This window comes from Bos mutus, chromosome 17 (assembly GCF_027580195.1).
Source record: "Bos mutus isolate GX-2022 chromosome 17, NWIPB_WYAK_1.1, whole genome shotgun sequence".
In the NCBI taxonomy this organism is placed as follows: domain Eukaryota; kingdom Metazoa; phylum Chordata; class Mammalia; order Artiodactyla; family Bovidae; genus Bos; species Bos mutus.
The window spans coordinates 55,216,236-55,277,183 of record NC_091633.1 but is presented as its reverse complement, the minus strand read 5'-3'; the positions used below and the strand labels follow the sequence as shown (position 1 = coordinate 55,277,183).

Below are 60,948 nucleotides of genomic sequence, written 5' to 3'. Positions count from 1 at the left end.
AGCAGGGTGATCAGATTCTGAGAGTAGGGGAATTCTTTCCAACTTTTTACTAACAATGGACTAGTCAGGCTGAAGACAGGACCTAAGATACAAGGCCTACTGAGAAAGAGGGCTCAGAAGAACCTGGCTAAACTTTGGTTAAAGTCAGAAGCTAGGCACAGTCTCTGTGCAGTTTACCACCTGTATTTCTAATATAGAAACTGACATCCTGAAGATATTGCCATAATTGTGTGTGTGTGCATGCTCAGTCATGTCCAACTCTTTGCAACCCCATGGACTGGAGCCCACTGGGCTCCTCTGTGCACTGGTTTACCATCTGTATGGCAAGCAGGTGGGGCATGTATTTCAAGTAACATCTTGTCACCTTCTGGGTTAACAGCTGTAGGATGGCAGTTGGAAAAGGCAGAATATGAGATGAATTGGGTGTGCCCTGATGCTTATAGCAAGAAGGTATCACAAGAAGGAACTTAGCTTCCAAGCAGAGATGGAAGGGAACAGAAAAATTGTGTATTAGGTACCTCACAACATTAGAAAAGCTAATTGCCTCTGTACCCTGAATGGCAGAAAAGTTCAGCATTGTTTTGAGGTGTGGGAGGTAGAAGGGGAAGCCCAGTAAAGATTTCTCTGCCAAGTGTTAGGCAGACAAAGGAACCCGACCTTGCAGTGATACCTGGATGCTGTGATTCCCAGCCCTGTTTTCAGTTGGTTTCACAGTAGCCTCCATTAGAGGAGGCAGGGTCCATTCAGAGGCAGGGTCCTGTGAAGAAGGAAAGCAGGCCAACTTTGGAGAATTTAGTCTAAAGAGAATGATTGTGATTCACAGCATATGGAACTGAAGCATATAGACAAGTCGTCTATTTCTGAGGGAACTGTACAGCCCAAGAAATGTACGCTTGGCCTTCAAACGATGGGCACCAAACTCACACCAGTGAGAAGTGGACTGTTTTCATAACGTTAACCTGTGCAGGGAACACCCCCAAACTCTCTTTCAGAGTCCTGGGAAGGGGGTGGGGGGGGATGGATAGGAATAACTTTCCAGCTAGGGGGAGCCATGGAGAGCAAGGAATAAGGGAAGTCCCTTGCCAGAGATTACACTCAGGTCTAATCAAGGAACTTTGTCCACTATGAGAGAATCTTCCAGGGTGTCCCTCCCAGGAGTATTCCACAGTTGACTTTGATGTGTTTCTCTCTATTCCATTTTCCAAATTGAGAGTTATTTGGGTATCCTACCCCACTGCTGCTGCTGCTAAGTAGCTTCAGTCGTGTCCAACTCTGTGCGACTCCATAGACGACAGCCCACCAGGCTCCCCCATCCCTGGGATTCTCCAGGCAAGAACACTGGAGTGGGTTGCCATTTCCTTCTCCAATGCATGAAAGTGAAAAGTGAAAGTGAAGTCGTTCAGTCGTGTCCGACTCTTAGCGACCTCATGGACTGCAGCCTATCAGGCTCCTCCATCCATGGGATTTTCCAGGCGAGAGTACTGGAGTGGGTTGCCATTGCCTTCTCCGCCTATCCTTACTACACCATTATAAATGGACAGAGCAAATACAGTAAGACCCTTACATATGAATGAGTTCCCTTCCAAGAGCAAGTTGCTAAGTCCAACTTGTTCATAACTTCAGAGTTAGCCTATGTACCCAATTAACACAATCTGCTATGTATCACAGCTTTTACACTTGCTTCCTGGGCTTGAAATTAAGATGCTGTAGTGCTGTATACAGTAAAGCACACAAAAACACAACCGCTTCTAGAGGGTACACGCAGGTGACAATATACACTAGACATGTGAACTTATATGACTGGACAGCACAGGCACATTCGCATTTTTGAAGGTTCTTATGCAGGGGAGTTATATAATCTGTCATCAGTTTAAAGGTAGTCAGACTATGAGGGGTCACATCTACAACTGACAGACCTTGATGGAGATGCTGGATTTTGCACTGCATCAGAACTGGACAAGGAGAGGCTGAGTATGTTCTACGCATGGGAAGAAGGTTGGGCACAGATACTTCACAGCACGAGAAGAGGGCTGTGGCTAAGGCTGCTACCACCTTATCCTCCGACTGCTTCCATAATAAAGTTGTAGCTGGAATACGGCTTCCAGCCAGGGGTTACATTTCTCAGCAACTAGGTTTAAGTAAATTCCCACACCCTACACCCTTGGGAATGTGATAAGACGTGAGCCATTTCCAGGCAGGCCCAGCCCATAAAACCCTGCATGTGTTCACCAGGCACTTTCTGCTGCAAATCTGAATAGAGAAAACAAATGTGACTTGGAAGCCATGGCTGAAAATGGCAGAGAAATCCCCAGCTCATAAAGCCTTCTAGTTTATAATGCTCACTTCAGAACCATTAGCTGGAAGAGAAAACTTCCATATATTTAATCACTGTGTCTCTTGTTAAAAGAGGTTAGCCTAACCTAATCTAAAAAATGACAACCACCTTTCTCCTGGCAATCTTGGATCCTTCTCTTTGAATTCTTTGCTTTTATTTTTTAAATTAATGTATAATATCATTTTTTAAATATAGTATTCCCTTAAACATCCAGTAAGTAAACTTACTGTGGCTTGGAACAACCCTGAATATACCACACCACACCACTATATGTATCTCAGTTACTTAGGCAACTATATCAAAACACACGCAGTTTCTGAAACAGCTTTTTATTAAACAGCAAAGCGTAACTGCAACACAATTTTAAATGTTTGAAAATTAGGTCACAAAGAGATGCAAAATGTTTGCAGTATGACTATTATATATTCATACAGCTAAAGTCATCAAATCTTACACCAATACAAACATAAGATTATTCCATGATTAGCCTAAATTTAATAACTATAAACTATATTAGTGGATTTCTTTTCCTATTTAACATTTTAATTAACTACTGATTTCCTTACCAAATGGAACCTACTAAACTAAATTTTAAAAAACGGTTAAGTAACTAAAATTCTGCAAACCAGTAGTTGGGTTTGCAGAAACTTCTGGGAGAAGTGATAAAATACTGAGAAAGCATCAATTAGTTTACATGTAAAACTCTCCCATCTTATTCATGACTCTGATACTAATCCACTCTTAATGGACTTTGCAAAATTGATCTGCTGGTACTACAAATAAACCTGAGACCAAACTCTATTCTCTTCCAGGTGTGGTTTACGTAAGGTTAGCCAAACAATCCATTTTTTAAAATGTTCCTTCCAAAATGCAATCTGTGCCAGAGAGAACATAAATCTGGAGTAGAAACATGTGGAGTTGGTTACAGGTACTTACGAAGTACTTTTCCCACCCTATTTCTATTTTTCCTCAAAATTTTCTATTTCAAACACACACACACAACCAGAACTCATCTTTTCAGATACCAAGTGGGTTATTTTGTGCAAAGGAAGTTTTTAATAACAAATCTTCCCCATACCATAATTCAAAGAAAAATCTTCATTTTTATAGCCTCCATTTTCAATTAATGTAAGAGAAACCTACTATCCTTACTACTACTAAACATAATAAATAAGCCCTAACTGAGAAAGTATCTTATTTTGGTTAAGTTTCAACAGTTAGAGTTCAGGCTACTCTCCTAGATGATTAGCTACTGAAATTACTTTTTACAAACGTGAAACCAATTTTTTCCCTAGGGGAAGGAAAAACAGGAGGAAAGCAAATGGAAGAGAGGCACACGATGGTAGACAGGGTAAATAAAGCTGTGCATTTAGTACATGATTTTGGTTACTTTTTCACAACACGGTAGTTACTTGCTTGTATCTCTATGCCTATAATATAAGACAATGCTAACCCTATAAAGCAAAACAAACTTGATAAAACATTCATTTTCAAGTTTCATAAATATATGCATTTCTAATTATAAAGTCTCTACATTTGCACATTTTCATAGACTAACATCATACACAAACTCATGGAAGTCTTCTGTTATGCTCTTAATTTTGCCTAGATCTGACATTATCTTCATAAATACTCAGTGAAGCCACAAACAAAAGTACTGTAACTTTTGGAATCTATCCAAGTTTTAAAGAAAAAAAAAGATCAGCAGCAATTCCGTAAGACGTAAGAGATATCAATCCCTTATTTTCTTTTGCTTTTTGTGTCAGTTGTTTGAAAAACACTAGAAGCTGACATGAGGTTTTCTATATATTGTCCGAGAACTTGGTTTTCTGATTTTAGCTTCAGATTTTCTTCCTTAACTGCATCTACTCTTGCAGACAGATCTATATCAAAAATTAAAAAGTGAAATATCAATAAAGTGATGACAATGACTCCATATTACATACTGCTTATTAAGATTTACTCTTAAATACCACAGTCCTTGAATTTTCTGTTTTTAAATTAAGACTACTTTAGAAGTTATGTAAACAAAGTAAGCTGAGTACAAATCAAGAGCCAAATTCCTAAAAAGAGATTTCACATTAGGTTAAATGTTATACTTTGCAAACAGCATTTTTGTTAAGTAGTTAATTCTTAAAATGGCTATTTTTTTAAAATACTGTTTTTAAAATGTGAAGTTTGGTTCATATCTTAGCATCATAAAACTGTAATTCTTAAGTAGAAGTGTTTAAAAAAATGTAGTAGGTGAACATAACTAAATTTACATACTGGATATAGGCCGTCAGTTTCCAAGCAATTCATCATTTTGTATTTTTGCATTAGCAAGAAATTCAAAAGAGCAGGCCTTGACGATGAAGAGATACTACATCTGTTCAGTCACTCAGCAGCTGAGTTACTCAGCGCCTTCTAGTAGACAAGCACTTTTCCAGTAGCGATAGTAACAAAAAGGCCCTGCCCTTACAGAGTTGACACTGTGGTGTGCGTGTGAGCACAGGTGCATTTAGGGGGCTCTGGAGAAAAAGCAAGAAGGATAAGGATCACAGGAAGCAAAGGGAAGTGGTCCTTCTATAGTGTAGCCAAGGACAGCTGTTCTGATTAAGGAAATTTCACCAGAGACCTAAAGGAAGTGAGGGAACAAGTCACACAGATATGCAAATGACTAAGGGTGAGTCCAACACAGGGAAACAGCACCTGCTAAGACCCTGAGGAGAAGCGAGGAGGCTGGAGTGTCTAAGGTAGGATGATTGAGTCAAGAGTGCCACAGGACTCTGAGAGGTAAAAGGGAAATAAGAGACTTCCAGAAAGGGACTTGGTTTTCATTACCCATGAGAAGGGAAGCCACTGGAGTGACATGATCTGCTCAACCTGATTTTAAAAAACCACCACCTCGTAAATTCATCCAAAACCAAAAGATATTTTGGTGGTGCAATTGACTTTATAGAAGACATTTAGAAAATGAAAAGACTCAGGTAAGTTCCCTTATAATCTCTGTGGCTAATACACTGTTTTTACTTTCATTTAAACTTTATTAAAGTGGACTTAATAATACCATTCAGGGACTTAAAAGGGGTGCTCCTATTATGTTAGACCTTAAAGAGGGAAGCACAAGAACACTATTTGACTTCCTTATTGAGACAGAACTGTTTTTTAAAATCACCAGTCAAAGCTACAGGCAGGATAAACAAACCACTGAAGTAAACTTTGAAGTTTATACATTTTAAAACTGGGCACAGTAACAAAATTAGCAACATAAATGCTTGCAATTTCAATACCTGGATGTTAGTCAAGAAAACTGCAAAATGCAAGCTAACCTTCAAGTGTGTGTTGGAGTTCCAATACTTGATTAATAAGTCGTGTTTTTTCCTCCAGTTCCACCTGATTTTCAGCATCAACTGCTGTAATGAAAAGGTTCAGATTTACTATTATTAACTACCATTTGTGTAATATAGCACATAAAAGATCTGCAAAATGTTTTACATTTATTATCTTCCTTGACTTACACAAAAGCCCTGTAAAATAAGATGGATCCTACATCACAGATGACAACACCAAAGTGAAGGTAAAGTGCTTTACCAACATCTTACAGTTAAAGAATGGAAGCTGCCTTAAATTCTTTCTAGAACTAGATAGGATTATAAATAAGTACAACTGGCTAAGATCAAGCCTTCCTTCTAAATACTGCTTCTCTGCTCTTTACATTGCTTAATAAAGCAATGTGTCTGCCACAAAACATATAAAAAGGAAAACAAAGAACATACCATCCATGTCAGCATTCATCATCTTCGGTAACAAACTTCTGCACCTTGGATACAAAATTCTTGATGAATGGTCTGCAATAAGAAAAAGAAACATAGATATCACTCAGTCCAAAAAAGATATTAAACCTCCTTTACACATAGCATTATTAAAGAATTAACTAAATACAAATGGAATAAAAATAATGTTTGATAAAACTACCCCAAGTCTTCCCACGTAGCCAGCATTAGGGCTGTTCTCCCGCACATCTTTTACACATGGTTTTAATTCTCTGGTTCTCTGTACTTCAGAGAAAGTTTTAGGTAAGACATATAGATGGGTATAGATGCGCACACACACACACAGATGACCCTTCACCAAGGTTTTGAACCATGCAGGTCCACTTACACTCAGATGTTTTTCAATAAACACTATTACAGAACTACTCGACCTGCAGTTGATTCAATCTGCAGATGTGGAAGTGGATATACGAAGGGTTGACTATAAAGTTGTATGTGGATTTTCAATTGTGCAGAGGGTCAGCACCCCTGATCCCCCTGTTGTTGAAGGGTCAACTGAACAAAAATGTGTGTACACACACACACACACACGTCTGCTGATACATATATCCAAATAGACTGATCACAAAAATTTTTCTCAAAAATTCTGTAAGTTATTCAATCCTTTATAGTATTTGAAGACCGTACAAATTACTCCTCTCCATTTAATCAAAGTGTCTTCATAATTGAAGAGGAAGGGTGTTAGCAGTGAAAACTTGATTCGGCCCTTGCCCAAGAGAAGAGCACTTTCATACCACTTCAACTACTTGTCTGGGAGGGACGACAGAGCTAACAGTCAAAAGCAAAAGTAAGTGACTTTGGGACTACTCAGCAGCAACAGCCATCAACTTGGCTATTTCCCCTGTTACATAATACAGGTATCTCCAGGTTTTAAGTTTTACTTAATGCCAGTGCACTTGTATAAGAGACCTACGTTAGGACCTGGTTTTGCTAAACAAAAAAAATCTGCGAGGGTTTTCGCTTTCATGAAAAAAGGCAAAAAGCAAAAAAAGCCTTCAGTGTTTGTTTAGCAACAGGGTGTTAGAAACAGCCCTCACTGTGGGCGCTCCTGCCCCGAGAACTACACTCAGCATCTCAGCATCAAGCTGCCGTAGCTCTGAACTGTGTCTGTGAGCATCTGTCCTTTCTCCCTCTTTTGTGCATCTGTTAGCAAGGTGTGTCCTAAGACAACTGCTTCATCACTTTATGCCATTTCAGCTTCGAAGAGGTAGGAATGGTCTCCTTTCAGAGAGTAGGGAGAAACCTGTATATTAAATGCTCCAAATATCTAATATTCAGTCTTTTTAAAAATACACCTGAAATAGGATTTTCATGACAGCTGAAAAGAGATAATACACAAGTCAAAGCAACAGATAAACACAAAATCAATGCACTCGATTTTAAAGTCAGATCTAGTATAGGGATGGGTTATACTTCTTTTGCCTCTCTTTTCATCTAATACTAAAACCAAAAAAGTCTTCCATAAAAGCAAAGTGTTCCAGACCGATTAATGTAGTAGGTAAGGAAAAGAAGCCCGTTTCTGAAATTCTGGCCACATATAACCCAAACAATCGAAAAATCTATGCATGGCTCATCAACAGCTTGACTTTGAAAAAATTTAATAAGGCATAAAATGGGGTGGAGGGGATTTATTAAAGAAAAAATTATTCTCAGAGAAGCACATCAAGATTGGGGAGGAAGAAGAGCACAAAATCAGGGCATGAGGACAGTGCTACAGAATGTATCACATAACCCAGGAGAGCACTACTCACAGCACAGTCCATGTAAGACTGCCCTGAGGGCTGAACAATGCAAAACCTGCCCAACTATACATAGCATCCCTGTGCAAAACAGCATTCCCCTTTAATAAAGCCGACCAGAGCACTACCAGCTGTCTCTACATGACAACAACAAAAAGACAAGTAGCCCATTTTTCTTACTGTGATGTCATCAAATAGATGGGTCTCAAAACACTACTAGTATATATTCCAAGTCTATCATGAAATTTAGAGTAATAAACAGATTTACTGTATATATGGGATCAAAAGATTTGTTGAGCTCTTCATAGCAAAGTATTTCAGCCATGGATTTTATTTCCTTCAAAATAGGACCAATCCTCAAACTTTGCAATGCCTAAATTAGCACAGTAGTATGTCATAATATGCACTCGACACAAAACTGACCTTTTTAACCATAAAATTACAGGGAGGCCTGGCGTGCTGCGATTCATGGGGTCGCAAAGAGTCGGAGACAACTGAGCGACTGATCTGATCTGATAGTTACTATCATATCAATCCAATTCTATGTCAAGTGTGCTCTTAAAATAGTTCATTTTCAACTCCTGCTCGTACACATAAATCCAAATCTGACATGAAAAGAGACTCCACACCAAAGTATCTCAAGTGTGGGAACACCGAAATAAACATGAGGTGCTAAGGCTGGTCTGTTCATCGAAAATGTACCTTAGCTTTCCACAATGGATACAATTGTCTGGGATTCCTCAATTCTGACCTAAGCTGAGGTCAGATCTCATAAAACTTTTTCAAAAGTCACAGTAAATTTTGGTGCCTATCTTTACCTAACCTTGGTCAGTAGAAGAGAATCTAGAATTATTTTGATAATTAAGTCCAGGGAGCAGAAGTATGGAGAGAACGAGGGTCTAGAAACGTGGCAAATATTAGTATAGAGCCATTTTCCATACCCACACAGTCAGCTGTGACCAAAGGCTATCATCTTACCAAATACACCTCTACTTTCTTTCTGGCACGGCCAACAGGACCATAACATCCTCTTCATAAGAAGCAATTTGCGTGAGTGCTAAGTCCCTTCAGTCGTATCTGACTCTGCAACCCTATGGACTATAGCCCACCAGGCTCCTCTGTCCACGGGATTCTCCAGGCAAGAATATGGGAGTGGAGTGCCAAGCCCTCCTCCAGGGGATCTGACCCATGGATCAAACACACATCTCTTGTGCCTTCTGCATTGGCACATGGGTTCTTTACCATTAGTGCCACCTGGTAAGCTAAAGAGGCAGTTAGCACAGTGATTAAGAGCGTGGACTTAGACAGTTACTGTTGTTCAGTCACCCAGTAGTGTTACAGACTCTGTGAGCCCATGGACTACAGCATGCCAGGCCTCCCTGTTCCTCACCATCTCCCCAAGTGTGCCCAAGTTCATGGCCATTGCATTGGTGATGCCATCCAGCCATCTCATCCTCTAACGCCCTCTTCTCCTTCTGCCCTATAAGTCCCTGCTGGATTTAGATTATAGTGATAGTGAAGTTGCTCAGTCGTGTCCAGCTCTTTGTGACCCCGTGGACTGTAGCCTACCAGGCTTCTCCATCCATGGGATTCTCCAGGCTAGAATACTGGGGTGGGTTACCATTTCCTTTTCCAGGGGCTCTTCCCAACCCAGGGATCGAACCCGGGTCTCCCGCATTGGAGGAAGATGCTTTAACCTCTGAGCCACCAGGGAAGCCCACATTTGGATTCAATTCCCACCTCTCCTACTTATAAGATCTGGAACCTTAGGTAAACATCTCAGTCTCAGGTTCTTCATCTGTAAAACGAGGGTAAAAACAGTATGTACCTCACAGTTTTGTTGTGAGAATTTCATGAGTTGATATATTTAATGTGAGTATTGTTGCAGTCACATTATATTTGGAGCCACCTGGGGAGCCCAATATATAATGTAACTGCAACAATACTCATTAATGTTAGCTATTGTCCTTTTCATTATAGGGGACTGGAATGCAAAAGTAGGAAGTCAAGAAATACCTGGAATAACAGGCAAATTTGGCCTTGGAGGACAGAATGAAGCAAGGCAAAAACCAACAGAGTTTTGCCAAGAGCACGCACTGGTCATAGCAAACACCCTCTTCCAACAACACAAGAGAAGACTCTATACATGGACATCACGAGATGGTCAATATCAAAATCAGACTGATTATATTCCTTTGCAGCCAAAGATGGAGAAGCTCCATATAGTCAGCAAAAACAAGACTGGGAGCTGACTGTGGCTCAGATCATGAACTCCTTATTGCCAAATTCAGACTTAAACTGAAGAAAGTATGGAAAACCACTAGACATTCAGGTATGACCTAAATCAAATCCCTTACGATTATACAGCAGAAGTGATAAATAGATTCCAGGGATTCGATCTGATAGAGTGCCTGGAGAACTATGGACGGAGGTTCGTGATATTGTACAGGAGGCAGGGAGCAAGACCATCCCCAAGGAAAAGGAATGCAAAATGGTTGTCTAAGGAAGCCTTACAAATGGCTGTGAATAGAAGTGAAAGGCAAAGGAGAAAAGGAAAGACATATCCATTTGAATGCAGAGTTCCAAAGAACAGTAAGGAGAGATAAGAAAGCCTTCCTCAGCCATCAATGCAAAGAAGTAGAGGAAAACAATAGAATGGGAAAGTCCAGAGATCTCTTTGGAGAAGGAAATGGCAACCCACTCCAGTGTTCTTGCCTGGAGAATCCCAGGGACAGGGGAGCCTGGTGGGCTGCTGTCTATGGGGTCACACAGAGTCAGACACGACTGAAGCGACTTAGCAGCAGCAGTAGCAGCAGAGATCTCTTCAAAAAAATGAGAGATACCAAGGGAACACTTAATGCAAAGATGGGCACAATAAAGGACAGAAATGGCAGGGACCTAACAGAAGCAGAAGATATTAAGAAGAGGTGGCAAGAATACACAGAAGACCTGTACAAAAAAGATCTTCACGACCCAGATAATCACGATAGTATGATCAATCACCTAGAGCCAGACATCCTGGAATGTGAAGTCAAGTAGGCCTTAGGAAGCATCACTATGAACAAAGATAGTGGAGGTGATGGAATTCCAGTTGAGCTATTTCAAATCCTAAAAGATGATGCCATGAAAGTGCTGCACTGAGTATGTCAGCAAATTTGGGAAACTCAGCAGTGGCCACAGGACTGGAAAAGGTCAGTTTTCATTCCAATCCCAAAGAAAGGCAATGCCAAAGAATATTCAAACTATTGCACAATTGCACTCATCTCACACACTAGTAAAGTAATGCTCAAAATTCTCCAAGCCAGGCTTCAACAGTATGTGAACCATGAACTTCCAGATGGTCAAGCTGAATTTAGAAAAGGCAGAGGAACCAGAGATCAAATTGCCAATATCTGCTGGATCATGGAAAAAGCAAGAGAGTTCCAGAAAAACATCTACATCTGCTTTATTGACTATGCCAAAGCCTTTAACTGTGTGGACCACAACAAACTCTGGGAAATTCTTAAAGAGATGGGAATACCAGACCACCTGACCTGCCTCTTGAGAAATCCGTATGCAAGTCAGGAAGCAACAGCACTGGACAGGGAACAACAGACTGGTTCCAAATAGGGAAAGGAGTACCTCAAGGCTGTATATTGTCACCCTGCTTATTTAACTTATATGCAGAATACATCATGAGAAACCCTGGGCTGGATGAAGCACAAGCTGGAATCAAGATTGCCAGGAGAAATATCAATAACCTCAGATATGCAGATGACACCACTCTTATGACAGAAAGTGAAGAACTAAAGAGCCTCTTGATGAAAGTGAAAGAGGAGACTGAAAAAGTTGGCTTAAAACTCAACATTCAGAAAACTAAGATCATGGCATCCAGTTCTATCACTTCATGGCAAATAGATGGGGAAACAGTGACAGACTTTATTTTGGCTCCAAAAATCATTGCAGATGGTGACTGCAGCCATGAAATTAAAGGATGCTTGCTTCTTGGAAGAAAAGTTATGACCAACCTAGACAGCTATTAAAAGCAGAGACATTGCCAACAAAGGTTCGTCTAGTCAAAGCTATGGTTTTTCCAGTGGTCATGTATGGATGTGAGAGCTGGACTATAAACAAAGTGAAAAGTCACAGTGAAGTCGCTCAGTCGTGTCCTACTCTTTGCGACCTCATGGACTGCAGCCTATCAGGCTCCTCCGTCCATGGGATTTTCCAGGCAAGAGTGCTGGAGTGGATTGCCATTTCCTTCTCCAGGGGATCTTCCCAACCCAGGAGTCGAACCTGGGTCTCCCACATTGCAGGCAGACGCTAAAGCTGAGCGCCAAAGAATTGATGCTTTTGAACTGTGGTGTTGAAGAAGACTCTTGAGAGTCCCTTGGACTGCAAGGAGATCCAACCAGTCCATCCTAAAGGAAATCAGTCCTGAATGTTCATTGGAAGGACTGATGCTGAAGCTGAAACTCCAATACTTGGCCACTTGATGTGTAGAACTGACTCATTTGAAAAGACCCTGATGTTGGGAAAGATTGAAGGCAGGAGGAGAAGGGGACAACAGAGGATGAGACAGTTGGATGGCATCACCGACTTGATGGACATGAGTTTGAGCAAGCTCTGGGAGCTGGGGATGGGACAGGGAGGCCTGACGTGCTGCAGTCCATGGGGTCACAAAGAGTCGGACGTGACTGAGCGACTGAACTGAACTGTATCGTCTCTGCCTTTTAGCTCTAATACAAGTCACAAAAAGAATTTTAGAAAAAAAATCTACAATCTAAATCTGATTTTCACAAATAAGCCAGGGCCAAGATGATAATGGCGTACCCACGATCATAGTAGTAGTTACACAGAGCCAAGGCTACATATAGTCAACGTCCCAGTCTAGTTTTTCCCACATCACCACTGGTATGCTCGCATCTGAGACCTGAGCTTTTGAGACTTTTCTCTGATATCCACAACCACTCACTTTTCTACATCTAAAACTGATTGTCATCATCTATGATCCATTTATTAATGAACTAGTAAGACTACGAAATGGAGAAGGCAGTGGCAACCCACTCCAGTACTCTTGCCTGGAAAATCCCATGGACGGAGGAGCCTGGTGGGCTGCAGTCCATGGGGTCGCTAAGAGTCAGACACGACTGAGCGACTTCACTTTCACTTTTCACTTTCATGCACTGGAGAAGGAAATGGCAACCTACTCCAGTATTCTTGCCTGGAGAATCCCAGGGACGGGGGAGCCTAGTGGGCTGCCGTCTACGGGGTCGCACAAAGTCGAACACGACTGAAGTGACTTAGCAGCAGCAGCAGCAAGACTACTAAAAGTCACTGTGCTTTAATATACTAAATGTTTTACACATATTATTAGTTCATCAAATCAACAGGACATGGCAATTTATAAATGTGGACACAATCTCAGAAAGGCTACGTATTTTTCTTAGATTTTACAGCCAAAGTCTGTATCAAGAATTTGAACTCAGATCTAACTATAAATCCCTATATTACACAACAGAAGGCACTTTAACATGGCCTTAATCTAAATTTGCAAAACATTTTACAACCCTTAATGTCAAATTTTCTTGCTATTTCTGCTATCTAAAAACCTAAATGTAAGTTCCATACCCTTCAAGTTGCATCGACTATCAAAGTTTTTTCAGGTACCTTCAAATTCTGACTTGTTCTGGTTAAATAAATCCAATTTTAAATTCTTCAAAATTAAGGGATTGATTGCCCAAACAAGGATTTGCTCATAAACGGGATCCCCAGAGTGGCTAGCTATGCTGGCTTTAATCAATGAATGAGTACAGGCACAGAATATAGAAGCATAGCTTTATCTCAGGTACAGATTCAGCGTTGGAAACACAGCATCTGTCCTTAATATTATTACGTCATAGTACCAGAATCGATACATTAAACAACAAAACCCTGTCTTTCAGGGATGTCCCTTGTTTCTCCTCCAATCCTAACTCCCCTAGATGTGTCCATGAAGACCTTGAGAAAGATGGTCATTGAGAAACTAAACCGAGAGCTACTTTCAGAGCCTAACAAGATGCCGCCAATCCTGGTTTTACCGCTCTCTTGCCTCCCTCCCCGCCTGGGCGTCCTTTCCCCCCATCTCCGAGTTCTCAGCAGGTCCAGGCGAGCCAGGTCCCATCCCACCCGAACACTCCCTCCCACAGTCCCATTTCAGGGCTGGACAGAGTCCTTAGACTCCGGAGCGGCGGGGACAAGGCGACAGCAAGCCCGCGCGAAGGACCGCCGGCGACCCTCCACAAAGGAACCTCTGGGCCCAGTACTGAGAGGATGAGAAAGAGAGGTTGCGCAGGAGTTCTCCGGGGAGCCAGGCCTCAGCCGCCCATCAAATGCCTAGGCGCTCTTCCCCGGTCCCCGATGCGCCGGCCAGCGTCCAGCCCACCCCGCCCTCCAGGCCCTCAGCAGTATAGAGGCCGCAATTCCAGCCGCCGAAGCCGGGCCCTTCGAGGTCCACGACAACCCTCACCTGCCTTCTGAGGCGCCGGCAGGGGGAGGGCTCGGTAAGACGCCTCAGGCCTGAACACTTGGACCAACTGGCACCGGCAGCCCCACCCTTTCCGCCCACAGAGCGTGCGCCGAGCCAGGAGTCCCGCCCCTGCCTGCCCTGTTGCCAGCCAATCACCACTCAAGAAAACACGCCTGCGCATTAGCTTCCCGACGCCCCAATCGTCCTATCCCAAAGCCTCAGATCCACCTTTTGCCATAACAAAAGGACAGGACAGTGGTATCCAATCAGAGTTGAGATCGTTGTAGGCGGGTCCGGGAAGAGCAACAGCCAATGACAGTACATTAGCTAAGGTAAGCGTGTGAAAGCCTGTCCGATAGAGGTAGCTTCTCAAGTCTCAGCAGGTCCCTGAAAATGGGGTCAAGAAATCTGTGGTAAATTCTGACAGCTGTCAGGAATGAGGTCGGTAAAACTGAACTCTGCGCCAGAGAGAGAAATCCTTCAAATTTAAGACAAGGGCATGTCTGGACATAATAGCAGAGAAAGTACGGTGGTTTTCAATTCTAAAAGCAGACTTTGCCATATTTTTAATTTTCCAAATCTGAAAGCTCTTTAAGTGTAACTCTAATGGATAAGTCATCTTCGTATCTTCCCCCATTTAAAATCCATTAGTGCGCCCGACCACTTAATAATATTTTAGAATTGAGAAAATACCTTAATACTACTTTGGTATAGAGCACTTTTGCTCACTTTATAATATTTGATCCTCCCAGCAACCCACAGAAAGAAGCTTAAGAGTAAACTAATGTCCTGCTCAAGGTCATAGACAAAGTATGAAATGCTGTGTGCGAGCCTTTGGGATGTAATGTTACCGACTTGATACCAATCACACATACCCAGCACCTGACACAAAGCAGCATCCTGTTTTGTCGTTATTGTTTTTCCAATTCAAATGTGTTTATTGTTTAATTTTTTATTTTTCTTAAGTTATGAATGAAAGTATGATAACACATTTACAGGACACTGGGAAAATACAGAACAAAGTAATATATAGTTCCACTATATATTACAATGATTTTTTAAGTAGATGAATTAAAATTTTTGGTTGGAGTTTCAATATCAAACTCTCAAAAGTTAACAATGAATAGACAGAAAAATAGAAGGATATAGTAGGCCTGAGAAGCACTATGAACCAATTAAACATAATGATTTATACAATTTTCACACAACAGTAGGATACAAATTCTGTTTGAGTTCCCATAGACTAAAAACCATATCCTGCTTGTTTTTAACATTTGTTATTGTTTTGGCGTTGACACTTTCTCCTGAGTTGTAGAGGTGAGCCTTACATCTACTTGGTTTCTTAACTTTTTACTTCTAGCACAGTTTGCTGACCTTGAGCCTTATTTCCTTTAAGGAATATATAAAAAAAAATTTTCCATTCAGTGTTGGAGAACTATACCTTCCACTGGAACTAAGATGGACACCATGAGGAAAATTTACTAGACTTCAGTGCAGGAACTAAGTAAATGGGAAATAAGAAAGGTTCAACGTAAGTCTAATAGTGTCAAAATGAGAGGCTAGAGAGGATGGGTGTGGGCAGCATTCAAAGAATAATAACTAAGAATTTTTCCAGGTTATGGACTAGTTGAGTTAGATTCAAGAACACTTATTCTTGAGCAGGAATTCCATACCTGGATACATCATGGTGAAACTGCAGAACACCGAAGACTATGAGAACTATTAAAAGCAGATTTTTACCCCCCTAGATGAACAGGTTTGGGGGGTGTTTTTTCTTTTGGTTTTAAATAGGGTAAAACATACATAAAAGATTTACCATGTAAATAACTGTTTTAAAGTGTACAGTTCAGTAGTGCTAAGTATATTCTCATTGTGCAACCAATTCCCAGAACTTTGTTCATCTTTCAAAACTGAGACTCTGTGCCCATTAAACAACAACTCCCCACTTCACCTCTACTGCTAGCCCCTAGCATCACTCTTTCTGTCTCTATCAATTGACTATTTTAGGCACCTTATTTAAGTGGAATCATACAGTATTTGTCTTTTGTGACTAACCTATTTTGCTTAGCATAACATCCTCAAAGGTTATCCATGTTGTATTAGAATTTCTTCTTTAAGGTTGAATATTAGTTCACTGTATGTGTATACCACATTTTATCCATTCATCCTTCAGTGGACACTTGAGTTGTTTATAACTTTTAGCTATTATGAATGCTGCTTTGAATGCAATATATGCAAATATCTCTTTGATACTCTACTTTCAGTTCTCTTGAGTATATAACAAGTGGACTTGCTAGATCATATTGAAATTCTATTTTAAAAGCAACTTTTTAAAGTGCAGTATTAACACAAGGACAGACATAAAGTTAGAAAGGCAACTGCCTGTAGCTGGAAGTTGGTATCCAATAAAGGTGTTTGGTAAGGAAGAAATGTTAGTGAAGTTGTGGGAAAAACTATTGTTTCCTCTTCTTCATAGTAAAATTGGCACAATAACTTTGTTAATATCCTATAGAAAAGATAGATTATGGTGGTTTTAGTTAAACTGGCTATTCATATAAAAATATGAGGTTAGATCCTGATTTCACACCACAAATAAAATTGAATTACAAATGAGATAAATATGCAGTGTGAAGTAAATATGTATTCTGAACTTTTAGGAAAAAACAGGTATCTTTATGACATCACTGTAAGGAGGAATTTGTTAAACCAGACAAAACAGTACCATTCGTTAGGAAAGATTTTAAATTTTGATTGTTTTATACACAGACAAGAAGACATTTTAAATAAAGTTAAAAGCAAGCCACAGACTGAAAGAATAAAGTTCTGAAAATATAAAGAATCTCAACAAAGATAAAAAATATATTCAAATAACATAAACAGGCAACTCACAGAAGAGGAAAACTTAGTGGTCAGAAAGATTTTTTTTTAATGTTTACCTTCACTAGTACCAGGGAGATTGATATTAAAACAAGATAAAGGGATCAGTTCATTAAAAAGATACAAATCCTAACAGCTACAAAATGGCACTGAAGGAAAAACGGATAGAACTGAAATAAGAAACTAGCCCACAACAGTAGTTGGAAAGTTCATGGCTTCGCTCTCTGTAATTTGTAAAACAAATGTACAGAAAATCTATAAGGATACAGATCCAGGTCTGAAGCTTACCTTCACATTAGAGTCATGTGGAAATCTCCTAATGACTTCAAAGAGCAAGAGTTATCAAATGATACATCCCACCCTTATTAAAATTTTAGTCTTTAAGGTGGGATACTGGCATTAATACTTTTGGAATTTACAAAGGTGGTTTCAACAGAGTGGGATCTATTGATATAGAAAACCTGAATGAAAATTCTATCAATATATTTAACCTATTTGACATTTCTAGAACATTCCACCCAATAACTAGGACACATGTCTTCTTTTTAAGTGCACATGGAATATTCACCAAAATGGACCATAAAACAACCTCAACAAAGTTTAAATGATTAAAGTCATGACAAAATATTTTCTCTGCCCCCAAAGAAATTAAACTAGAAATCAGTAACAAAAAGATATTTTAAAAAAACCCAAGTAATTGGAAATTAAACTACATGCTTCTAAACAAAATGTGAGTCACAAGAGAAGTCACAAGAGAAATTAGAAAATATTTTTAATTAAAATGTAAACATGTCAAATTTATGAGATGCAATGAAAGCAGTGCTTTGAGATATTTCCTTACCATTAAATGCTTATATGAGAAAACAAGGGAGGTCTCAAAATAAGAATCTAAGTGTTCACTTGAAAAAATTAGGAAAAGTAGGACAAATTAAACTCAAAACAAGCAGTTGGAAAGAATATAGAGTAAAAACTAATCATGTTGAAAAACTTTAAAACAGTAGGAAAAAATCAATGAAATCAAAAGATGGTTCTTTTAAAGGAACAATAAAATTAAAAGCTTTAGGCAAATTTATCTAGGAAGAAAGAGAAGACACTATAAATTACAGATATCAAGAATAAAAGAGGGGGCATCATTATAGATTCTATAGACATTAAAAGGCTAATGAGAGACTATTAATAACAACCTATGCCAATAAGTTTGATAATTTAGATAAAATGGACAAATCCCTGAAAGAAAAAAAATTAAAGCTCACTCAACAAGAACAGATGATGTGAATAGTTCTCTGTCTATATTTTAAAATTTATCTGCATTTTGAAGTGTCATTACCAGGTTAATCTTCCCACAAAAGATACTATATATTCAAATGATGTCACTGGTAAATTCTTCTAATTATTGTCAGAATTTTATCAGTTCGCCATAAACTCTTCCAGAAAATAAAATAGGACAGAACACTTCCCAACACATTTTATAAGAACAGCATTACTCTGATACCAAAAGTAGATGAAGACATTAAAAAATATAAAACTGAACATAGACGTGGAATCCTCAACAAATGACTAGGAAATCAAATCCATCAGTTGTCCCTAGACAGGGAGCCTGGGCAATTGTGATGCTGGCCCCATGAGTTTCATTTCTCTCAGTAATCATGTTCTAAAGCTGATTCTAAAATTCATATGGAAATACAAAGAATCTACAATGGCCAAAACAGTTCTGTAAGAACAAAGTTAGAGGACTTATGCTACCTTATTTCAAGCTTTATTATAAAGCTAAAGCAATAAAATAAATGGAGTGTTGCTATGGAGATAGACACATAGATAAATGAAACAATAGCATCCAAGGATAAACCTATACATATTATATATGGTCAGTTGATTTTCACTATGATACCAAGATAATTCCATGAGAAAGGATAGTTCTTTTTTCAACAAATGGTGCCCCCCAAAAAACAGGTATCAGTATAGGAAGATAAAGAATCTCAACCCCTACTTACATCATACACAAAACTGTAAATTCAAAATGGATCATAGACGGAAACATAGAGATATACAACTTCTAGAAGAAAACAGAGAAGAAAATCTTTGTCTCCTAGGTGTTAGCAAATTTTTTGAGAAAGGTCACAAAAACAATAATAAAAGAGAAAAGATTAATTGAACTTTATAAGAATTAAAACTCCATGTTCTTTGAAAGATATCATTTAGAAAATGAAAAGATAATCACAATACATTATCTAACAAAGGTCTTGAATTTGGAATTTCTAAGAACCTTTTAAATCAATAATAGAAAAACTCCCAATGAAATAATGGAATACTTGCATGTGTGTGTTAGTTGCTCAGTTGTGTTCGACTCTTTGCAACCCCATGGACTGTAGCCCACCAGGCTCCTTTGTCCATGGAATTCTCTAGGCAAGAATACAGGAATGGGTTTCCATTCCCTTCTCCAGGGGATCTTCCCAACCCAGGGATCAAACCTGGGTCTCTTGCATTGCAAGAAGATTCTTTACCGTCTGAGTCACCTGGGAAGCTGTATTGCAGGCAGATTCTTTACTACTGAGCCACTAGGGTATCCCAGTGGAATACTAGTCAACAATAAAAAGGAACAAACTGTTAATATGGATGAACCTGAACTATACTGTGCTGAGTGAAAATAGCCTGATGGAAAATGTATAGACTGCATGATTTTGTTACTATAGAGTTCTAGAAGAGACAAAACTTATCTACTGTGTAGAAATCAGATCAGTGGTTGCCTCGGATTGATAATGGGTAGAGGGTTGACTGAGAAGGGGTTGGTGGGAGCTTTCTGCTGTAATGGAAATGTTCTATAATATCTTGATTGGGGTGGTGGTTACACAGTGTATACAATTCCCAAAAGGTATCTTCTGTAATTTAAAATGTATATATTTGATTATATATTACTTTTCCTCACCAAAGCTGATTTCTGTCTTTAATGAGAATACTAGCCAGGTTTCTTTAAGGTTTGCAGTATGCTTGGTATGCTACATGTGCTATTTTACTCAGTCCTCAATCCAGTGATCTAGGGATTATCAACCCCATTTTACAGATGAGGAAATCAAGGCTCAAAGAGTGTCTTGTCCAATATCACACAGCTAGTAATAGACTGAATTAAAACCTATCTTTTTACCTGGAAAATGAGTATCATAATATGTACTCTATTGAATTATTAAGATTGCTAGAACTAAGTAAAAATAAAGCACTGCCAAGACTTTCCAGATTGAAGTGACATTGGAACCACAGCCCAAAGAATGTGGTTTGGAACTTACATCTTCAACCTAACCAACTGAAATTCCTACCAAAACAAAAATATCAGTATTCTCCTTGGTACTTAGATAAGACCCAGGGGCTCATAATGTTATAGACAAAATGTCCAGGATCCAATCTGCAGTTATTCAGCTTATTAAGAACCATGAAAATCTCACTTTGTGTGAAAATAACACAGCAACTCTGAGATGGCACAAATGTCGAAGTTGTCTTGAAAAGATTTTAAGCAGCTATTTAAAAATACTTGAACAAGCAATTATGAAAACTCCTGAAACAAAAGTTATAATCTAAAGTATAAACAACATAATAAAAGCTATAAAGAAGACCCAAATGGAAACTGTATAACTGAAAAATAAAATAACCGAAATGTAAAACTGTCTTCAAAGATCCAGTGGCAGGATGGAGATGAAAGAGAGAAGAATGAACTGGAGGGTACCTCAGTAGAAATTATCCGGCCTTCAAACAGGGAGAAAAATGGTTGAAGAAAAAATAACAAACTCAGAACACAAGGATGACAAAAAAGACCTGGCATTTGTGTCATCAGAATCATAGAAGGAAAGGAAAAAGAGTGTGGGGCTAAAAAATATCTGAAGACATACTGGCTTTCCAAGTTCGGCAAAAGACAGTTTCCCAGGGGGAGGGGATGATTAGGAAAATAATGTCAGTAAGGCTTTGGGGGTGGGGCACAGTGAAAAAGACTGTTGAGAAACACTGATCTTGTCACTGGGCACCAATATCATTAACAATACATAGAGAACCTGGCAGATAGCGTTTACTTCCGTGGTGTAAGAAGACTGCACCACCAATGAAATAGTCTTGCAAAAAAAAATTTTTTTTTAATGCAGCCTGACCTGATCAAGCCCATAAACTAGCATTTAACAGGAAATACAGAGAACAGAGAAATGTGTTAAATCTACTGTCTGGATAAACATCAAAATCTGATAATGGAACAAAACAGCAACAAGTCAAGAACAAATAACATGAAAAAAAAAAGTCCTTTTGTTTAGCAAATAAATTGCATTGGAAGAAAAAAGAATGGAAAGACTTGTAGATAAGAAGACACTTAAACTACCTTTTTTTTTTTTTAGAATTTGATCATTTTTAAACTACCTTTTAAAAAACAGACCAAAAAAAAAAAAGCCCCTATGGTTTATTTTGGATACACCCTTGAAAGATAAAACTATTTTTAAAATGAAGGAAAATGATTACTAATAAGTAGGATATGGTAATTCTAGAACATTCACCTTTTTTAAAATTTCAGTATCAAGCATGTATCTTGCTAGAGAATTTGAACTTAGAGGAAATCTTTAGACAAATTATCTGAAGAAGATAGCGTACAAAAAGGTAACCATAATGTCACAAGCAACATGTCATTCACAAAAGACTGCAAACTGGCTAAAACAATGTTGCTGATAACTAAGATGTGTCCTTGAAAGAACAGGAAAAAAATCTTGAAATGGCAAAAAGTGACCAAAAGGAACAGTACCTCCAAGTGAATATAAAAAGGGTATAGAAACCTTGGCAAAATTTATATGAAGTGAACTTTTGTTATATTGTTTCATTTGCATTACATTTTTCAGTTAAAAAATCGTTTAAAAATAGCCACAAAATTCCCTTCTGAATGAGGAAAACATTCAATAGGGACCACTGAAATTGCATAGAAATAACTGATCATAAGATGACCATTCATGTGATCTGGAATCATAATCTGCATATATTATAAACTATATAAATAAAAGCATAAATTAAAATATTCTTCATAGAGAATGGGGAACTCCCAAATTGGAAACTATCATTTATCATTACAAGGCAAAGTATTGTGTGAGGAGAAATGATAAATAATAAAATAGAAAAACTTCCAAGTTCATTTTGATGTCCTGGTCTGACATACTCTCATCAAGCTCATAAAAACTCTGAACTTGTTTTTAGTAATTAGAGGGTTCTAAACATACTGTGGATATTTTAAAGTGAAATATGCTAAATGGAACATTTTGATAACTTTCAAGTGTAACCAGGTGTGTTCCTCATACTTTACACTCATTAATTTGCAAAATGCGTTTGATCTCATTCCTAAAAAAGAACTCACATTTTCCTTTTTACTTATTTTTTTTCCCTTGAAAGGTTATTGAATTCATTGGAGAATGAGTGTTGTCCTCAATTTGGTGAGTAAAGAATATATTCTGCTTGTTGAAACTTGATTTCAAGACTAGACTTAATAGTATGCTATAGTGGTGTTTGGTAAATTGTTTTCATATACTTTTCTGAAGATTATAATTTCCTAATAATAACCAATAGTTGGCTAATTTGAAGAGAATCATTTCATTCATTTGTTCAATAGCAAAAAATGTGTGTTTTTAGTGTTTCTCAAATGAAAGTTCAGAATTTTAGGGTCTCCATGGAATCAAGATTTGAACTTATCAACAAAAATGAAAATGACCCAGAAGGATGGTACGGGGAGGGAGGAGAGAGGGGTTCAGCATGGGGAGCACGTGTACACCCGTGGCAGATTCATGTTGATGTATGGCAAAACCAATACAATATTGTAAAGTAATTAACCTCTAACTAAAATAAATAAATTTATATTTAAAAACTAAAAATAGTAAGGAATGAGTCTATGCAGTTTTGATGCTTATTTTTCTCTAGACTGTTTAATCAGCGTTTCCCAAAGATTGTTGCTTATAGCTCTGGTTGAAAACAATGAGCTTTTTAAATAGTTTTGTATTTTGTTGGGGCTTCCCAGGTGTTGCAGTGGTTAAGAATCTGTCTGTCAATGCAGGACGTGGTTTTGTGAGTTGGGAAGATCCTCTTGAGAAGGAAATGTCAATCCACGTTAGTATTCTTGCTTGAAAAATCCTATGGACAGAGGAGCTTGATGGGCTATAATCCAAGGGGTTGCAAAGAGTCAGACATGATTGAGCGGCTGAACACACACACACACACACACACACACATTTTGTAATAATAGAAAAATATGAATAACACAATCCTCAATTTGCAGATATTGTTTTGAACAAAGCTAAGTTTGAAAGTGATGTTAATTGAATGGTTAGATTCAGTTCAGTTCAGTTCAGTTCAGGTCAGTCGCTAAGTCATGTCTGACTCTTTGCGACCCCATGAATCGCAGCACGCCAGGCCTCCCTGTCCATCACCAACTCCCGGAGTTCACCCAAACTCATGTCCATCGAGTCAGTGATGCCATCCAGCCATCTCGTCCTCTGTCGTCCCCTTCTCCTCCTGCCCCCAATCCCTCCCAGCATCAGAGTCTTTTCCAATGAGTCAGCTCTTCGCATGAGGTGGCCAAAGTATTGGAGTTTCAGCCTCAGCATCAATCCTTCCAATGAACACCCAGGACTGGTCTCTTTTAGGATGGACTGGTTGGATCTCCTTGCAGTCCAACAGACTCTCAAGAGTCTTTTCCAACACCACAGTTCAAAAGAAAGTGCTCAGCTTTCTTCACAGTCCAACTCTCACATTCATACATGACCACTGGAAAAACCATAGCCTTGACCAGACAGACCTTTGTTGGCAAAGCAATATCTCTGCTTTTGAATATGCTATCTAGGTTGGTCATAACTTTCCTTCCAAGGAGTAAGCGTCTTTTAATTTCATGGCTGCAGTCACCATCTGCAGTGATTTTGGAGCCCCAAAAAATAAAGTCTGACACTGTTTCCACTGTTTCCCCATCTATTTCCCATGAAGTGATGGGACCAGATGCCATGATCTTCGTTTTCTGAATGTTGAGCTTTAAGCTTTGCCACTCTCCTCATTCACTTTCATCAAGAGGCTTTTTAGTTCCTTTTCACTTTCTGCCATAAGGGTGGTGTCATCTGCATATCTGAGGTAATTGATATTTCTCCCGGCAATCTTAACATGGCAAAAATTGCAACATTGGTATGCAAATGACTGGTTTGGAACATCAGGTCTATCAACAGGGCAACAAGCACTGGTTTGAAGAAGAGAAAACCCGGATTCAAATCTGACTCAAGCTGTATGTGTTCATTCAATTCTTCATATAGTCACTAGTTTAAAAGTTTGATGTTCATTAGCACTAGATGCTGTAGTTGTTGTGTAGTTGCTCAGTCGTTTCTGACTCTTTTGTGACCCCACGGACTGTAGCTTGCCAGGCTCCTCTGTCCATGGGATTTTCCAGGCAAGAATACTGGAATCAGTTACCATTTTTTTCTTCAAGGGATATTCCCGACCCAGGAATCGAACCCGAGTCTCCTGCATTAGCAGATGGATTCTTCACCGCTGAGCCATCTGGGAAGCCCAGATGCTGTAAAGTATCCAAATATTTGAAATTGACCGTAAGGCTATAGGTCACTTTACCATACACCTCTGCTTCCTCAGATGAGAGACTGAGATAAAGTTAATTCTGCTTCTCTAGTATGGTATAAACTAACGTTGAGGAATTTTTCAAGTAACCCTTTTAGCAGTTGGTTCCCCATGTCTAAGAGTCAGCTTTTGATGCTTTGGTTGTGTCTGACAGTCCATTCCTTAGCTCCGTGCTGCCATAAGATCTGAAAGCTTTCCTGGGCTAGTTATCTTTGAGCCACTCCATTTGAGCTTTTATGATTCGGGGTTTCTGTGATTCTCTACACATGAATCTACCATTATCAATCATTTCATAGCTGAGTACCTATTCCACTTAATTTTTATAAAACCAAGACTAATCATCAGGCTCTTGGAGCATAAAAGGGATTCAGTTTAATAAGACAGAGTGATTCTTTGAAGGGCAGAGGAGTCAGGGTGGCAAGGAAATTAACATTTTATAAAAGAAAGCATGTGAGTTGCTAGCAAGGCTCTAAAATGCTGGGCTGCTGATAGGTTTTCTTACTTTAGATACACAGACATAATCCTTATAGTTTTCTGTTTCCCTGGAAATCATTTACACTAAATAATCCACTTGGGAGAGTTCCTCTCCCAGACTGTGTCAGGAACTGGGATTCTACACAATTTACAAGCTTAGCTCGCTTTGATTTCGTGAAGGCTGGGAGAAGATGCGAGATGTCTACGTCCAAGTCCAAGGACTGTTCCTCATGGCTCACAGCACGTGAGCTTCATGCTGATTTGCTTCCACTTCCCATCCCCGCCCCCATCCCCGCCCCCCCCCACCCCCAGCCCAGACTGGCACCTGCACACACAGAGGGCTGTTATGTGGGAGGAATGCTTAGCTCACAGAAGTTCTTGCTTTTAAGGCAAGTGGAAGCAAGCTCACTCTTCAGTCTTTATGAAGGCATGACCTTGTCACTTAGAGTTGTTCTCTGCAACCACACCTTCTGAAACGGCCGGGGTAATGGCCAGGCAGGGCCGTGTGCTCTTGGCAGACCATCAAGAATGGGCAGTGACACTCAGGCCCCATGGCAGACTGCCTCAAACCTCTAACCTCTTTAGTGCATGACAAATTCCTAATTTCCTTCCTCCTTCTTTATACAGTTATTTCGAGGGAAACAAACGGGACAGAGAGGACCAAATGTCTCATAAGATGATGGTGCGATGCCTATCAGTCAAAAAGGAAGCAAACTACACTAGCTGGCATTGAAGAAACGTGAATAGACAACAATGGCATAGTCATAGTAAACACGTTTTTAAATACATCATTATATTTTGTAGCTCCTCCCACCCTCTCTTTTTTGCTATGTCATCAAACTTTGCAACAATCAGAAAGCAGAACAACCCTGTCTATAGTTTGTTTTGAAAACAAATGGTTAAAATTATTAATTGCCAGGGTAATTAGTAACACTTATCACAGCAAAAGCAGATCAAGGGTTCCTCAACTTGAAGCAGAGATTTGGCCGACCCCCTTTCTTTTTCTTCTCTAATGAGGGAAGAAAACAAGAGAATGACTTGCTGCTAAGGGACAGGAGCTTTGCCCGTCCTCCTCAGATATGGCCTTAAAGCTGTAGAAGAAATAACTCCTCAAGTTATCGAAAGAGATGAATAACTTGACAGAACCCCAAAATTCCTTTCTACTCATCCTTAATGGTAGAATTGTGAGTTCTGGAATCTGAAGTAGGTTTTTTGTGTGTACTACATGAAGCAAGGTTATGAGAAAATAGGATGTAAATTTCATTTGGGGAGAAAATTGATACGCCCTTCAAAGGCATCTTGGAGTTCTTCTCACAGGAGTTTCTTCAGAGGCAAGTGCTATGGATCTTTCTGTTTCAGGGCGTTCATTTCACTTAGGGCATTGTTTCTCTCACTTAAAGAGTTTTATTTCAAAATAAGTTTTCATATGTTTTCTAACAAGCATCACTGGTCACAATCCAGCTCAGCATTTTAACATTTCTGGCACGTGTCTCTGCGGTTTAGTTTTGGATTTTATGTAAAAGGTACATAATCTACTCTTAACGTCACCTCAGCAAAATGTCATCAACTTTAAAAAGCCACTGACTTGGCCGTGCTGTAAGTGACCACCTGCAGACATGGGAATTCAAGTGCTTGGTGGCCTGTGGGTACCAAGAGTATCTGAACAGAAAGCCTTCTATACCTGATTCCTTAAATTCCTTGAGGAAGAACCAGCTGATTTTCTTAATTCACATAACCCAATTGCCAGCACAGTGCCTCATACATGTCTGTAAATATTGGTTGAATAAGCAAATGAATGAACCTTCTGTTCTGGGTCCTTCCTTTTTCTATCTCATGAAAAGCAGATGTGTCTGTGCTGCGATAGACGATGACACAGTATTTTCACAGTGTCTTTTCACTTCAGAGCTCACATGACTTTCTACCAAATTACCTCACTGCCTCTTAACACATCCCAGTGGGAAGGGAAAAAAGCCAGTCATTTTCTTTATGGTCCAAGTCGTGGCTCTTCACACTTACAGAACATTAGGCACATATGAACCATCACCTATAGCGACAACTGGGGTCACCTTATCATAACTTATGTCTCTGGCAGCTGTCGGGAGATCAGAATACACTAAAAGACAACATGACCAACATTTGGGGCCATAGAGAGGGAAATGTTAGTGACTTGATGCCATTTATTCTCTTTGAGATGGTACACTGGTGACCTCTAGTGGTAAAATTGATTCAAGATCAGTTCTATTTCACCACAAAAAATGTTTATTTCAATCCTCCTGTTCTCCTCTCATTTAGTAGCATTTTCTACTTGTAGGATGACCTTAGATATGCACAATGATTTATGTGTAGCTGCTCATAGCCAAACATTATTTTTTCATTTCATAAACTCAACTTTTGAGCTGGAAGAGTTCTCAGAAGAAGTTGCCTGTTTTATTTCATTATCTGTGGAAAATGAAACCTAGAAAAATAAAATGACTTGCCTGAAGTCTCCCCTCAGGGGTGGATCTAAAAGTCTACTTAGTCTAAGGCTCTTTCCAGACTTCAGAGGACTGCAGCCCAGCTGACATCCTCCTGCAGCAGCCTCAGGGGTTTTCAAGGGCAAACTGCCCACCCAACCCCCTGCCCCCTGAATCTCTCAGTCACAAAATAGTGAACAAACAAAATGACTGTTGCCTTACAACATTAAGTTTTCGGATATGTTGTACAGCAATAATAATCAAAACAAAGAATTTATTTAGAAATTTCTGAGTTATAAAAAATACTGAATGAAAAATACAAAATAATGAACACTTGTCAAGTATGAATTAATCTTCTATTAAATATCAGCTATAAAAAAAGAGCTCTCAGAACAAATGAATACATATTCTAATTGACAGAAATAAGTTCTCCTTCCTCCATTAGACTGCACATTTTAAAGATATGTACGTATTAAAACCATGAGCCCAAAAGAAGACATATGTGTTCTGTACCCTATAAAAATAAATAAGTGAATCTCAATCAAAAGTATACTTTGAACTGCTAATGTGTTGGTCACTTGAAATATAGAAGTCTCTCAAAGAGTTTATAATCTAGTTGTAAGATACATCAAACCAATATTAATTGGTTTCAAAATATCCCCTCTAAATACTTGCTAATTAGTAAAAGAAGGAGGAAGACACCACTGTAAGCAAGGGATCAAAGTGAACCTCACTGGTAAAGGGATAAATAGAGAGTATGTACCACCTGGTGCAATGAGCAAAACACGGTATCAGTTCCACTATTGCCAAGTGTATCAATGTTGAGGACCCCTTTACAAAATAACTGCCCTATAATCTTTCAACGCATCAGGGTTACAAAAGTCAAGTAAAGATTGAGGAATTGTCCCAGGCTGAAGGAGGCTAAAGCGACATGACAACTAAATGCAGTGTATGATTCTAACTGGATGCTTTTACTGTCATAAATATAATCAAGAGAACTGGCAAGACTTAAATGCACTTTGAAGATGAGGTGATAGTAATGTACAAATGTCATTCCCCTGACTTTGTTGGTTGTACTGTGATTATGAAGGAGAGAGGCCTTGAGGGTCCTTGTTTGTGGGAAATGCATAGTAAAGTATCCGGGGAGGATGGGGCATTAGATTGTCAGCTTACTCTCAAATAGTTCAGGAGAAAGGATCCTTCTCCATGGACTTTCAAATTTTGGTACTTGAGATTATTTCATAATAAAAGTAAAACTTAAATAAGATATGACTGTGCTGAAGGGTGGGCTTCCCTGGTGGCTCAATGGTAAAGAATCCACCTCCCAGTGCAGGAGATGTGGGTTTAATCCCTGGGTCAGGAAGATTCCTCTGAAAAAGGAAATGGCAACCCACTCCAGTATTCTTTCCTGGGAAATCCCATGGACAGAGGAGCCTGGCGGGAGTCCATGGGGTCGCAAAGAGTCAGACACGACTGAGCAACTAAACAACAAGTGCGGAAGGGTAGCATTTACAATTTAGGCCTTATCTCCCCTGCTCCCCACCCTCTGTGCCTAGCATGTCCTATAGCCAAATCTACCACTTGCTACATTGTATTTTACTAAGGCAACTGATTGCATGCATCACTAAAAAGGCAGAAGGCAGTAGTGATATTTTGATAGGTGCCCTTAATCCTAGAATCTGAGCAAACTCCAGGAGATAGTGAAGGACGAGGGAAGCCTGGTGTGCTACAGCCCATGGGGTCACAAAGAGTCGGACACAACTGAGCAACTGAACAGCGACAGTCCGAGCACTGGTGCTTTCACATACTTCTCAAAATCAGCACTCCTGTTAGGATTTGTGTTTTATTTCCATATATCAGAAAAACCTTTTAATTTTATCATTAAGAAAAAATATTGCATAAATAGAACATGAAAATGTAATGCTCATAGTCTCTTCACACTACTAAATACATTTTCCCGAGTTTCTCTTCCATCCCAGTCCATATACATAAATTACTTTCACATGGTTATGATCACAACTTGGGTGCAATTTTATACTCTCTATCTCTTGCCTGAGCATACTGCAGTATTATTAGCAAACTTCAGGGGTGCTTCTTGCCCTCTAATTCCATGATTACATTTTGAAACACTGACCTCATAACATAACTAAGGGGGCCATATTTCATTGTCCAGCACGTGAACTCCTTACTGTTTCCATCTTATCAGGATAGTGCAGTTATGCTATCTGGTAATCTGTGTCCTGATGCGTTGTCATTTAATGAAGGCTTTGAAGTCACTCAGACCTGACTGCTCACCCAGTTCTGTTTCATATTAAGTTGGCCAAAACAGTTGGTTCAATTTCCCCGTAAGATGGTTCAGAAAAACCTGAACGAACTTTTTGGCCAACCCAACACAAATTCCTAAACCTTTTTGAGTCCGAGTCTTCAATCTAAAAAAACAGACGTAATAATATCTATTAATATAATATCCATTAATATAATAATATCTGTTACACTATTTGTGAGAATGAAATAAGACAGTGAATGTGAAATTCTTAGCACAGTGCCTGGAATGTGTTAAAGTCTCAATAAATTTTATTATCATTTATGGAAGGATACATGACAAAATGTGGGCCTACTCCAAATACTTAATTTTGTGACTCTCCTAGTTTAATTGTGATGGATGGTGAGTTATTTTTTAGATGACATCACATATCCAAAAGTTCACTAGTATTTCTAAAGAAACCAACTGATTTTCTCAGTTTCTCCAGAATTGAGAACCTATGGGAAAATTAAAGCGACAACTGACTGATGATCTTTCTCCAATGTCTGCTTTAGTTTTTCTGCATCAGTTCAGTTCAGTTTAGTCGCTCAGTTGTGTCCGACTCTTTGCAACCCCATGAATCACAGCACACCAGGCCTCCCTGTCCATCACCATCTCCCAGAGTTCACTCAAACTCACATCCATCGAGTCGGTGATGCCATCCAGCCGTCTCATCCTCTGTCGTCCCCTTTTCCTCCTGCCCCCAATCCCTCCCAGCATCAGAGTCTTTTCCAATGAATCAGCTCTTCTTATGAGGTGGCCAAAGTACTGGAGTTTCAGCTTTAGCATCATTCCTTCCAAAGAACACTCAGGGCTGATCTCCTTTAGAATGGACTGGTTGGATCTCCTTGCAGTCCAACGGACTCTCAAGAGTCTTCTCCAATACCACAGTTCAAAAGCATCAATTCTTCGGTGCCCAGCTTTCTTCACAGTCCAACTCTCACATCCATACATGACCACTGAAAAAACCATAGCCTTGACTAGACAGACCTTTGTTGGCAAAGTAATGTCTCTGCTTTTCAATATGCTATCTAGGTTGGTCATAACTTTTCTTCCAAGGAGTAAGTGTCTTTTAATTTCATGGCTGCAATCACCACCTGCAGTGATTTTGGAGCCCCAAAAGATAAAGTCTGACAGTGTTTCCACTGTTTCCCCATCTATTTCCCATGAAGTGATGGCACCAGATGCCATAATCTTCGTTTTCTGAATGTTGAGCTTTAAGCCAACTTTTTCACTCTCCTCTTTCACTTTCATCAAGAGGCTTTTTAGTTCCTCTTCACTTTCTGCCATAAGGGTGGTGTCATCTGCATATCTGAGGTTATTGATATTTCTCCCGGCAATCTTGATTCCAGCTTGTGCTTCTTCCAGCCCAGCGTTTCTCATGATGTACTCTGCATAGAAGTTAAATAAGCAGGGTGACAATATACAGCCTTGACCTACTCCTTTTCCTATTTGGAACCAGTCTGTTGTTCCATGTCCAGTTCTAACTGTTGCTTCCTGACCTGCATACAGGTTTCTCAAGAGGCAGGTCAGGTGGTCTGGTATTCCCATCTCTTTCAGAATTTTCCACAGTCTGCATAGTACCCCTCAAAAAAAGTTTTTAAAAAGCCCTTAAAAATGGAGAATGACAGAAGTATTGCACACAGTTTGCTTTCTAAAGATAACTAGTTCGCTGTGAATTTGCCTAATTTATTTTATGTCAAATGCTTACATACTATGGAAAAAGGATAATGTCTCAACTTAACAAAATGAACCAATAAAAGAGTTACTGCTTTCTTAGCAGAAAAATTCTACAAAATATATACTTTGGGAAATTCCTTGAAATATAGGTAATTGTATATTTGATGATCACTGAGTATTTCACAGAAAGGCACTGGCTGAGAAATTCAGTCTGCCTTAATTATAACTGCCAACTGTTCAGTTGCTCAAATTATACATCAACTATGTTTTATTTAACATAAACATAGAAATTCTGTTCTTACAGTATTTTAAAGCAGAAGGGCCAGGAGTCCACTGTACATTGAGGAACACTGTCCTGGCACAAAGCTCAGGCCATTTAAAATACTAAAATTAAAAAAGGTAAAAAAAAATAAAATAAAATAAAAAAGGTAAGGAACATTGTTGAAAAAAATCTCCTAAATACTTCTATAAACAAATCTTTCTGAATAGTTATTATAACCTTGGAAAAACGCACTAACCTTGCCAGCAGCAATGCAAATGAAGGCTTAGTATTCACACAGATGGGCAAGTCAGAGTTGTCTTTTGTCTGTTGGGAAAAGGGAGTGAAGAATCTCAGAATGGATAAGAAAGGACGAATATGTCTTAAAATGCAAGCTTTTCCCAACAGTTTTTAGAGTGTCATGGTACCAGCAAGGAGAAAACCACGCATGTGCACAGCCAAAATCATTAAGCTGACAATGAAATACATGTGTGAAAAAACAGGGAAACAATGATTAAATGGGGAAGCAAGCCAGTAAGGGCTAAAAAGAGGCTACTCTTTGCCATGAGCATCCCTGGGAGGCTGGTGGACAGAAGACCCAGGTCGTTCTTACAGAAAGGCAGTGAGGGAGGCTCTCTGTTCTCCTGGACCATTCATGTGGGCTGCCACTGAGTCCCTTCTATTTCCAGTGTCAAGTCCAAGGATGAGAAAGAAGGCTGAAGCCTATCCGTGAAAACACAACATGTCTTTCTGAAACAGCTTTTCCAGTAACTGATTCTGTGATTGGAGTAAATACTATTTCCTGTAGGGTCACTGAGAGCTTTGGGATCATTCAAAAATTCTATTGCAAGTGTTGATGAACACAGCTAACGCTGGTCCCTCCAGTCTGCCCTGTTCTTTTAGAGTTAGCCTCCTTCTCTCTGCACTCCAGATTCTCTTTTCTCAGGATCTCTCAGAGGAACTCCAAGGGCCTCTAAGGAAACCAGGCTCTGACCCTCAAATTCTGAACAGATCAGGCAGGCTGGAGGCCTGTGAGGCAAAGTGGTCCAAAGCTCATCCAGTCTAACTGGGGCCTTTGTGATATGAATGTCCACATAAGGAAAATAGCCACATAGGCCCCCTTCTCAGCAGGAAAAGGACCTAGGGAAGGGCAGCATCTCTTTAACTCATGAACTCAGGTAAATAAAATTCATCCTTGATCTTTTGAATCTCATCTGGATTTTTCTGTAGGAAATAGAAATTAGCACAATTATGAAGGATTTCATATAAAATTAACATTCTTTCCCCCATTTTTGTTGTTAATCTAATAAAGGGGCTTCCCTGGTGGCTCAGCAGTAAAGAAGCCACCTGCCAATGCAGAAGATTTGAGTTCGATCCCTGGGTCAGGAAGATCCCTGGAGAAGGGAATGGCAACCCACTCCAGTATTGTTGCCTGGAGAATTCCATGGACAGAAGGGCCTGGCAGGCTACAGTCCATGGGGTCGCAAGAGTCAGACATAACTTAGTGACTAAATCACTGCAATCTAATCTAAGAAAAAACACATTGCTGATGCAGGGCAGTTGATGGGTGGTTTTGTCTTTTAAAGTAATAGTCAAAATACTACTTGTGTTTTGGTAAGAAAATTAGAAAATACTCTAGATTACTGAAAATATTTAGATACTGTCCTAATATTCCATTTCTTAAGCTTGTTTATTAAAACTAGGTTTTGCATTATGCTAGATTATTACAGTTAAGTAGATTTCCTCTGATGGGAGATTTTTTTCACAGAAAGAGCACTTACAATTTCTAGCAATACATTAGTGATCCCAGAGTCATAGCATTCTCAGAAACTACTGAGAAGCAAAATTAATCTCCTTTTGCTTATTAAATCTCTTCTGCTGAGTCTCTAGGGCATTTTACTGGGCCAGAGAGGTATTTTTAATGTCACTATCTATATTATACTCAGCTTGCAGGAAATTAGACTTCACTCAGCCAATGTCATTATCTCTACTCATACGGATCCCAAATGCCAATTAAGATTTGCTGAAACTTTCTGCCATCGTTGGTGCAATGAATACCCTCGTTCAAATCCACAAGAAACATTTCTACTGTACTAGAGATGATCTCTCTTGACATCTCTAAGGATGTCTGAATAATCTTTTAAGTTAATATTCATGGCCAAATTGGTGGATGGTGTAAACTGAGGTGACGTGGGGAGCATATCCGGACCAGCACAAGTGACCAACCCTCTCCTCATCCTTGTGTGCTTACATAAGGATGCCTCCACTCTGAGACTCTCACCAGCACCAAAGCCTCCCGTGAGGTCCAATGTAACCCAGTCGAGCCATTACCAGCAGGGTAGGGGACCTTGGAAAACTGCTGGCTGCAAACACTGGCTCCATTCACCATCAGAAAAAGGCCTGCTCCCTTGTCTCAGGCAAGACTCCTGCTATGGCTCAGTGTGTCTCCCAGCTGAGTAGCCACCAGTCTGTTTCCATCTTTAGCCTGCATTATAATGGAGAGTGAGATGAAAAGGAATACAGGCCCTTGATACCTTTTACTTGGAGTGCTAACTAATGCAGGGCCTCATGTCTGATCTGCTGCATGGCTGAGGGGATGGCAGATGGCCTTCAGAAAGCTTTTCAAACCCACCCTCCTTTCAGCAGGGCATGAGGCAGGTATTGTTACATTTTCTGTACGGCGGTAGAAAGCAGCACCAAATAAAAGCACACAACAATTGTGCCACTTCTCCGGGAAGCTTATTACCACTTTACAATGAAGGCTAATTGGCTGATGCCAAAAGCAGACACAGAAGCAGCTTTGAATATCATCCAGGAGAGTTTTAGCGAGCAGAGTCAGGAAGGAGGCTGAGCCATAAAAGAGGACGGCATTGAGAAGAACATTGGCAGGGAAAAGGTGAGGGCCAGGATGAAGACGAAAAAGAAGAGCTGTCTTATTTGTATCAGAAAAGAATCATGCTCTTGTTAAAAGAGTTTGTTCATCCACACCTCCCCCTTCTACCACAAGCCTCTTTATCAGGAGGACGTCAACAGTCAGTCCTGGCTTATAGAGCACTGGCCACAGGATGCTGCTGTTACCATGACAACCGATGTGAACAAATCTTGGAGCCTTTCAAGAAACTTGTGGGTGATCTCCTTGAAGTGGGCAAAGGAGGAACTAAAACATACTGAGCACTTACTGTAAACCAGACTGTTTCAGGAAACTTCCTTTATTATTTCATTTAATCTTCAAAACAATTCTGAGACATATTGTTAGGATCATTTCACAGCTGAGGAAACTGAGGCTCAGGGATGTTAAATAACTCGCTCAAAGTCCAACGGACTCAAACCCAGGCATTTCTGACTCCCAAGTTCAAGCCCTTTCTGCCATGCTACTCTGATCTGAGCTGATTCTCCAAATAGCCAGGTCCTGTCTACTATCTGGTATGTGATGGTAGTGGTCAAAAAATGTTTTCTGAAAGCAGAACTAAACTGGCCTGGAAGTGGATATAGGAAAGAAATGATTTAAGAAAGTTGACCCTAGGAGTCGATTCTTGGCTAGGGGCCTTCATCCCAGTGTACACAGAAACTCAATCAAAATTATTTGGCAAAAATGTTTTGAGCATCTATTAGGTACCAGACATTGGGTTAGGTGCCAGAAATACACAGTTTAAAACCCAGATTCCATCTTTTAGCAGCTCACAGTCTCTTGGCAGAGGGTAGAGGGGCTCATATACATACAAGCTCGTAAAATATGCTATGAAAAATGTAAGCTTCGAGTTTTCAGGAAGGAGAAAGGAAACCTTAATCAGTATGGGAAGGTCAAGGAAGGTTTCCTGGAGAAAGTGATGCTTGGGTGGGTTCTTAAAGAATAAACAGGAATTAGCCAGGTAAGAAAGGGTGAGTGGTATTATTCCAGGCAAAGAGCAGTGCGAGCAAAGTCCAGAGGCATGAAATAGACAACATGTCCATAGGACATTAAGTGTTTCCTACTGAGCTGAAGCCATGTGGCAGGAAATGACACTGAAGAGATAGGCAGAGCCAGGAAGAGGGAGACTTTAAATGCCACATTAAGTGTTTTGAACTTCATCCAGCAGGGGATGCAAGGCATCGATCGGTCTTTGCAGGGAGAGGGAGTGATATGGTCAGTGTGGAGGAGAGATTTGAAGGGATAAGAACTGAAATAGGAAGAACAGTTGGGCAGTTGATGCTGTGGTTTATGTGGGAGATAATGGGGCCTAATCAGGGAAGTGGTGATAGGGGTAGAGAAGGCCAGATTGATTTGAAAAACATTTTCAAGGTCAAGTCAACAGGAATAAGCAATTTGATTGGGTTGTGAGAAATAAGAATGGGACAATGGCATGTGAATTTCTCGCTTAAGGAACCAGGTGGATGACGGGACCATTCATTAAAATTATGAATCAGGAGTGGGAACAGATTAGGGGATGCCCATGGGATAAGATGAGATCATTTAACTGGGACATAGCTAGGTATTTAGCAAGCAGTTGGATTATGAATCAGAAGCTCAAAAGAGAGATAAATCATGAAGATTTGAGAAGTCTGAAAATAGATTCTTCTGCAGTCACTTCTGTTCTGAAGATGTGTTTTGTTTGGACTTCCATGATATTGTTTTTAAAATCAGGATTAGGTGGAAAACATGGAAGAATCAGGAAGTTGCCCATCCCCCCCAAAACAGAATCTGTATTTTGGGTGTCTCTTGAAAATTCTGCTTTTTTTGCATTTCTGTTCTTTCATGACAATAGTCAGCTAGAAGCAGGAAGAAGCGGGGCTCTCTGAGGAGGCCACGTGCTCTGCAGAAGCCTCTGTCCTCACCTGGCTGGGCCCCTGGCTCAGGGCTCAGCATTGTTTGCTATCTCATCATCACTATCGCTGTTGCCTTTCTTACAGTAGAGTTAAGAGAAAAGTAAACTTTTCTTGTTCTCTTATCCTAGTTAAATGTAGAAAATTAAATCTAGTCCAAGAGGACTGTGTTTCAAGAAAAAGGTGTTGAGAAATGAATAATGTTCCCATATATTTGATGTGCAAACAATGCATATCCTTGTTGAAAGAATTAAACTTGAGATATCACTGTGAAATAAACCATGTTAATATTACTGTCTGCTGTATTTAAAAGATGTGTAATGACAAAATTTGTTTGTATCTCCTTTAATTTCTTTCATCACTGTTTTGTAAATTTCAGGGTATAAGTCTTTAATATTGTTAAAATGTCCATACCACCCAAAGCAATCTACATACTCAATGCAGTTTTTATCAAAATCTCAAAGGCATTTTTTACAGAAGTAGAAAAAACGATTCTAAAATTAATATGAGACCACAAAAGACCCCAAATAGCCCCAAAAATCTTGAGAGAAAAAAAAGAACAAAGCTAGAAGTATCACACTTCCTGATTTCAGTGTAATAAAATATATATTACAAAGGCATAGAAATTAAAATAGTAAAAAAAAAAAAAAAACTTATGGTACTGACATAAAGACATACACACCACCCTATAGAATACAGAGTCCAGAAATACATCCATACGTGTAGGTCAACTAATCTTCAACAGGGTGCCAAGAACATGCAATGGGGAAAGAATAATCTCTTTAATAACTAGTGTTAGGAAAACTGTTCACACACAGAAAAGTGAAGACCTTTATCTTACGCCATACACAAAAGTCAACTCAAAGTGGATTAAAGACTTAAATGTAAGACCAAAAGCTATAAAACTCCTAGAAGAAACTGTAGAGGAAAAGCTTTGTGACACTGGTCTTGGCAATAATTTCACAGATATGACACCAAAAGCAGAGGTGACGATGCACAAATAGACAAGGAAGACTACATCAATGAAAACACTCCTTCACAAGAAAGGAAACAATCACTGGAATATAAAAGAAACCCGCAGAATGGGGTGAAATATTTGCAAATGGTATAACTGGTCATTTAAAAGGCTAATTTATACTAAAATATGTAAGGAGCTCCTCAATTACAAAAACATTGATAACCCAGTTAAAAATGGGCAAAAGACTTCGACAGACATTTCCTTAGAGAAGACATAAACATGGCCAACAGGTAAGTGAGAAGATGCTCAATATGACTAATCATCAGTGAAATGCAAATCAAAATCATAATGAGATCTTACCCAACACCTGTTATGATGGCAATCAAAATAAAAAGCCCCCAAAGACTACAAGTGTTGGTAAGAATATGGAGAAAGTAAAACACTTTACACTACTGAAGGGAATGTAACATGATGCAGCCACTATGGAAAACAGTATTGAGATTCCTCAGAAACTTAAAAAATGGAACTACCGTATGATTGGTAATCCCACTTCTGGATATTTACTCAAAATAATTGAAGTCAGGATCTTGAAGAGATATTAGCACTCTCATATTCACTGCTGTACTAGTCACAATAGCTTAGATGTGGAAACAACCCAAACATCAATCAACAGATGACTGGATAAACAAAAATGTGATATATGTATACAATGGAATATTATTCAGCCTTAAAAAAGAAAGAAGTCCTGCAATATGTCACAGTTGGATCAACCCTGTGGACGTTATACTAGGTAAAATAAGCCAGCCACAGAAGGACAAATGCTGTATGATTCCACTCATATGAGGTATCTAAAATAGACTCAGAAGCACAAAACAGAATGATGACTGCAGGGGCTGGGGCGAGAGGAAAGAGGCAATTGCTCGTCAACAGGTATAACATTTCAGGAATGTAAGACTATTCTAGAGATTTCATGAATAGCATTGTGTCTGTGGTTAATGCTACTGTATTGTTAACTTAAAAATGTGTTAGGGAGGACTTCTCTGATGGTCCAGTGATTAAGAATCCACCTGCAGGGGACACAGGTTCAATCCCTAGTCTGGGAATGATCCTACATGCTGCAGGGCAGCTAAGCCCAAGAGCTGCAACTACTGAAGCCCGGGCACCTAGAGCCTGTGCTCTGCAACTAGAGAAATCGCCAGAGTGAGAAGCCTACAGCCGGAGAGTAGCCCCTGCTCACTGCAACTAGAGAAAGCCCACGCACAGCAAAGAAGACCCAGCGCGGCCAAAAATAAATAAACAATTTCCTAAAGGAGTATTTTAAAAACCTGTTAAGGAAGTAGATCTCATGTTAAATCTTCTTACCACGTTAAAAGTAAGAAGTTTAAAAACAAAAAGATACATAATGGGAAAACCTAATAAACTGAAATAAGTATAGAAATTTCAATAGTTTGTTTAGGAAACTGCGTGAAATAAACAATGACAGGCCATTGCCTCTTTCCTACAGATACACTGCTTGGCCGTAAAGGAGTTTATTTTACAAGCTCTGTTTTAGGGTCACTGGTATATAGCATGGACAGTAAGAATGGAACAAGAGAGAGAGGAAAAGCAGGCCAAGAGCGGAATCTTGGGGAAAGACTTAAATAGTACCACTTAGACCAGAGATTCCCAAACTACCTTGGTTCACCATGCCCTTCATTTTAAGTAATTTTTTCAGGGCTCCAAGGCCAAGAGAGATACCAAACAGTTCCAGAAATTAAGTATTCACGTCCAAATACCTTAATAAGTGTTTATGTCCTTAAAACTTAGTAATCATTAAAAAAAAAAAAATACTGCATCTAAGCTGAAAAACATTTCAGTTTCTTTAAAATTTCATTCTTCAGTAACAACTTACCTAATGGGATGTGTGGGCCTTCTGGGCACTTCACAACTTTGCCAGCCTGCTCAAACTGACACCCTTATTACCTGTTCTACATGGATTTTTACACAGAACTTGCTTTTTATCACACCAACAGCAGGAAAGCCAGCATGGAAAGAGATGTTATTGAAAGAAATGCAGTTCAGTCTAATGTGAAATTGTGAACAAGCTGCATTTGTTTCATAATAATTTGTCTTCCTGTTTTTATTTATCAAGCACCAAGAACCTCTTATTAACAATAGTGAACCAGTATCCACACATCAAATTGATACACTTATCTCCAAAAGCCAGAGAACATGGGGTTTCAGTTCTTTCCTGCCACAAGTACAGGAGCAACTTCCATTTTCCATGTTGGAATGTTGAAACAGCAGAATTAGAGCTAGTGCCTCAAGTCCACTGCTGGTTCCCACGCTGGACCACCCCTGAAGGCCCCTGATGCCCTGAGATTCTGTGACATCTACAACCAGGAATGAGGAGGCTTTGAGTCAGATCCAGGAGCCCTCAAAGCCCTCCCTCCACTGCCACCTCTCACACTAACAAGGGTATCCTGCTTACTCCGTCCCGGTTTATCAGTTTATTCTAAGTCTATGCCCCTGGCCTCAGACTCGGTTAGCAAGCAACTTCGATGGAGACCCTCTCCATTGGCAGCCGTGAATTGGACACCTGAGTTCAAATCCCCGCCCTCGTCTCTTTCAGTCCAGCCGGGAAGTGTGAGGGTGGCAGGGGCTGAGACACAGGCGGCAGAGTTGAGGCTGTGCCCTAGGCTGGATGAAAGACCTCGGTTTCACAAAGACTCCTTCTCCACCTTGCTGACCATCGCTTTCAGGCCCAGCCCATGTTACAGGCGAGAAAGAATCCTCTCCCGGGATGGGGGGCGAATTCGGAGCAAGCCAGCAGTCTGAAGGAGCTGCACCCGCCCATGGCATATAGGACTCCCCAAGCGCATGCCCAGCGCTCATCGTGCCTTCTAGAAGCTAAGGAGCAAGTGTCCCTGGTCTTTGTTCCCTTCACTGCCTTCTCCAGCCCTGTCATTTTTCTAAAACGCCCTGATGGGAACATGTGAAGGCCAGCGGTATCCCTCTTCTTCGACAAACCCCAGACCTTGTTGTACCTTTCCTCCCGTCGTAAAGGCCGAAAATGCTCCTCTTTGATTTTTCAAAGCCCTCAGCATGTTTATGTGGTGCCAGGAGGGGAAGCTGGCTGGCAGTTCGTGCTAATTGTCTGGCCGCACTTTAGAAAGAGGCTTTTTGAATCTGAGCATTTAGGGAGAAAGTGGAGAAGCGTGGCTGTATGAAAGAGCAATTGATGTTAAATATTCATGCTCTGCTCTCGGTTAATCAAAATCAGTAACCCCCATTGCTTAGCTGAGTCTTGCTGGCTTCTATTAATAACTATGATTTTGCTGAGGGAACTTGGATACAAAACAGTGCCACTAATACACATGCACACACACAATGCGTGGGGGCTTAGAGGTGTGAAGTCTTTCCAGTTAACATTGTGCAAGGCGCAGGAGATGCGGGTTCAACCCTGGATGTGGAAGACCCCTGGAGGAGGAAATAGCAACCCACTCCAGCAATTCTTGCCTGTAAAATTCATGGACAGAGGAACCTGGCCAGTTACAGTTCATGGGGTCACAAAGAGTCAGACAGGACTGAGCGACTGAGCACGCACTCCCAAGTCAGACAGTGCCTGTTTTCTCACCAGTGTTGAATGAGCTGTAGTTATCCCTTCCATCAGCATATTAGAAACACCACTCCCTTCTTTTTCCTTCTTTCATGTGGAATTCAGCAAACTTTGTCCTTGCTTAAAAACCAGACATGTTCTGTGACAGATTTTAAAGCAAATTGCAGAGTATCCTAATTCATTTACCAGAAATGATGAAATTTCACAGAACAGAGAAGAAATGGACTATAATTGAACAAATTCAGGTAATAATATCATAGGTTGCTTTAGTAACAACTTTAAGATCATGTTTCCTGAGCCTCCAGGAAATAAACATTTTATATTTTTATTTGTTGATTGATTTTTAAAGTACATGTAATTCAACCACAGGAGCTTTTAAAATAATCACTGAATTTTAAAGGAAAAAGAAAAATAGCTCTTAAACATTTTTTTTGTTTTATATTTGTAGCTGTATTTTTTCTACAATGACTATGTTTTACCATCATAATAAAAACAATAACAATTATTGTTTTACAAAGCTGCTAAGCATTTGCTGAATTTTATGTTTCGGAAGTCATCAGTTTCTTCCTTACCTGTGTCATCTGCAAGAGAAATGTTGGTGAAGGCACGGTCCTCCTCTTCCTCTTCCTCTTTGCTGGGCCCATCCATCTTGCTCACTTTCAGGCCTGTTAGTGACAAGTATGAGGGCAGAGGACAATGGCTGTTCCCTTATGTGATCACCCTGGTTAAATCATTAATACACAAGCGTCCACGCAGGTGCTATCTGATACTTGTAAGAGCCACCCTCTTCCTGTTTGCCACCTAAGGAGTTCTTACTGAGTATTGCAGACCTAACCGGAAATGATGAGAGGTTAGGTCTGCAGGTTAAAGAGTTACAACCCTTTACTTGAAGCTGTTGAACTGGCACTCCTGCTGTACTCTGGCTGGGTGCCAAATCCAGTGTCAGCTTCCTTAGACTGAATTGCCTGAGAACATTGCCCCAGAAGCCCTGCAGTGAGGTTGGGGAGGGGGAAGTGTATTTTATGTGATCAATACATCTTATAGACGCCTACATAAACTTCTTAGGGATTTGGGTCAGTGATCTATTAGCATGACTTGGTTCAGTTCAGTTCAGTCGCTCAGTCGTGTCTGACTCTTTGCGACCCCATGAATTGCAGCACGTCAGGCCTCCCTGTCCATCACCAGCTCCCGCAGTTCACTCAGACTCACGTCCATCGAGTCAGTGATGCCATCCAGCCATCTCATCCTCTGTCGTCCCCTTCTCCTCCTGCCCCCAATCCCTCCCAGCATCGGAGTCTTTTCCAATGAGTCAACTCCTCGCATGAGGTGGCCAAAGTACTGGAGTTTCAGCTTTAGCATCATTCCTTCCAAAGAAATCCCAGGGCTGGTCTCCTTCAGAATGGACTGGTTGGATCTCCTTGCAGTCCAAGGGACTCTCAAGAGTCTTCTCCAACACCACAGTTCAAAAGCATCAATTCTTCGGCGCTCAGCCTTCTTCACAGTCCAACTCTCACATCCATACATGACCACTGGAAAAACCATAGCCTTGACTAGATGGACCTTAGTTGGCAAAGTAATGTCTCTGCTTTTGAATATGCTATCTAGGTTGGTCATAACTTTCCTTCCAAGGAGTAAGCGTCTTTTAATTTCATGGCTGCAGTCACCATCTGCAGTGATTTTGGAGACCAAAAAAATAAAGTCTGACAGTGTTTCCACTGTTTCCCCATCTATTTCCCATGAAGTGATGGGACCGGATGCCATGATCTTCGTTTTCTGAATGTTGAGCTTTAAGCCAACTTTTTCACTCTCCTCTTTCACTTTCATCAAGAGGCTTTTTAGTTCCTCTTCACTTTCTGCCATAAGGGTGGTGTCATCTGCATATCTGAAGTTATTGATATTTCTCCTGTCAATCTTGAGTCCAGCATGTGCTTCTTCCAGCCCAGCGATTCTCATGATGTATTCTGCATATAAGTTAAATAAGCAGGGTGACAATATACAGCTTGACGTACTCCTTTTCCTATTTGGAACCAGTCTGTTGTTCCATGTCCAGTTCTAACTGTTGCTTCCTGACCTGCATACAAATTTCTCAAGAGGCAGATCAGGTGGTCTGGTATTCACAGAGTCTCAATTTCCTGTCCTTTACCAGGATGTCTTATGTAAGGATTAAACATAAATAAAAAGCATTTGATACGTGTCAACTATAATAATGACCCTAAACGATATGTGAGGGACTAAGATTCTATACATATTAAGCCCATCAATGCCCTTTCATATTACTGTATATGTACCTCACTCCATGAAAACTTGTTAAAATGTCAGGATCTCCTTTCTCTATTTCTGGAAAGGCCAGCCCTGAAGCCTAGGGCCCTTTGCTAGAGGAGGAAGCCTTTTTTAATAGCTACTTTTCTTTGTCTCTTAATCCCCGTTCATATACGTTGGAGAAGGAAATGGCAATCCACTCCAGCACTCTTGCCTGGAAAATCCCATGGACAGAGGAGCCTGATAGGCTACACAGTCCATGGGGTCGCAAAGAGTTGGACATGACTGAGCGACTTCACTTCAGAATTTTACATCATCACTGTTTGAGGGGTGGAAATCAGACAAACTGATGAAGAATTTCAAGCAGATATTAAAACTGAATTACTGCAGGCCACATTTTGCCCTAAGTGCTTTGATACATGGGATTTTTTTTTTTAATTCATCTGAGTTCATTGTTGCTTTATCAGGCAAAATGGATGTAAGCTGTTGGAAATCCTGAATACTAAAAGTTAAATTCACTAGAATAGAATTCCCCCTAATTTTCCAATTCTATCCTACACATATTTGTGATTGCCTATTTGATACACCTGGGGGACTTTGGAAGGCTTAAAGTAAGAAATAATTATTGCTGTTAATAAGCTTAGTAAAAAGCTCGAAAGCAAGAGTCCTTGAGGTTTAGAGAAGGTAAAGATCTTGAAAGGCTTAGAGAAGATGACATTTGAGATGCATGACTGGTGACAAGTGTCATCCAAAAGGCAAAAAATGGCCAGATGGTGAGTGCTTTCTTGGTGAAGGGGCATGGGCAAAGGCTCAGAAATGCAGAAGCACAAGGCACATTTGGAAACCAAGAGTGGAAGATACAAGCAGCTAAGAGGTAGGAGATCAAACCAGTCAGTCCTAAAGGAAATCAACCCTGAATATTCATTACAAGAACTGTTGCTAGGCTCCGATACTTTGGCCACCTGATGTGAAGAGCCGATTCACTGGAAAAGACCCTGATGCTGGGAAAGATTGAAGGCGAAAGGAGAAGGGGGACACAGAGGCTGAGATAGTTAGAAAGCATCACCGACTCAATGAACATGAATTTGAGCAAATTCTGGAAGATAGTGGAGGACAGAGGAGCCTGGTGTGCTACAGCCCATGGGGTTGTAAAGAGTCAGACACGACTTAAGTGACTGAACAACCACAAGAGATAGGAGATAAAAAAAAAAAAAGATAGGAGATAAGACTGCAGCATATAGGTTAAGTTCAAAGCTAAGAGAGCTTGAATGCCAAACTGTGTTAGTCCAAGTCCTCTAAGAATCTGACACTAAGGTGAGATTTAAAGGGAAGGAAACAGGAAAGGCTGCAAGAGCCATCAGACCATGATGCAGAACTGACCCAGAGTGAAGACAAAGCAGAATAGGAAGTCTAGCTTGTCCTTCAGAGCAAGGAAATTTCAACAAGGTTGTCAAAGAGTACTTGAGCCAAAGTTGACCATAAGAGGAGTCCTTTGCCTCCCAGGAATGACCTCCCGTAGCATTTCTACAGGCACTTAGTTACTGGCTAGGAGCAGCTGATGGGAAGTGAGACCTTATGCAAATACGGTGTTGGATTTCAGAGCACAGCAGCTGGAGCCCTTCCTCAGTTACAGCAAAGTTGAAGGTCTACAAGGCATATGCTAATGGCCACAATATAAGCTGCTTTTTCAAGCAACTGTATACATAATCATGGAAGCATAGAAATACCTCTTTTGCCTGATCCATCCTCTGTCAGTCCTAGAAATAGTAGCACACACTGAAGTAGTTACTATGTGCTAGGCAACAATCCCATGAAGTAGGCACTAATATTATTTGTGCCTATTTTAAAGGTGAGCGAGCTGAGGCATGAAGAGATTAAGTAAAATAATAAGCAACTAAGTAAGGCTAGGATTGTAATCCAGGCCCTCTGGATCCAGGGTCTGTGCTCTTAATCACTATTATCCTTATTCCTGGCAAAGAATTTAGAAATCAAAAGATGTGTTTGGTTTAACTTGTGTATTTGGGTTTTATAACTCGTAGCCAATTATACTTTTTGTTAGGATTAGCTTAGGCACTTGTTTTTGTTGTGGTTATTGTTTTTGTTTTCTTGTTTTTGCCTTCTTTCTGATTACTTTCAGTGACATTTCTCATGAAGTGTCTATCTTCGTGGACAGAGGAGTGACAGAGATAAAAATTCAAGTCTGTCAGCTTTGCTACCATTCCCATAGTCTTTGGGCAAAGTTATGATGGGAAAGATATTCACCGTTAACTAGGGTGGAGAAGTATCTGTGGCAGATATTTACTCCTATGTTTTCTTCTACTAATTTTATTGTTTTAGCTCTTAAGTTTAGGTTGTTGATCCATTTTGAGTTAATTTTTGTACATAGAGTGAGGTAGGGATGCAGCTTCATTCTTTTGCACTTGGATATCCAGTTGCCCCAACACTATTTGTTGAAGAGAATATTCTTTTCTTTATTGAATGGGCTTGATATCCTTGTCAAAAATCAATTGGCCATAATGTTTGGGTTTAATTTCTGGGATCTCAGTTTGATTCCATTGGTACTTATGCCAGTACCACACTGTTTTAATTACTGTAGCTTTGTGATAAGTCTTGAAATCAGGAAGTATGAGTACTATACCTTTTTCTTCTTTAAATAATGTTTTGACTATTTGGGTTCCTTGCAGTTCCATATGAATTTGAAGATTGTATGAATTTGGCAATGAATTCTTAGATTTGACACAAAAATTATGAGCAACAAAAAATAAGTTGGATCTCATAAAAAGTGAAAATATTTATCTAATTAAAAACATTATCAAAACTGAAAAAGCAACCTATAGAATGGAAGAAAATATTTGCAAATTGCATAGCTGATAAAGATTTAATGTCCAGAGTATATAAAGAACTGTTAACAACTCAACCAAAGAGACAAACAACCCAGTTTTTTAAATGGGCAAAGAGCATGAACAGACATTTCTCCAAAAAGATATACAGATGGTCAATAAGCACATGAGAAGATATTCAGTATTAAAAAATAATTAGAAAAAGCAAATCAAAACCACAGTGAGATATCACTTCATACCCCCTAGTATTCAGTTCAGTTCAGTCGCTCAGTCATGTCCGACTCCTCGCGACTCCATGAATCGCAGCACGCCAAGCCCCCCTGTCCATCACCAACTCCCGGAGTTCACCCAAACTCACGTCCATCAAGTCAGTGATGCCATCCAGCCATCTCATCCTCTGTCGTCCCCTTCTCCTCCTGCCCTCAATCCCTCCCAGCATCAGAGTCTTTTCCAATGAGTCAACTCTTCTCATGAGGTGGCCAAAGTACTGGAGTTTCAGCTTCAGCATCATTCCCTCCAAAGAAATCCCAGGGCTGATCTCCTTCAGAATAGCATTAATAAAAACAACAACAAAAATGGAAAGTAAGTATTGGCAAGGATATGAAGGGATAAGTATCTTTGTACATTGCTGGTGGGAAATGTACAATAATGCAGTCACCACGGTAAACATTTTGGCAGTTCCTCCAAAAGCTGAACATAGAGCTGCCATATGACCCAGCAATTCCTCTCCTAGGTATTTACCTATGAGAAATTAAAGCATTTATCCACACAGAAATTTGTATTATAAATATTCATAGCAGCATCCCAAATGCCCATCAATGGATGAATGGAAAAATAGATTGTGATATATGAATACAATGGGATTTTGTTCAATAATAAACAGAAACAAAGTTCTGACACACGATACAACATAGATGGACCTTGAAAACATTATGTTAAGTAAAAGAAGCTAAACAGAAAAAGTCACGTATTATATGATCATTTTTATATGGTATAACCACAATAGGCAAGTTTACAGAGGTGTAAAACGGCATAAAGGAAGGAGGGAATGTGGAGTGATTACCCAACGTGTGTGGGATATTATTCTGGTTGATTAAAAAGTTTGAAACTAGAGAGGGGTGGTGGCTGATCACATTGGGAATGCACTAAATGTCCCTGATTTGTATTCTTTATTATGCTTCATTGCTTGTCATGTCAATTTCACCTCATTTTTTAAAAAAAGATTAAGAAAATCCAATCAGGAAAAAAAAAAGTCTATGGTTTGCCTGTCTCTCCATAATTGGACTTCCCTAAAGGTTCTAAGTTGGCCACCTGATGTGAAGAGCTGACTCATTTGAGAAGACCCTGATGCTGGGAAGGATTGAGGGCAGGAGAAGGGGATGACAGAGGATGAGATGGTTGGATGGCATCACCGACTCGATGGACATGGGTTTGGGTGAACTCTGGGAGTTGGTGATGGACAGGGAGGCCTGGCGTACTGCGATTCATGGGATCGCAAAGAGTCGGACAAGACTGAGCGACTGAACTGAACTGAACTGAAGGTTCAGATGGTAAAGAATCTGCCTGCAATGTGGGAGACCTGGGTTTGATCCCTGGGTTGGGAAGATCCCCTGGAGCAGGGCATGGCAACTCACTCCAGTATTCTTGCCTAGACAGAGGAGTCTGGGGGCTACAATCCATGGTGTCACAGAGTCAAACATGACTGAGCAACTAACACTTTCTCTCCATAATAAAAAAGAATGAATTGAATTATTTCCTTAAATCATAACATACTCTACAATTTCAAATTCAACATAAGGCTAGTCTACCACATATCATAGAATTAATAAAGCTAGGATGGACCTTGTATCCTCTCTACCATGTCTCATACCATTAATAAGGCTAGGAAGGAGGTTAAGGTAAGGATGTAGAACTTTATTAAAATACAAATCTTCCCTAAAACAGGATTCAAAAGCATGAACATTAGGGTCAAAATAGTTATATAACAAATCATTTTCACTCATTTTAAATGGGGGTGTGTGGGATATAATTGTGTGTGTATGAGTAGGTATGTGCATATCTGCACGTTAATGGGTGTTGGGATAACAGAGCTGAAGAAAATCTAAACTTAAAAGAATTAGTAAACTAACCAGGATTTTCACACTCTTTGTTATTATCTCAAGATTAAACATCAATAATGAAGCACATTGGAAGCTAGTGTTTGTTGTGGGCTTTCTCAGAGCTTTTTCTAAGCAATGACTCAGGACACATCTCTAAGGGCTCTGAGTACCAATTATGACATCTGGAGTATATGTAATCAGAAGATTCCTGGAGAGAAACTGGCATCTCCGAAGGAGGTGCTAAGCATTCCTCTGCTGTATTAAAGGTTTTCTTTCTTTAGGAGTGATTTCACAAGACTATTTGGATATTTTTGACAAATTAGTGCAAATTGGATTAATTCAACCCAGTAGCTACAAAGGGGGCTAATGTGATGGCAGAACTTTATTCTCAGGGTATGTAGCTAATAATAATAGATTTATTTGTTGAAAATGCTTATCACTATGCTTATCACTATTCTAAGTGTTTACCTGTAACCAGCCTCATTATTGCTTACAACAACCCTATCAGAAAATGGACACACTTGGACAAGATAGTTTGCCCAAGACTCACAACCAAGAAGTGGCAGAGCAAATTCATATCAAGGTAATAAAGGTCTAAAACCCACATTCCAACCACCCTGGTGCATGACCTCTATAATCACAGGTATTAAAATACACAATCTGATTAATATTGGATTTGTATTTCTATGCATTGATTTTAAAGATAAAAATCAAATACTAAAATATGTAAGAAAGGAAATAGGAAATTTTAAATTTATACTCTTCTCTAGGCAAGAAGACAAAGTGGTTTGAGGAAGCTTTACAAATAGCTGAGGAAAGAAGAGGAGCAAAAGGCAAGGGAGAAAAGGAAAGATATGCCCAACTGAATGCAAAGTTTCAGAGAAGAGCAAGCAGAGAAGAAAACCTTCTTAAGTGAACAATGCAAAGAAATAGAAGAAAACAATAGAATGGGAAAGTCTAGAGATCTCTTCCAGAATATTGGAGATCTCAAGAGAAAATTTTATGCAAGGATGGGCACAATAAAGGACAGAAATGGTAAGGCGCTACCAGAAGCAGAAGAGATTAAGAAGAGGTGGTAAGAATACACCGAACCAAACAAGAAAAGTCTTAATGACCTGGATAACCATGATGATGTGGTTACTCACCTAGAACCGGAAATCCTAGAATGTGAAGTCAAGTGGGCCTTAGGAAGCATTACTACAAACAAAGCTAGTAGAGGTGATGACATTCCAGCTGAGCTATTTAAATCCTTTTTTAAAAAATGATGCTGTTACAGTGCTGCACTCAATATGTCAGCAAATTTGGAAAACACAGCAGTGGCCACGGGAATGGAAAAGGTCAGTTTTCATTCCAATCACAAAGGCAATGCCAAATAATATTCAAATTATCATACAATTGTGCTCATTTCACATGCTAACAAGGATATGCTCAAAATCCTTCAAGCTAGGCTTCAGTAGTACATGAACTGAGAACTTCCAGAGGTACAAGCTGAATTTCAAAGAGGCAGATGAACCAGAGATCAAATTGCCAACATTCGTTGGATCATGATGAAACCAAGTGAGTCCAGGAAAAACATCTACTTCAGATTCATTGTCTATGCTAAAGACTTTGACTGTGTGGACCACAACAAACTGTGGAAAATTCTTTAAGAGATGGGAATACCAGACCACCTTACCTGTCTTCTGAGAAACCTGTATGTGGGTCAGGAAGCAGCAGTTGGAACTGGACATGAAACAATTGACTGGTTCCAAATTGAGAAAGAAGTACATCAAGGCTGTATATTGGCACCTTGCTTATTTAACTTATATGCAGAATATATCATGTGAAATACTGTACTGGATGAATTACAAGCTGGAATCAAGATTGTCAAGAGAAATATCAGTAACTTCAGATATGCAGATGATCCTACCCTTATGGCAGAAAGTGAAGAGGAACTAAAGAGCCTCTTGATGAAAGTGAAAGAGGCGAGTGAAAAATCTGGCTTGAAATTCAACATTCAAAAAAGTAAGATCATGGAGGCAGTCCTAAGATGACAGAGGAATAGGACAGAGAGACCACTTTCTCCCCCACAAATTCATCGAAAGAACATTTGAACACCGAGCAAATTCCACAAAACAACTTCTGAATGCTGGCAGAGGACATCAGGCACCCAGAAAGGCAGCCCATTGTCTTCAAAAGGAGGTAGGACAAAATATAAAAGATAAAAAGAGAGACAAAAGAGGTAGGGACGAGATCCGTCCCAGGAAGGGAGTCTTTAAAAAGAGAGAAGTTTTCAAATGCCAGGAAACACTGTCTCTGGTGGGTCTGTGGTGAGCCTTGGAATCTCAGAGGGCAAAATAACCAGGAGGAAAAATAAATAAATAATTAAAACCCACAGATTACGGGCCTAACAGCAACTCCCAGCGGAGCAGCAGCCCAGATGCTCCCATCCCCCACTAGCAAGCGGGGGGCTGGACAAGGAGGCGGGGGCTGGACAGGGAGGTGTGGGCTGCATTGCTTAGGGTAAGGACTGGGCCTGAATGCCCTGAGGGCAATCTGAGGGAACTAGCTTGAGATAGCAACCCAGACTGTGGGGTAGCTATCCTGTGAAAAGCCCTAACCTAAGACACTGCCAGCCCACTCACAGAACAAGGGACTGAGCAGAGCTAGCTGGCTGAGGACTGGCCCATCCCCCACCAGACAGGCAGGCGAGGGCAGCCAGTGGAAGGGGGCATTCGTGGCCCCAGAGAGGCATCCTATACCAAACTGCAAGCAGACTTTGTTGCTAACCAAGACTTCTTGGGATTCTGGATGGTTGACATCTGCCAGGAGGGTCGCAGCCAGAGATCAGCTCCCCAGAAGAGACACACGGCACACCTGAGACGGCTCGCCCGTTGTACACCCAGAAAACTGAGCGGCTGGGATGAGGGAGGCGATAAGTCACAGCCTTCAACTGGAGACGACTGTACTCACCAAGCACCTGGTCACCTGAGCTGCTCAGATCTGGGATGGGCACAAAATGCAGGCCCAACCAAGTCTGCACCTTTGTGGAGTACTCGAGAACCTGAACCTGAGTGGTTTAGACCTGGGGAGTGCATGCAACCCAGGGCCAGCATCAGACAGTTCCCGGCAGAGCAAACTAGAGTCTGAGCAGTGTAGACTGGGAAAGCACACATGCCGTGAGTGGGGGCAAACCCAGTGTGGCTGAATCACTGTGAGCACACGCTAGTGATATTTGTCTGCAGTGTTCCTCCCTCCCCACAACACGACTGAACAAATGAGCCTAAAAAAAGTGACTACCACCGCCTGCCTTGTGTCAGGGAGGAAATTAGACACTGAAGAGACCAGTAAACAGAGGGAACAAACAGAACAAACAGCAAACAGAAGAAGCTAAAATAAACAGAGGGAACCGCTTTGGAAGTGACAGGTGCAATAGATTAAAACCCTGTAGTTAGCACCGACTACATAGGAAGGGGCCTATAGACCTTGAGAAGTACAAGCTGGACCAAGGAACTGTCTGAAAATGAACTGACCCCACACTGTCCGCAACAGCTCCAGAGAAAGTCCTAGATATATTTTTACTATTATCATTTTTTCATTAAAAATTTTTTTTTTCATTTTAAGTCCCCTATTACTCCTTTAATTTTCATTTTTATAACCTACTGTTACCTTGCAAAAAAAAAAAAAAAGACCCTATTTCAAAGCAAACTTTAATATATATATTTTATAATTTTTGTGACTTTAAAAAAATATATTATATTTTTGAGAATCTAACCTCTACTCTAGATTTTTAATCTTTGCTTTTTGGTATTTGTTATCAACTTTGTACCTTTAAGAACCCAATCTTCAGTACCCATTTTTACTTGGGAGCAAGATCACTGGCCTGATTGCTCTCTCCCCCTTTTGACTCTCCTTTTTCTCCACCAAGTTGCCTCTATCTCCCCCCTCCCCCTTTGCTTCTCTACCCAACTCTGTGAATCTCTTTGTGTGTTCCGGGTTGTGGAGAACACTAGGGAACTGATTACTGGCTGGATCTGTCTCTCTCCTTTTGATTCCCCCTTTTATCCTCCTGGCCACCTCTGTCTCCTTCCTCCCTCTTCTCTTCTCTGTGTACCTCTGTGAACATCTCTGAGGGTTCCAGACTGTGGAGAGCACATAGGGAAGTGATTACTGGCTAGCTTGCTCTCTACCCTTTTGATTCCCCCTCTTCTCCTCCTGGTCACCTCTAGCTCCCTCCTCCCTCTTCTCTTCTCGATGTAACTCTGTGTACCTCTCTGGGTGTCCCTCACTGTGGAGAAACTTTTCATCATTAACCTAGATGTTTTATCATCCATGCTGTATAGATGGAGAAGTCTTGAGGCTACTGTAAGAATAAGACTGAAAACCAGAGACAGGAGGCTTAAGTCCAAATCCTGAGAACTCCTGAATCCAGGGGACATTAATCGATAGGAGCTCATCAAACGCCTCCATACCTACACTGAAACCAAGCACCACCCAAGGGCCAACAAGTTCCAGAGCAAGACATACCATGCAAATTCTCCAGCAATACAGGAACATAGCCCTGAACTTAAATATACAGGCTGCCCAAAGTCACACCAAACCCACTGACATCTCAAAACTCATTGCTGGACACTTCATTGCACTCCAGAGAGAAGAAATCCAGCTCCACCTACCAGAACACCGACACAAGCTTCCCTAACCAGGAAACCTTGACAAACCACCTGTCCAACCCCACCCACAGCAAGGAACCTCCACAATAAAGAGGAACCACAAACTGCCAGAATACAGAAAGGCCACCCCAAACACAGCAATATAAACAAGATGAAAAGGCAGAGAAATACCCAGCAGGTAAAGGAACAGGATAAATGCCCACCAAACCAAACAAAAGAGGAAGAGATAGGGAATCTGCCTGATAAAGAATTTTGAATAATGATAGTGAAAATGATCCAAAACCTTGAAAACAATTGGAGTTACAGATAAATAGCCTGGAGACAAGGATTGAGAAGATGCAAGAAAGGTTTAACAAGGACTTAGAAGAAATAAAAAAGAGTGAATATATAATGAATAATGCAATAAATGAGATAAAAAACACTCTGGAGGGAACCAACAGTAGAATAATAGAGGCAGAAGATAGGATAAGTGAGGTAGAAGATAGAATGGAAGAAATAAATGAAACAGAGAGGAAAAAAGAAAAAAGAATGAAAAGAAATGAGGACAACCTCAGAGACCTCTGGGACAATGTTAAATGCCCCAACATTTGAATCATAGGAGTCCCAGAAGAAGAAGACAAAAAGAAAGGCCATGAGAAAATACTTGAGGAGATAATAGTTGAAAACTTCCCTAAAATGGGGAAGGAAATAATCAGCCAAGTGCAAGAAACCCAGAAAGTCCCAAACAGGATAAACCCAAGGCGAAACACCCCAAGACACATATTAATCAAATTAACAAAGATCAAACACAAAGAACAAATATTAAAAGCAGCAAGGGGAAAACAACAAATAACACACAAGGGGATTCCCATAAGGATAACAGCTGATCTTTCAATAGAAACTCTTCAGGCCAGGAGGGAATGGCAGGGCATACTTAAAATGATGAAAGAAAATAACCTACAGCCCAGATTACTGTACCCAGCAAGGATCTCATTCAAATATGAAGGAGAAATCAAAAACTTTACAGACAAGCAAAAGCTGAGAGAATTCAGCATCACCAAACCAGCTCTCCAACAAATGCTAAAGGATCTTCTGTAGATAGGAAACACAGAAAGGGTGTATAAACTCGAACCCAAAACAATAAAGTAAATGGTAATGGGATCATACTTATCAATAATTACATTAAATGTATATGGGTTGAATGCCCCAACCAAAAGACAAAGACTGGCTGAATGGATACAAAAACAAGACCCCTATATATGTTGTCTACAAGAGACCCACCTCAAAACAAGGGACACATATAGACTGAAAGTGAAGGGCTGGAAAAAGATATTCCATGCAAACAGAGACCAAAAGAAAGCAGGAGTAGCAGTACTCATATCAGATAAAATAGACTTTAAAACAAAGGCTGTGAAAAGAGACAAAGAAGGACACTACATAATGATCAAAGGATCAATCCAAGAAGAAGATATAATTATAAATATATATACACCCAACATAGGAGCACTGCAATATATAAGACAAATGCTAACAAGTATGAAAGGGGAAGTTAACAATAACACAATAATAGAGGGAGACTTTAATACCCCACTCACACTTATGGATAGATCAACTAAACAAAATTAACAAGGAAACACAAACTTTAAATGACACAATAGACCAGTTAAACCTAATTGATATCTATAGGAAATTTCACCCCAAAACAATGAATTTCACCTTTTTATGAAGTGCACATGGGCCTTCTCCAGGATAGATCACATCCTGGCCATAAATCTAGCCTTGGTAAATTCAAAAAATTTGAAATTCCAAGCATCTTTTCTGACCACAGTGCAGTAAGATTAAATGTCAATTACAGAAGAAAAAACTATTAAAAATTCCAACATATGGAGGCTGAACAACATGCTGCTGAATAACCAACAAATCACAGAAGAAATCAAAAAAGAAATTAAACTATGAATATAAATGCATATGTATGTGCATAGAAAATGAAAACACAACAACCCAAAACCTATGGGACATTGTAAAAGCAGTGCTAAGGGGAAGGTTCATAGCAATACAGGCATACCTCAAGAAACAAGAAAAAAGTCAAATAAATAACCTAACTCTACACCTAAAGCAACTAGAAAAGGAAGAAATGAAGAACCCCAGGGTTAGTAGAAGGAAAGAAATCTTAAAAGTTAAGGCAGAAATAAATGCAAAAAAACCCACAAAAGAGACCATAGCAAAAATCAACAAAGCCAAAAGCTGGTTCTTTGAGAAGATAAATAAAATTGACAAACCATTAGCCAGACTCACCAAGAAACAAAGGGAAAAAAATCAAATCAACAAAATTAGAAATGAAAATGGAGAGATCACAACAGACAACACAGAGATACAAAGGATCATAAGAGACTATTATCAGCAACTATATGCAAATAAAATGGACAACGTGGAAGAAATGGACAAATTCTTAGAAAAGTACAATTTTCCAAAACTGAACCAGGAAGAAATAGAAAATCTTAACAGACCCATCACAAGCACAGAAATTGAAACTGTAATCAGAAATCTTCCAGCAAACAAAAGCCCAGGTCCAGACGGCTTCACAGCTGAATTCTACCAAAAATTTAGAGAAGAGATAACACCTATCCTACTCAAACTGTTCCAGAAAATTGCAGAGGAAGGTAAACTTCCAAACTTATTCTATGAGGCCACCATCACCCTAATACCAAAACCTGACAAAGATGCCACAAAAAAAGAAAACTACAGGCCAATATCACTGATGAACATAGATGCAAAAATCCTTAACAAAATTCTAGCAATCAGAATCCAACAACACATTTAAAAGCTCATGCATCATGACCAAGTGGGCTTTATCCCAGGGATGCAAGGATTCGTCAATATCCACAAATCAATCAATGTAATACACCACAGTAACAAATTGAAAAATGAAAACCATATGATTATCTCAATAGATGCAGAGAAAGCCTTTGACAAAATTCAACATCCATTTATGATTTAAAAAAAAAAAAACCCTCCGGAAAGCAGGAATAGAAGGAACATACCTCAACATAATAAAATCTATATATGACAAACCCACAGCAAACATTATCCTCAATGGTGAAAAATTGAAAGCATTTCCCCTAAAGTCAGGAACAAGACAAGGGTGACCACTCTCACCACTACTATTAAACATAGTTTTGGAAGTTTTGGCCACAGCAATCAGAGCAGAAAAAGAAATAAAAGTAATCTAGATTGGAAAAGAAGAAGTAAAACTCTCACTGCAGATGACATGATCCTCTACATAGAAAACCCTAAAGACTCTACCAGAAAATTACTAGAGCTAATCAATGAATATAGTAAAGTTGCAGGATATAAAATCAACACACAGAAATCCCTTACATTCCTATACACTAACAATGAGAAAACAGAAAGAGAAATTAAGGAAACAATTCCATTCACCATTGCAATGAAAAGAATAAAATACTTAGGAATATATCTACCTAAAGAAACAAAAGACCTATATATAGAAAACTATAAAACACTGGTGAAAGAAATCAAAGAGGACACAAATAGATGGAGAAATATACTGTGTTCATGGATTGGAAGAATCAATATAATGAAAATGAGTATACTACCCAAAGCAATCTATAGATTCAATGCAATCCCTATCAAGCTACCAACGGTATTTTTCAGAGAACTAGAACAAATAATTTCACAATTTGTATGGAAATACAAAAAACCTCGAAGCCAAAGCAATCTTGAGAAAGAAGAATGGAACTAGAGGAATCAACCTGCCTGACTTCAGACTCTACTACAAAGCCACAGACATCAAGACAGTATGGTACTGGCACAAACACAGAAATAGAGATCAATGGAACAAAATAGAAAGCCCAGAGATAAATCCACGCACATATGGACACCTTATCTTTGACAAAGGAGGTAAGAATATACAATGGAGAAAAGACAATCTCTTTAAGAAGTGGTGCTGGGAAAACTGGTCAACCACTTGTAAAAGAATGAAAGTAGAACACTTTCTAACACCATACACAAAAATAAACTCAAAATGGATTAAAGATCTAAACGTAAGACCAGAAACTATAAAACTCCTAGAGGAAAACATAGGCAAAACACTCTCCGACATAAATCACAGCAGGATCCTCTATGACCCACCTCCTAGAATATTGGAAATAAAAGCAAAAATAAACACATGGGACCTAAGTAAAATTAAAAGCTTCTGCACAACAAAGGAAACTATAAGCAAGGTGAAAAGACAGCCTTCAGAATGGGAGAAAATAATAGCAAATGAAGCAACAGACAAAGAATTAATCTCAAAAATATACAAGCAACTCCTGCAGCTCAATTCCAGAAAAATAAACGACCCAATCAAAAAGTGGGCCAAAGAACTAAACAGACATTTCTCCAAGAAGACACACAGATGGCTAACAAACATATGAAAAGATGCTCAACATCACTCATTATCAGAGAAATGCAAATCAAACTACTATGAGGTACCATTTCATGCCAGGCAGAATGGCTTTTATCCAAATGTCTATAAGCAATAAATGCTGGAGAGGGTGTGGAGAAAAGGGAACCCTCTTACACTGTTGGTGGGAATGCAAACTAGTACAGCCACTATGGAGAACAGTGTGGAGATTCCTTAAAAAACTGGAAATAGAACTGCCATATGACCCAGCAATCCCACTGCTGGGCATACACACCAAGGAAACCAGAATTGAAAGAGACACGTGTACCCCAGTGTTTATCGCAGCACTGTTTATAATAGCCAGGACATGGAAGCAACCTAGATGTCCATCAGCAGACAAATGGATAAGAAAGCTGTGGTACATATACACAATGGAATATTACTCAGCCATTAAAAAGAATACATTTGAATCCATTCTAATGAGGTGGATGAAACTGGAGCCTATTATACAGAGTGAAGTAAGCCAGAAAGAAAAACACCAATATAGTATACTAACGCATATATATGGAATTTAGAAAGATGGTAATGATAACCCTGTATGTGAGACAGCAAAAGAGACACAGATGTATAGAACAGTCTTTTGGACTCTGTGGGAGAGGGCAAGGGTGGGATGATATGGGAGAATGGCATTGAAACATGTAAATTATCACATGTGAAATGAATCACTAGTCCAGGTTTGATGCATGATACAGGGTGCTTGGGGCTGGTGCACTGGGATGACCCAGAGGGATGGGTTGGGGAGGAAGGTGGCAGAGGGCTTCAGGATGGGGAACACATGTACACCCATGGTGGATTCATGTAAATGTATGGCAAAACCAATACAATATTGTAAAGTAAAATAAATAAATAAAACTGAGATTAAAAAAAAAAGTAAGATCATGATATCTGGTTCCATCACTTCATGGCAAATAGAAGGGGGCAAAAGTGAAAGTAGTGACAGATTTTATTTTCTTGGGATCCAAAATTACTGCGGATGGTGACTGCAGCCATATTAAAACATGCTTGCTTCTTGGTAGGAAAGCTATGACAAACCTAGACAGCATATTAAAAAGCAGAGACATCACTTTGCTGACAAAGGTCCGTGTAGTCAAAGTTATGGTTTTTCCTGTAGTGATGTACAGATGTGAGAGCTGGACCATAAAAAAGGCTGAGCACTGAGGAATTGATGCTTTCAGATTGTGGTGCTGGAGAACACTCTTGAGAGTCCCTTGGATTTCAGGGAGTTCAAACCTATCAATCCTAGAGGAAATAACCCTGAATATTGTTTGGAAGGACTGTTGCTGAAGCTCTAGTACTTTGGCCACCTGATATGAAGAGCTGACTCATTGGAAAAGACTCTGATGCTGGGAAAGATTGAAGGCAGAAGGAGAAGGGGGTGGCAGAGGAAGAGATGGTCAGATAGCATCACTGACTCAATGGATATGAATTTGAGCAAACTCTGGGAGATAGTGGAGGACATAGGAGCCTGCAGTCCATAAGGTCGAAAAGAGTCAGAAATGACTGAGCGACTGAACAACAACAGCAACTAGTCTACTATTGAATTAGGTTAGCTATTAATATAGTACTTTAAGTAAAATTTGTCCCTTAGTTATACCCTGTTTTAAATGAATTTATCATGTGGTTTTCACAAGTATTTTAAAATTATATGTCATTTGAATCATGTATTGAATTTCGGTAAATATATTTTAATATACTAACAGCTCTCATCAAGAAATCTTTAACATACACAATTAGATTTGACAATAGGATGATAGTGAAAATGTTAGTCACTCAATTGTGTCTGACTCTTTGTGACCATATGGACTGCAGCCTGCCAGGCTCCTCTGTCCATGGAATTCTCCAGGAAAGAATACTGGAGTGGGTTGCCATGCCCTTCTCCAGCGGATCTTCCCGACCCAGGGATTGAACCCGAATCTCCTGCATTGCAGGCAGATTCTTTACCATCTCAGCCCCAGTAGGATGAGAAATAGAACACAATTCCTGACTTCTCTGATGGATATTTCCTCATAGTGCATCAGCCTAGTTCTTCAGCATTTGCAATAGTGAACCATTATATTCATAATATATTCATTTAGTTATATAACATGTATTTAATGATATAATTTAATACTAATTGGTGAAAATGAACATATAGTAAATTTAACATTTTGTAATTCAACACAAGGCCAACAAGGGGTTAAGTAATGTCAGCTAGTAGCTCTGTTCGGCCCAATTATCTTGAGGCAATCTACTCACAGAACACAAAGATGGTGGATTTCAGTCCAGTTCAGTTCATGAAGTCAGTGCTTCAGTTCATCAAACATTATATCGTGTCAATGTACTTCAAGAGTAAACACCTTATTTCTTTCTATGCCTTTTAAGATACCCAATTCTGGAAAACTTTAAGCTAAACTTTAATACATTTTATTTTATATATTGCAAGTAACTTTTAGTCAGTGTATAAACTGGCTAGATTCATTCAACATTCATTCAACGAATATGTATTGAACATCTGCTATGTGCTAGGCATTTTTCTAGGTACTGGAGCTGTAACAATGAATGAACAAAATGCTTTCTATCAGAGAGGTTACTTCTTGGTGGGGAAGACAGTGATCAAACACACACATCTACACACACACACACACACAATGCGCGTGTGTGCTCAGCCTCTTCAGTCGTGCCTGACCCTGTGGACTGTAGCCCTTTAGGCTCCTCTGTGGAGTGGGTTGCCATTTCCTCCTCCAAAACACAGCTGCCCATGTAGAGCCTTAAAAGGCACTTTCAAGCTCCTTGGTTTCACTGTGGGAGGTGGAACACGTTATCCAGAAGAGAGACACGATCTCACTTAACTTCACTTAGGATCCCCCAACTGTGGCAAAGAAATTTGACTCTGGTTGGAGAGTGGAGAGGGGAGGAAGGGCAGAGTCACGGAAATGAATTAGAAGACTGTTGCAATAATCCAGGCCAAGGGACTTCCCTGGGGTCCAGGGGTTAAGAGTCTACCTTCCAATGTGGGAGACGTGGGTTTGGTCCCCATTCAGGAAACTGGATCCCACATGCTGTGGGACACCTGAACCTGCACCACAACTAGAGAGAAACCTGTGAACCACAGTGAAGATCCCGTGTACCAGAGCTCAGACCCAGTGCAGCCAAATAAATAAATACTAAAGAAAAAACCCGGCCAAGAGGTGATGCTGACTTCCACCTGAGTGGCAGCTGGTGGTGTGAAGTAGCCCATTTCTGGACATATTCAAATCTGGAGCCAACTGATGTTGCTGATGTGGAGAGTGAGA

At 39.8% G+C, this 60,948-nt stretch overlaps 1 protein-coding gene across 6 annotated transcripts; it reads right to left on the bottom strand.

Moving 5' to 3' along the window:
• Positions 1–2,654: 2,654 nt before the first annotated feature.
• SCOC (short coiled-coil protein) lies at positions 2,655–42,113 on the bottom strand. Of its 6 annotated transcripts, XM_070386564.1 has the most exons (5): positions 41,961–42,078; positions 32,292–32,359; positions 6,094–6,165; positions 5,647–5,730; positions 2,655–4,218 (listed from the first exon to the last, which is right to left on the bottom strand). In XM_070386564.1, exons 3-5 carry the CDS (start codon positions 6,113–6,115, stop codon positions 4,076–4,078), a joined length of 249 nt encoding a protein of 82 aa, XP_070242665.1. In that variant the 5' UTR covers positions 6,116–6,165; positions 32,292–32,359; positions 41,961–42,078; the 3' UTR covers positions 2,655–4,075. The 6 variants fall into 6 exon arrangements, with proteins under 6 accessions (XP_070242665.1, XP_070242662.1, XP_070242663.1 ...); XM_070386561.1 differs by lacking the exon at positions 32,292–32,359 and having other exon boundaries at positions 41,961–42,113; XM_070386562.1 differs by lacking the exon at positions 32,292–32,359 and having other exon boundaries at positions 5,647–5,727; positions 41,961–42,113.
• Between the last annotated feature and the right edge of the window lie 18,835 nt (positions 42,114–60,948).

Bases quoted from the DNA above. Each gene is read 5' to 3' on its own strand.
- SCOC (XM_005895817.3), bottom strand. From the start codon at position 14,557: ATGCGCAGGCGTGTTTTCTTGAGTGGTGATTGGCTGGCAACAGGGCAG. The intron at 6,166-14,376 runs GTGAGGGTTGTC...TTCTTATTGCAG, and splicing joins GCCGGCGCCTCAGAAGGCAG to ACCATTCATCAAGAATTTTG. The intron at 5,731-6,093 runs GTATGTTCTTTG...TTTTCATTACAG, and splicing joins GATGAATGCTGACATGGATG to CAGTTGATGCTGAAAATCAG.